At 44.4% G+C, this 72,089-nt stretch overlaps 2 protein-coding genes across 2 annotated transcripts in view; both read left to right on the forward strand.

The window, feature by feature from the left end:
• The first annotated feature begins 14,326 nt into the window (after positions 1-14,326).
• Positions 14,327-32,857, forward strand: LOC123084691 (uncharacterized). The gene is made up of 5 exons (XM_044506179.1): positions 14,327-15,124; positions 15,196-15,362; positions 17,691-17,819; positions 28,705-31,202; positions 32,262-32,857. The coding sequence occupies exons 3-5, from the start codon at positions 17,740-17,742 to the stop codon at positions 32,855-32,857; spliced, it is 3,174 nt and encodes a 1,057-aa protein (XP_044362114.1). The 5' UTR covers positions 14,327-15,124; positions 15,196-15,362; positions 17,691-17,739.
• A 34,816-nt stretch (positions 32,858-67,673) lies between these two features.
• LOC123084700 (uncharacterized) overlaps positions 67,674-72,089 on the forward strand; it is a 20,409-nt gene continuing 15,993 nt past the window's right edge. Inside the window, exons 1-5 of the mRNA XM_044506190.1 lie at positions 67,674-68,549; positions 68,637-68,811; positions 70,023-70,144; positions 70,227-70,348; positions 71,665-71,791. Coding sequence (XP_044362125.1) covers positions 71,712-71,791 — 80 coding nt within the window. The 5' untranslated portion in view covers positions 67,674-68,549; positions 68,637-68,811; positions 70,023-70,144; positions 70,227-70,348; positions 71,665-71,711. The remainder of the gene's footprint in view (positions 68,550-68,636; positions 68,812-70,022; positions 70,145-70,226; positions 70,349-71,664; positions 71,792-72,089) is intronic.

Consider the following 72,089-nt stretch of genomic DNA (forward strand, 5'->3'; position numbering starts at 1 on the left):
CCAGCTTTAACCATAGAGCGGCGGCAGTTTTCTTGCTCAAAACTTCCTGCAAAATATTATTATGCAAATGGAGTTGAATTTGTGACAAAGTCTTACAATCAATTCTTTTCTCCTCGTCAGTCCAATCTTGAATTCGATTCTTCCCAAAACTATCCAGTGCTTCATCATAGTCGGATTGTGCCAACAACGCCCGCATCTTGACTTGCCATATGGTAAACCTTGTGTCACGGTCCAGCAGCGGAAGATCGTACTTCATGGAAGCCATGAGTAGGTAAATCTGTGTACACAAAGTAGTACAAGCCGTAGAAAAATTCTTGACAGAATTTAATATGCAGATCAAACAGAATTAGGAACAGTAGCACCTGGGAGCTTTGGGTGGACGTAGTAGTCGAAAACGAAAAAACAAAAAAGCCATAGTGACTAGTAGCAGCAGCAGCTCCAGTAGGTTTGACCACGTGAAAAAGTAGCAAGGCTACTCATAAAATCGATCAGATCTCGATTTTTGCGCATGTACTACAAGAAGTAGCATTACCGATGAAATCGGGGACAAAATTACTTTTATGACCTCTCTGGCTAACAAAATCCCGATTTGACCTCATTTACAAAAAAAAATCGTTTTTGACCTTTTTGGGTGACGCCAACATCCCTGGCGTCTGGGTTGCGAAGCAGACGCCAGGGCCCATGGCGTCTGGTCCCTGGCCCGCACTGCCCGCCTGCCCGTTGACCTGCTGACGTGGCAAAGGGGCCAGACGCCAGGGACCCTGGCGTCTGGCCCTGGTAAGTGGATAACGGCGCGGGGCGCCCACCCATCCCCATCTCAACTTCTTCTGGCGTTGGTTCAAGAACAGAGGGCTGTTCGTCGCCCCTTCTCTCCCTCACACCACCACCCCCCTTGATCTACTCCATTAACCGCTCAAACTCGCAGATCTGACCCCCCCAAGCTTCTTTGAGGTATTCTCCCCCATTCCCTCCAATTTGTTTTTGTTTTCCCCTCTCTTGTTGGATGCATTATTCAACACTAGATGATGTTAGATGAGTAGATGGTTTCTTTGTTTTAGGAAATTGTTTGTAGTTGATAGATGATTTGGTAGGCAGTAGATGATGTGTTGTTGAACATGTAGGCAAAATCAATTCCGTTTTGTGTATATGTTGTCCATAGGTTTTTTTTTGAACTAAGAGGGGTGATGAATACATGATTTTTGTATGTAAAATAGACTTGTTTGATAATTTGGTTTGATAGATGATGTGTGTATGTGTAGATAATCCTATTGTTGGCATACTATATTTGCAAAAGATATGGTGAAATTTGGTACTCTAGATGATATGTATTTGCATATGTGACACCATATTATTTGACAAATTTATTTGATTGAGATGATGTTGGTATGTTTGAGAAGAATTATGTGTGCATATGAAGAAGAAAAAAATGATGTGGTTATGTTTGAGAAGAATGGTGTGTTCATATGGCATAACTTGGAGAAGAAAATTGTATTGTTTTATATTGTTCACGTTTTCATAGATGTTTGTGATTTGTTTTGTAGGATGGCGGATGGTGATGGACCTTGGTATGACGGATTAATCGATGAGTGGGATAAGGAGCATCGTGCTCGTGCCATTGAGAATGGACATGTAAGAAGCAAGACCGGGTGAATTTTCGTTGTTTCTCATTTGTGTTCTTGTATTGATTATTAAAACATCACTTTATTTGCATCTTGTAGTTGCTATGCGCATGAGGGGTCATTCAGCTGATCACTTTGATTACGACCCGCGCTATGAGCCTTACATTCGGAGATTGGGTCTTCTCCCATTCGTGTTGCAGTTTAAGCGACGCGCTCCGCCGGTGAACCACGCGGCGCTGACCGCACTTGTGGATCGTTGGAGGCCGGAGACTCACTCGTAACACCTTCCATGTGGGGAGCTGACGATGACCCTACAGGACATGGCTATGATAAGCGGCCTTCCTATCAACGGACAAGCTGTTACCGGTCGTGTCAGCGTGGGTAATTGGCGAGAACGGACTACCGATTTAATTGGTGTTCAGCCCGAGGACCCTCAGGAAGGCAAGGCCGATACCGCGAGAGTGAGGCATTCTTGGCTAAAACTGGTCAGAGGAAACACCAATCCGTGCCCTGAGGGTGCCAATGACGTGGTTGTGCAGCAGTACGCGCGGGCCTATCTTTGGTATGTACTAACCAAGGTAGTCTTCTCAGATGCAACCGGGAACTCAGCCCTCTGGATGTTCTTGGAGCTACTCAATAACTGGGATACCCAGTATAGTTGGTGTTCGGCCGCACTAGCATATTTGTATCGTCAGGTAAGAGATATTTGCAACCATTTATCTTGCATTTGTCATGCGCCTCCATATCTAACATGTTTGTTTGATTGCAGCTTGACTTGGCGTGTCGGAGGAAGGGAGGTACATCCTCATTGTCTGGGTTTGTTTGGAGCCTATCCGTGTGGATGTGGGAGCGGATCCCGGTTGGACGGCCCGATTTGAAGAACCCCCTCATGGCAAACCCACGGGGTAATCATGATGGGTTGCATGATGATGATCCATATTGGCGCCCTACGCTTGCTTACTATTGGGAACAAGTGACAGTCTACACAGGAAGCTCGCATGTGCGATACAAGTGCTATATGAACGAGCTGGACACCTTGACTGCTGAGCAGGTTTTGAGAAGTTCGATGAGATAAAATTTAGTCAAGAATGAAACTTATGTAGCTAACAATGTATCTCTTTGTTTTGCAGGTACATTGGTTGCCTTATGTGGAAGATCGTGACTTTGATCTTAATGAGATGTGCACGCGTGATAGCCATCTTTGGCGGGCGAGGTGCCCAATGATATGCTTCTTCGTAGTCGAGTGGCACTTTGTAGACCATGTGGCAAGACAATTTGGAAAAAGACAAGGTATTCCAATTGAGGAGAGCAAGGAGGAAATGCTATCTCTGCATCGGTAAGCAAGCATGCCTTGAGTATGTAGTAGATCATTGAATAAGTCAATGTTTTCTAATGCTTTGTCCCGTGCGTCATTTGGGTTCGATCGAAGGAACAATCAGGATATATCGGATTGGGCAAACAAACACCGTGCGTGGATAGAAATTTGGAATCAAAGAGACACGTTAGTGCAATCAGAGAATAGACCTCACAATCAGTCAGCATATCAGAAGTATCAAGTGTGGTATGCGGATTATTACCGGTTAAAGCTGAAGCCAGGTTGGACTCACGAGGAGTGGTCGGAGTTGGTGTCTGAAGACCCGGAGACTGCAGAAGGTTATCATACCTTCAACACGGCTGTGAGAGACACCAGAGGGGCTCACATTGACTATGCACCGATGCATGACGAAATGGTAGTCTGTTTGACTTATTCTAACATACTTGCATCCTGTTGTCTTCTTTCAAATACATAAGTTTGGTGTGTTCATGAATTGATGGGCAGAGAGTTGCTTCTGTGCGTCAACCATGCCAATGTTGCACTGAGTCATCCACCTGGTGGTGCATTATCTGAGAGGACTCTTAGGAGCATGATGGAGGTGTGACCAATATATTATAAAAGTTTCTTTTCGTGGATTATTTATTTGCATCTCATATCATAGCATATTTTGTGGTGTTGCAGAAGTTCAAGAAGCGGTTCCATAAGATGGCAGCAATGCTTTCTTGCCATGGTGCTCAGTCCAGTGACGTGTATGCACCTGGTAGCCGTGCCGCCAGATCTCATAGACAGAGTTATCTTCAGAACGATGAGGACATGGAGGAGGAGGTCCATGAAGAGGAGCCAGCACATCAAGAGGAGCCAACACATCAAGAGGAGCCAACAAATCATGAGGAGCATGAGTATGATGCAACACATCAAGAGGATCATGAGTATGATGTTGATGCTCCACAACCATCACAACCGACACAGGGCAATGCTCGCTCTAGGAAAGGCAAAGCCATAGATAAGACACCAGGCAAGAAAGGTAGAAAGAAGAAATGGAACACACAATTCCATAGTCCGGAGTATCCTCATCTGCTTATCCCAAAAGGAATACAAAAATATAAGGCCAACATTGAGGCGGAGGAGGAGGCATACAACAAAGAGGAGGAGGAGTCCAGCGAAGAGGAGGAGCCTACACTTGCAACCATCGTGAAGAGAGGAAGGAGGAAGTGAGCTTCTTGTTTGGAAGTGCATGAACTAGGTGGCGTTTGTATTCATGAACTTGGTGTCGTGCTAGAAACTTTGTATGCAAGTTTGGTGTCGTGCTTGAATTTGGTGTGTTATGTATGCACTTGGTGTGTTATGTATGCATGAATTTGTCGTGATCTGTGGACTTGTTGTCGTTTGTATGCAAGTTTTAACCAATGTGCTATCTTCTGTGTTCTATGAACCTGTCATATATTATATATGTGCTATCTTCTTGTGTGAAACAACAAGTCCAAAATAATGTTGAAATATACAGGGGACCCAGACGCCAGGGTCCTTGGCGTCTGGCTTGAAGTCAGGGGACCAGACGCCATGACCTCTGGCGTCTGGTGGTCGACTGGAAGCAGAAGCAGAGCGTTGGACAGCAGAAACAGGGCACCCAGACGCCAAGGTCCCTGGCGTCTGGGTGTGCAGATTTGCAAACTGCCAAAAAGCTCTCTGGATAGGGACCCAGACGCCAGGGTCTTTGGCGTCTGGGTGTGCACATTTGCAAACTGGAAATTTGCTCTCTGGATAGGGAACCAGACGCCAGGGACCCTGCCTCTGGCCCCTTTGCCACGTCAGCAGGTCAACGGGCAGATGGGCAGTGCGGGTCAGGGACCAGACGCCATGGGCCCTAGCGTCTGCTTCGCAACCCAGACGCCAGGGATGTTGGCGTCACCCAAAAAGGCCAAAAACGAAATTTCTTTTGAAACGAGGTCAAATCGGGATTTTCTTAGCTAAATAGGTCATAACAGTAATTTTGTCCTGAAATCGGCCTTCACGTGCAGCACCGCAATTCGGCGGATTGATGTGTACGGTGCTGCGGCTTTTGTCGCCTTGATTTATCCTCGGGAGCAGCAACGGAATTCGGCAGATTAGACAACAACGCTGTAGGCGCGCGGGTAGGAACTCTAGTCGGTCTGGGAATCGTACGGCGGCACACCAGAAAATCGATCCGGCGTCGGATCGACGGATCGCGTGCGGCCGCACACGCGCTGCAACCCTAATCTCTGGTCTCCAAAATATCGGATCTGTAACCTCAGCTCTGTATACCACTTGTTAGATAATAACGAGAATAAACGAGACACAAGAGACATGGATTTTTACGAGGAAACCCTTGCGGGAGAAAACCACGGACGCACGAAGGCGCAATCACTATGAGGAGGAGTATCACAAGCACGAGACGACAGACCGTCTGAGGTGCGACTATATGGGGTATATAAGAGGGCAATACATGAGAGTCCTTGGAGGACAAGTAAACGAGTTGTACTCATACGCGTCGACGTCAACGCAAAGGCCCACACCGGTTGTACTACGTCTAGTCCAACATGGTATAATTTGGATCACAATTTAACAAGTTGCAGGAGTTAGTGAAGACGCTATCAACTTATGTGGATGTATATGGAAGCTTTCATGCAGAGGAAATTGCAATGGTGTCACCGATTACGGTTCTCCTTCGCCAAACTGAGCGCCATATGGAGATCACAGGGATGCAATCCGCAATTGATAGTTCAAGGTATCTTCTAAGCATCACCAAATCAATATCAGTGACGTGTGATTCTTCTATCAAGTATTTTTCTTGCGACATCAATTTTCAAGATCTGGAAGAATGTGAGCTATGTCGGTGCCATAAAATGGCATATGTTTTCAACTATACCAAAGGCTTGAAAAATCTACGGAATGTGCATGTTTGTAACCTCAAAAGTCTAGTCTCGTTCTGTTCACAATACAATGATTTTACCTTAAGTGCACTGGAGCACCTGCACTTGGAAGACTGCCCAAGTCTGAAGCATGTGTTGCCACATACAGCGACACTACCGTGTCTCAAGACACTTGACATCCTGTTTTGCTACACCCTCAAGACCATTTTCATCACCCATGATCCGCAAGATATTTCTTATCAGCTCCCAAACATCCAAAGGGTACGTCTCCAAGAGCTGCCACAACTCCAGCACTTCCACGAGAATGACGCCACTATCACAGCATCAGCGTGGAACGAGCTCCACATCCGAGGGTGCTGGAGTCTCCGACGCCTCCCGCGCCTACAAGGACGCCAGCCGGAGATGGTGAAGGTGAACGGCGAGAGGAGCTGGTGGAGCAAGCTCCAATGGCACTCAACCCTGCACCGTGATAGCTACGACCCCAAGTTTCCTCCGTAGTTTGCCTCCTTCGACGAGCGCACCAGGATGAGCAGCTACCTCAGATAAATCAAACTCGGTCTCCGTCAACACATACATCCATCCATCAGTTGGTATGTGATTTCACTCTGTACATTTATCCTCTGTTCATCAACCATACATTCACCACCGAATACTTTCCTTAACACTACCTTGTTAACAATGTTCAACCGTACGTCCATTCTGTATCTATTTCAACCACATCTCCATCCATAAGATGATACTTATCAGCTCCAAAAGATATGTCTGCAGGAGCTTCTACTGCTCCAGCACATCCACGACAAAGACATCACCATCGCAACACTGGTGTTGAAGGAGGTCCATGTCCGAGGGTGTTGGAGCCTCTGATTGCTCCCACACCTACCTTAAGTGTCCCACCATACACCACAGAGTACTTTTCTCAGGACTACCTTATTAACAGAATTCCACCATACCCCCATATTGTAACGTCAACTACCTGTGTGTCCATCGACCCCCTTGTCCCTGCAGTTTCCTTCCATAACATACATACCACGTACGTACACATTCCTTCCACCGTATACACCTGCATGTCATCCATATGATTTAGATTTCTTTTCCAAGTAAAAGTCCAATTTCCCTGGTTATTGTTGACCAACCACTTTATCTTCTGTGGAATCAGTTTTATTTGTCATTGTTCCAACACATTTTATTGGAGCGTCCGCTATTATATTGTAAGGAAATAAGTAATGAATATTGGTGTTTAGCATGATATATGTATAATTATGGAGTGTGGCTTTCTGAGTTTAAGGGGCATGTGTATTTATTTGATTCAGATAGTGTACTTGACTACAAGTGTGTTGTCCTCCTACCGGCATAGCTGATTTTATTTGTGAAGATCCATTTCACTATATGATGCAGGTTTTGTGGGTATTTTGCTCTGCCTTTCTACTCTCCTTATAAAGAACAGGACACCTGGAAGAAAACTATTGGACTATTGGACAGGTCTGGGATTTATAAATTGAAAAAAAGTGGCACTGAGTTTGTAAAAAGCCAGAAATATTTCTTTTTGATTAAAGTTACAAAGCATATTGCAAAATGGGTTGCAGATTTTTAATGCTAGTGTACCACGACAGACATTTATCCGAGTAATACATCCTACGCAAATTACGTCCATATGGGCCTTCAGATATTGGTCTAAAACTATTGTTTAAATCTGCTCAAATTACTTGTCTAAATATACTGACCAAAACAGCCTGAGTCCCTAGTCATCAAGGTAGCAGCAATCATGGAATGGTTTGCACATCGACATCATCTCAAACTGAAGTCAGAAAAAGAAGCATTTTAACGTCCACACGAGATCATTCGGAGGCAACTCAATCCGCTTGCACACATATTCATGTGTAGGCACCTTGTCGACTGCAATAGGGAAAAACATCGCATCATTGAACAACAAAATTGACTTAGCGGCACTATAGCGCTGTACTTTTTTCAGTGGTTCAAATCCCACAGCTGTCAACTTTTTTTCATTTTTTGCTTTCTTCTTTTTTATTTATTATCTGTTTTTTAGGGCATCTTCTTTTTTAACAGTGGGTGAGGCTTTTTTGTCTATCCACCATATTAAGCTTTCTTCATAGCATTACATTTATTAAAGTGACATCTAACTGCAAGGCTCAGGCGAATGACATTCTCAGCAAAACAGTTGATGAGCTCAAAGAAAGAAATGAAGAAAAAGATTTATCTCACCATCGCCAAATGGATACCAAATACCAGTGTCATCATGTACAATACTAAATGCTAAAAATGATTGGATTGAGTCATATTCCATCATAACCCGGAGATCTGAAGAAAGAGCCAATGATTCGTCCTTAGCCTTTGTCGAGCTATCCATTTTCCTTCATGAATGATAAGTAACAAGAATGCAGCTACGGTAAAATATAAGAAAAATAAATAAACGAGTCACCAGGCATCTATTAGCAATGTGAAAAAAAGCAGTATCAAAATTGATGGTTACAATGTGTTCACAAATCACAACTTACAAAGCCGGTACAGTGGTCCTTTCCCGGGACCAGCATCGGAGAGTGAAGCACCGCCACTCATCAAATTCTGCGGATTTTGTAAGTTCATGAGTTTCCTTTTATAACTACGAAAGCTAATTAGTTAATCAACCACATGATTCTTTCTGAGACATCACTACACCTGCAAGACTTTCATGATTGTAGCTGCTTCCTCCTGCCGCCAGCCTCCTTTTACTTCAAAAGCCAAAGCTACATGTGTCACCTGCAAAATAGTTACTGTCCAAATCTAAAGCAAGAGAGCAAGGAAAGAAGATAAAGATAGAAGAAGCTAAAGACAGAAGAGTTTATCAATCACCTCAGATTCAGTTTTGTTCCTGAAACCTCCACCAGTATATGCAGACTTTGGTTTGTGTGCAGGAGACCCCTTGGGCAGATCGAAGAACAAGGGTTATGCAATGTTTTTGTCGTTGCTTGATCGGGTTTCATTGCTTTTTCCTTTATCCTTTTTTTGTTTCTTTCTTAGTTCTTTGCTGGTTTTGATTTTCTTTCTTTTCTTGTTATTTTCTTCAGTTTTCTTTTTGTATCTTTATATGGTTTTTCATCGATTTTCCTTTTCCCCTTCGTTTTTATGCTTTTTTCCATTCTTTTTGCGGTGTTTTTGTTTGTTGTTTCTTTCGATTTCCTTTGGTTCTTTTTGGGTTCCTTGGTTTTCTTTGTTTTCTTTTGTTTACATGAAAAATTATAGATCATGTATTTTTTTCTAAAAAATTGTATAAAAAGATGTTCCTGATGTATACATCAAAGAACTCATATTTAGAAGAAAAAAATCTATATTTGAAAAATGTTAAAGATGTATATAATAATGTGTCTGTTCTTTATGAAAATGTACACTTGTGTGTGAAATAGTGTTTATAATAAAAAAAATGTCCAACACATGATCAGAGTTCCTCCCCTTGCTACTTTGTCGGTGACCTCAACCTGATTGTGGTTGCGTCTGAGAAGAAGAACCTTAACCTGAATCGTAAGAACTATGACCGCTTATCGGAGATTCAACGATGAGCTCGAATTGCATGATCTCTTCCTCCATGGATGGAAATTCACATGGTCCAACGAGTAAGCTAGGGCCACTAGTGTCAAGCTTGACCACGTGCTTTATGCGATGGGAGTTGGCAAAATTCGTCTAATTCCATATTTTTTACGTTTCAAAAAATGCTGAAAACAAATACAGATATACATGAGGCATAACACATATGTGTGAAAATTTTCAAGGCAAAATATGTTTAATGAGGGCTGTGCGAAAAAGAAAAATCCGGGGCTTTTTAACACATGATATTATTCGTCCTCCTAGGTCTTCAATTTGTCTTTTTTATAGGTCGCATTTCAACATATTTCATCCTAAAAATTTACACGCATGCAGATAACATCCTTATTTACTTGCACAATTTTTTTCAGATTTTTTTTGAAACCAAAAAGTTTGAATTTTGATTTTTTTTCAAAAAAAAGGCATCGATGGAGGCCGAGAACCAAACGTCCGTTCTCGTAGACAGCATGGTAATCTCCGGCACAACCACTTGCATCTCAGTATGCAAGAGTATCCGCAATACTACTCACGATTTCGTATGCAAGGAAGCTTCAAGGGGTAAGAGCTATCAGAACTCGCCCACAGGATGGATCACATCAAATCACATGACAAACACATGGACACGCGAAAACTTTCGCCAAAGGTACATGTCGTGCCTTTCTTTTCCCTCTTTACTTCCTTTTCTATTTTCTCTCCCACTCCACGGTACAATATGTAGCCCCTATGCGTGTATATACATAAACGGCCGTAGAAGCAAACACAACCCAGTACGACTCAGACACAGACTCCTAAACTCATGTTGCTAACTTGCTTGGCTTAAGCTCCTAAGTCTACACGGACGTGCACACCCCAGTCCAACTCCAACTTGACTCCTATCTGGATTCTGGACTCATTAACTACAATTACTCTACTAGCAAGCAACTACTACGTACAACACTATTTTTCCATTCATTGATCAAGGGCATTTAAAAGTTTTTGTTACGTCATCGTACGTCAGATAAGGTCCATGAATTTTTTAATCTACTTTTCCTTTTAATCGAGGATATTTTAAGGTATGAAATTTCTGAATATTGTAGGAAACATGAACCATTTTTTAAATCTTGTACTGTTTTTTGAAAGTTATGTACACATTCAGAAAAATATGAACAAAATTTGAAACAAGAACATCTTTTAAAATTCACAAACATTTTTTGAAAACATCAACGATTTTACAAATACATGAACATTATTTGAATTTGTGAACATTTTTTTAGAATGAGAACACGTGTTCAAAATTGATAACATCTTTAAAAAATGTGTATCTTTTAACATTATTCTAAATTGTGATAATTTCACTAAAAAGAATATTTTTCGAATTTGGATCATTTTTTAAAATGCCATTTTTCTTTTTAGAAATCTCGAACAATTTTGAAAATCAAAAAAGTTTTCAAAAAAATGTAAACTTTTTTCTAGTTCCGAATATTTTTCAAAATAGCAACAAAATTTTGGAGTTCTGAACATTTTACAATACTTTGATTTTTTTTGAAAGTCTGAACATTTTTTGTTAATTTTGAATTTATGAAATAATTTCTATAAGAAAATAAAATTGGAAGTGAAAAAAGAGATAGGGAAGAAGAATAAAAAGAGGGTCAGCCCATTATTCGTTGTCTTGTGCGAAGCTCTGACTATTTGTCGTACAGAGATGAGAACAGAATTTTCACAGCCGGGTAGGCAGAAAAATAAGCGTGCTGGCTTTGCAAGGCCACAACGCGTGGCCCACATATGAAATTTTAGAAAAGCTTTTTTTCTATCTCACGAACGCATACGAATTTAGTACCACCATGGATAAAAAAATTAGCGAAACACACCTTGCTTTATTAGTATATATATATATATATATATATATATATATATATATATATATATATATATAGGTATAGCTTTAGTTGTGAAAATTTCACGAAAACAAGAATATTTTTCGAATTTGGAGCATTTTCGAAATGTTATTTTCATATTAGACATCTAGAACAATTTTGCAAAACAATATTTTCAAAAATTGGAAACTTTTCTCAAGTTCCGAATATTTTTCAAAATATTAACAATTTTTTCGAGAATTATCAATATAAAAATTAAATTCGAAAAGAAAAATAAACTTGGAAGGGAAAAATAGATAGGTAAAGGAGAATAAAATTAAAAGTAAAACACAGAAACAAAGAAAAATGGGCCAGCCAATTATTGGTTGTCCTGTGTGAAAATCCGACTAAAAAACATGAACATTATTTGAATTTGTGAACATATTTTCAAACGAGAACATGTGTTGAAAATACATAATTGTTTTTAGAAAACGTGTATCTTTTATACACGAACATTATTTCTAATTGTGAAAATTTCACTAAAACAAGAATGGTTTTCGAATTTGTAGCATTTTTAGAAATGCCATTTTCTTTTCAGACATCTTTTTGTAAAATGTGAAACTTTTTGCAAGTTCCGTATATTTTTCCAAATAGCAGCAATATTTTGGAATTCTAAATATTTTCCAAAAACTGTATTTAAATCTTACTTTTTTGAGAATTCTAATTTACGAAATAAATTCTAAAAAAACTTGGAAGGGAAAAAAGAGATAGTAAAAGAATAATAGAAATATAAGTAAAACACAGAAACAAAGAAAAAAAGGCCACTCAATATTGGTTGTCCTGTGCGAAACGTGATTATTTGTCGCCCTGTGCGAAACGTGATTATTTGTCGCCCTGTGCGGAAAATAGAATTCTCGTAGCTACATGGGCAGAAAAATAAATGGTTTGGCTTCGCTGGGCCATAGCGCACGGCCCACGTATGAAAATTCTTTTTCTAACTGAGAAACGCCTAAAAATTTAGTACCATTTTGGATAGAATTTTTTTTTTCTTTTCGATGGTGAACGAATGAAAAAATTGGCGAAATACACATTATTAGTAGGGGTATAGATATAGATATAAATTTAGATATAGAAGTTATTTATCGATGCTAGATGGAACTTGAAACTGGCATCAGAAGGAGCTTGATATCTCAGCAGCCCAATACACGTGAGTAATAATATAGTATTTCACCTTTCTAGATGATTTGCAAGTGCCATTTTCTGCCTAGATATTTGCCAATGCCAATGAAATCGTCAGTTTCTTAGCTCGGTTGAGCTCAGCTTCTGTTACTGCAGGCGTGCACGCAAACGCACACACAATCTACATGTTTCAGAAGAGGTGGATAGGAAAAGTACAAGTCCATCCTCATGAAGACTGGCATGGTCAGCCAAAACAGTTTTTATAATGCTACAAAAGCGATAACGTTAGCAGAAAACTCATTAAAAAAATAGCACGCTACAGCGCCGCTAATAGCACGCTATAGCGTGTAGAAAATTGTCTCACTAAATGAAACAATGTACAGTGCCTCCTTAATAGCATGCTAATAGCGTATTTCCAGGGGCGACGCTATTTCTTTCCTTGGAAAAATCGGATGCCTCCATTATTGCAAAATTCCAAGACATATCAGATGCTTTGATAAAATGTGAAACAGCGTATTGCTTATAACACACACATTTATTTAGGATTACTATCGAGAGAGTGTCATTAACAAATGCTGCGGCAAGTTGAAGGGAATCAAGTATCGCAGCTCAAAGAAAGATGAGTTAAATACCAAAGAGATGAATTTCGTCGGCGCTGGAAAGACATAGGTTCATGAGAAAAGGTAAGTTGTTGTAAAGCCATGTTCAGATTTCATGAATTGTATTGGCTCAGAATAGTTTGCTCAGCGTGCAAACATACTGGACGGCAGACTATACCTTAGGCTAACTAATGGATCAAGTGGTTACAAATTTAGTATGCATATGAAATACTAGCATGGCTATATTCAGTCTGGAACCCAGCAGTATGAATATAGATATGTCCACTTCCATAGGGAAGGCAATGCTGGCTGGTGACTTGAGTTCACCAAAGCAACTTCACTTATGAGTAATGCACATGATTAAAGGTCACAGCCACATGCTGACTAATTATTCTGTTTCACAAGCTTCTGGTTGTCATGCTCTGCTTCTTTTGCTTTTCTTTATATATGATAATTAATAAAGCGTGCCATTCTTTTGTAAAAGATGGAGGATAGAATCAACGACATATTGACCACAGATTTAAGACTTCATTTGATATCCACTTGAATTCCTCTTCCTTCTCTTGGTTTATACCTAAATTTGCCAGCAAAGCACGCAAGCCACTCCAAATTATGTTATGAACGCCTCATGTGTATGTTCTGGAGCCCCCTAGCTACACTCCAAATTATGTTATGAACGCCACATGTATATGTTCTGGAAGCCCCCTAGCCACACACCAAAGTATCTAAATCCTATCGATTCGGCGTACTAGACAAAAGTAGTGATCATCCAGCACTAATACCTGGCGGCAGGACCGTTGGGTGTACAGATATAAACCCACAACTGTTACGCAATCCCGGGTCCGCTATCACCAGCGTTTCCGACCCACATGCATCAACCAGGCCCAACCGGAGAGCAACACCGACTTATGACAGGCCTTGGGCCCTCTCCCCCCAAAAGACTAGCCTGTTAGGAGGGGACACCCCCGCCCTTATAAGTCGTGTTATGTCTCCCCCCACAACCGATGTGGGACTAAACCCAACAACAACCATGAATGATAGAGCTGAGGGCTAAACCATAAACATTATGCAAGTTCGACTTTAGATATTGTCCTTTTGTCCTTGGTGCACATGGCAGGTTACCACTTTATTCTTTGGCCATTCACGATTTGGTTCGTTCCTTCAACCTTTTATCTGTCAAAGAACTGTATTCCTCACTTGCTGCTGTAACCAAGCATCACATCTCTCCCCCAACCAATGTTTAAGTCTTGTGTATATATAAGTGACGAGTTCAGGCGTTGAAACGCCTCGCCCTCCCCCGTCCTAGCCATTCATTTCTCCTGCCACCAAAATGTTTGACACTGTTCTTCAAATCCCTGCGTCTTTCTAATAGCGAGAAGCATCCCTTCAGTTTCAACTCTTGTTGGTGTTTTCACTCGTTTTTCTGGTTTCACATCCTGTTTAGGATTACTAGTTTTCTAGTCATCATTACAAAAAGAAAAACAATTTTTTTGGGTCTGTTTCCCTACTGATTCTTGTCTACACAGAAAACAGTATTTGTTCATTGTGATCAATGAAATAAATAACAAAATGTGCATATTAAACTTTTAATACCTTTTCTATTCATCACTATTAAAATAATACAAAAATATCTCGGTGTTTACCTGTTGATGGCTGCCCTTTGACATATACAAAATAGCCTTTGTTTTAGTGACCAATACAAAAAAGAGTAGATTGCATGCTTCAGCTCCACTTTGCCGTTGCTCTTGACATCAAGACAATCCCTTTTCTGGTGATAAATAATAAAAAAATTCCGTTTGTGTTTCACTTCACTGCTGTTCTTTTATCTGGCTTTGTGACTTGGTTGTTGTGTTCTTGTCATATCTAAACTTAATTTCCTTTTCCACTAATCAATAGTAAAAACAAAAATAAAATAAAACAAGAAACATTGGCTTCTCCCTTTGTTGTTTCATGTTTGTAACTTGCTTGCTTTTCTAGTTACCAGATCCACCAAAAAGACCACCCAAGATCATTTACTTCTCCCACCACAGAGATTTTTCAAGTAAATCTTGTTGATCAGATCGATCATCTCTTGACATTCATATTACAGACATATTGTGCTACATTCTACCACAAGGTACTTCTTCGCTGTTATTTCTTTTTGATGTAGTTCTTGGCTATATAACAAAAAATATTGTCAACTACTAGTGTTATCACAGGACCATACAAGGAAGTTAATGTGCAGCTGTCCAGCCAAATCAAAGGGAATTAATACTTATTTGGCAGCCTTCATCTTAACAGTTATTTCTTGGTGATCTAAGATCATGTTTGCGCTATTCACAATCTAAAGCTTCTCGGAAGGCCAGAGCTGAGAGGTAAATACATATTTTGATGCACAGTTGTGGATTATATTTTTCTGCTTCATTTTTCATACAAATATCTTGATGACTTCAGTGTTGCTTGAAAAAAAATGGTGTGCATCTGTCTTCAAAAATATAAAATTTATTTGTACCAGAAAAAATTACCTATGGTTACGATGAAATAAAACCATAATAACATGTAGTCAATCGTTTTGTCATTTGTGCCAGAGAAAACAGTTCAGACCGAGCAAAAATGGTTAACGAGTAAAAGTTTAGTTTTATGGGGCTAAACCGAGCCTAGCCGATCCCTTATCCCCTTTATAGGAGTACAAAATTACTCCACGTGTCGGTGCCCGCTTATATTTACTCGACAAGTGCCAATTATGAAAATCACGCCCCCTACCCCTGGCCGCCTCTCTCCCCCACTCAACTGCATCCACTCCCTCGCAACCGTCCTTGCCTCCATGCTCCACCGCAGTCGCCCCGTGGCACCCGCTGCTCCTCCGCCCACTTCAATTCGGTCGCCGATTGTCCCCTTGCCATCGTATTTCGTCGTAAAACAAACCTTACTGCCACCCGGAGCTCACTGCGCCGCCTCGCGATACGTCTTCCTTCTCTTGCCGCTTGCATCATCTTGCCGGCGCATCTTCGTCTATTGGTCAGCTAGTCTTGGCTGTCACCCAACAACTCGTCGGCGTGCCTCTGCCGATCAAGTGTGATGAGTGCTGGCGGCTGATGCTGTGCTGGGTCTCGAAGACAATAGAACATCCCGAATGGGTTTCTTTTCAGTTGTGAAAATGGACAAAGTGAGTGCATATTTGTGCAGTACTTCTTCAGTTCAACTAAAATTTGTGCTCATTTATAGGTAGAAAGGTTGCAACTTCTTATTTTGGGAAGAAGAATACATTGATATATAGATTATAGAATACACTTTTTCCTTTTGCGGGTGGATATATAGAATACATTGATATATTGATCGCTAGAGTTCTACTAGATTTTGGTGCACTGGTTGCTTGAGATGAGATTGAAGAGTACGCATAGTATCCAAATTTGAAGAGATACGGACAAAACAAGTGTGCAAGCTAGAGAAGAGAACATAGAAGAGCAATAAGGGCATGGAGAAAGTATTGATTGGTGTTGGGCTGCTCTAACTAGCTCTCTCTCTCTCTCTCTCTCTCTCTCTCTCTCTCTCTCTCTCTCTCTCTCTCTCTCTCTCTCTCTCTCTCTCTCTCTCTCTCTCTCTCTCTCTCTCTCTCTCTCTCTCTCTCTCTCTCTCTCTCTCTCTCTCTCTCTCTCTCTCTCTCTCTCTCTCTCTCTCTCTCTCTCGTAGGTCGTAGCTGGAGCAAGAAAGAGCAGAAGACAGCAGAAACTTTTCCGGCACTCGAACGCCTAGCCGCACATACGGCTTAATATTTTCTCTGCATAAGTTGGCTCACACACCACAGCTGCACCTGAGCGATCCGCTCGGCCTCGCGCACAACGCGCAGGACCCAGCCCAACAGACCGAGCGCACACACACACTACACACACATGCACACACACGGCCGTGACCCAGCCCGCGGACCCGACCTGGCGTGCTGACGCTGGTCGCACCGCCGGGGATCCGACCTGTCGCACTGACGCCGGTCGCATCGTGCTCCGTCACGACTTATTTGTCTTAAAAAATAAGGAGTTACGTTGAGTGGTTCGGCTAGGAACCGTTTTCGAGTGAAGCAAATATAAAGAGTTCAAATATAAGGGCCTAAATTTTAAGGAATCGGCTAGAGATGCTATAAGATACATGAACATATGAGATTTAACAGAAAATACACCATCGCTGGTGGACCCCCTCATGCTCCAAGCATAACTCTTTTTCCATCCTCTTCACCCGCTATCCAAACTAATGAAAATACTCTTGCACTTATATCTCTCCTTCTTTCTCATACCACCACAGTTTCAAACTCTTCCTTCCTTGGACCTGCGGTCGAGAAAAAGCCATAGAAGGCGCCATTCTTCTCCTTCCTTCTGTCTGACCCAAATCACTAGCAACTGTGATGAATAGGCAACGACTTGTCAATGACTTCTCACCTCGCGGGATGAATTCCGTGTGCTTTGCCTTTTGCTAGACGTTCCACGAACTGTGTGGCACACAATCTAGCCCAAATAAATTGTGTAAGACTTGGTTTACTATTCCCCTGTTTTTTATTTGTGACTTTTTTTCATGACAAGTATTCATGATGTATTGTGGCAGAGGCTGCCTAGGTAATAATAAGGCCGCAAGTTTTCTCCTTAAAAAAAAGACTTGTCAACCAGGGGAGGATAATTGTTCGTAATAAATTTACATGGCTTGTATAATTCTTGCAGGTTTATTCTGTCCAAACTATACAGTTTGGTATAGTAGTGAACATAAGTTATGGCATCATCCTCATGGAGATATTGGACTGATCATGACCGGAAAAAATGGCGGGATGCCCTCACAGATAAAGATTTTTGGTACGATTTGTAACTTCCTAATTTCCATTCCTTTCTTAATCTATAAAGTGCATTCTTTTATGTGTGGATTTTAGTCACCGGAACAACATTGAACACTTCATATAAATAAAATTATCAAACCATGTATTTTCACATTGTTTGATTACCAAATTCTACAGTTACCTAACATGTTTAAAATTATAGGCCACCACATTTTTGTCCTGTGCAGATCGTAATTATTTTCCCATTAAATATTTCGTGATCGTCCTGTATTCTCACACCAACACATGAAAAGTCCTATTTAAAAAAAATTGTAGCAGTTGTTTATTGTTTTTAAAATGAAGAGCCGACTAGAGTTCAAGAGACACACACAATTATTGAATTATCTTATTAAATAATCATATTGTTTTTTCTTACAACAACATTAAGCCTAATAATTTATATATAACATTTTACCATAATGAACTCCCAACACTTTTACCATAGATTGAGATTCACATGAATCATATCTTGGGGTTTCTTTGCCCATTTTCATGTTCCCAGCAAAAAAGTTCAACATAAATAGTTTGTAATAGCTTAGATCTAACACACTAGTCGTGAGAAAGGCAGAATAAGATCCCATTTGATTCTACAGTGCATTTGCGGCCTGTTGTGGCAAATAGGGCAACCGTTTTCGCTAGTGGATTAGCCCAAACAATGCCAATCATGATTGTTTTCTTTTTATTGTTGCAGTTTGTTTCCGTTCTTTCTTTGCCATCTTGCTTCATTGCCACTGCGAAGTGAACTTACCGGTTTGATTTTGCATTTCTTCTCCGTTAGCGAACAACATCCTTGCTCTCTCTTATCCTCTATGTACACCCTCCTACATGTGCTAACCCTAGCCATTGCCACCCCTTGCCGATCTTGCAGTGTTGCGGTTTCGTCGCAACCCCTCCGAAGTAACCATGAACCTCACGAGATTAGAGTGGCCAACCTTCTGTATCTACCCATTTGTAGAAGAAATTTGAGTGTCAAGTCAAAATCGGCGTCAACCGGCCGCGGGGGCCTTTCTCCTGCACCCCGCAAGACTGTATGCGACTTTCGAGGGGTCCCAATAGAATGACAATAGTGCATACCTACCCCCCAATGCTCCCGTGGCGACTATACTGCTGCTCAAGCCATGGCCAAGCTTCTATTTTTGACCTCCTTCATTAATGAAAAATAGGTTGTACGTTCTGGTGGAACCGATCTGTGACGAAGAGGGTAACAATATCATGTTTAAGTTAACGTGGTTCATTGCCTAAATTAACCGCGATGATAGTAATTGGCAATTACTACCTCCTTCCAAAATAATTGAAGTTCTAGCTTTGATCTAAGTTAAACTTTGTTAAGTTTGACCAAGTTTATATAAAAATATGCATATAACACCAAATTTTCTTCCTTTGTTAAGTCTCGGAAGGCCCCTTCCTTCGATCCCTTGGACGTCGACGCGCCCTTCTCTGAGTCAGAAATCAGGGAGGCTGTGAAGCGGATGCCAGCTCGGAAGGCCCCGAGGCCGGATGGGTCACCTCGGAATTCCTATGCGCATGATGGAGCATTGTGAAGAGTGGCATACGTGAGGCCCTTGGCCAGCTTTACCAGATGAATGGCTGGCACTTCCCTAAGCTTAATGAAGCTCTCATCATCGTGCTCCCCAAGTGACCCGATGCTTCGACCCTAGCAGACTAGCGGCGCATAAGCCTGATCCACATCATTGCGAAACTCTTCGCAAAAATCTTGTCCTTGCGCTTGGCGTCATGCCTTGACGTCTCGTATCGTCCAACCAAAGCGCTTTCATTGCCGGTCATGGGTGCATGACAATTTCATGCTCGTGTAGCAAACTGCTCAGGAGTTCCACAGCAGCAAGACACCACGCATTCTCCTAAAAGTCGACACCACGCACGCTTTTGACTCTATGTCCCGGCTCTTCCTCCTCAAGACAATGCGGCACTTCGGTTTTGGCCAACGATGGCACTCTTGGTCTCAATCTTCATGTCCACATCCTCCACTCAAGTGCTCATCAATGACAACGTTGGCCCTCCCCTCGATCATACTTGTGGTTTGCAACAGGGTGACCCCCACTAGACCATGCTTTTCTTCCTCGCCATCAAAACTCTGAATTCCCTGGTGCAGCATGCTGTCCGGTGCGGTATGCTGCACAGGCTCATGTGAGGCATGTCGCCTCCAGCTTCTCCCTATTCGCTGATGACGTAGTCATCTTCTGCCATCCCTCGGAGTCCGGTCTCAGAGCGGTGCATGCGATCCTGTTGAGCTTTGGAGTGGCCTTGGGCATGGCCACTAACTCTAGGAAGTGCTCTGCCACCCCTATTTGTTTACCTCAGGTGGGCGAGCACGCTGCCAGCATGATGTCCTTCCCTTTGGCCCCATACCCGATCACCTAGCTTGGTATTCAACTTTCGGTGCGGAAGGTTTCGGTGTCGGCATTGATGCCACTTGTCGAGTGGTTGGCAAAACGCCTTGGGACATGGCAAGCTTCACCGTTGTCCTGTGGGGAGCGTCTCACCCTCATGCAACGTGTTTTGTCTGCCATGCCCGTCGACATCCTGTTCGCCATGGCCCTCTTGCCGTCTATTCTTAAACTGGTGACTGCATCATCAGGGACTTTCTGTGGCATAAGCATCGCAAGGCCAGGGCTTGCAACTGACTTGTTAGTTGGGCGAAGATTTGTCGGCAGCTTGAGCATGGAGGCTTGTGCGTGCATGACCTCCAACGCATGGGGATTGCTCTTTGTGTTTGTTGACTGTGGGTGTGTGCGACCAATCCATCCCGGCCATGGCACCACCTCACCCTACCGGCATACAATGACACTCAGGACATCTTCAGGGCCCCCACCTCCTGAACTATGGGCGACGGTAAAACTTGCAAATTCTAGCTCGACCACTGGCTAGATGGTCGTTCCATTAGTGAGGTAGCTCCCTCCATCTTCACCATGGTGTCATGTCGAGGACGCTATCATCCCCTAGTGTGCGATGGACTTCACTTGCGCTCATGGATCTAGGATATCCGTGGTACTCTCGGCATGGTGGCTACGGTCGATTATGTCGCTCTCTGTCAATGCCTCCGCTGGGTCAACATCTCATGCACTCTGGACTGCATCCGCTGGCGCTGGACACAGAGCGGTATCTACTTTGCACATTCTTGCTACCTCGCCATATTCCATGGATCAATCCCCGACCAACATTGGGTGCTGACTTGGAAAGGTTGGGCTCCCACGGGTGTGAGGTTTTCTTATGGCCGGCGCGGCTAGACAGATGCTGGCCGGCCGAGCACCTAGCCAACCTTGGGCTACCCCACCCTGTGTGATGTGTCCTATGTGATCAAGAAGGTGAAACCATCCACAATCTATTGGCGGGCTGCATTTTCTCCAGGCAAGTTTGGTACCAAGTGTTTTCTTGGTGCCCGTTTCACCATCGTGCCGCCGGACAAGAGCACCCCTCTCTTTGATTGGTGGGCCACGACGGTGGCATCCTGTCCTACTAGCCTGCGCAAGGGCCTCGCTTCCATTGTCCCGCTCTGCACCTGGATGATTTGAAAGCACCAGAACGCTTGCATCTTTGACGCGAAGCAGCCATCCATCTCTGATCTTGTGGCCTCCATGCAGGACGAAGCGCACGCATGGGCCAATGCCGGGGCCAAAAGGATTGCGTTTGATCTTTGATGTTCATTAAGTTTATAGACTAGGGGCTGAGCATCCCTTTCTGCTTCCTTGGTTTGCCTCCACACCTTGATGTGTACGTGGCGTTGCAAGCTCAACTATGCTCTCTGCCTCCTTCTATCAATGCATTGATACGTTCCCTTCGTATTCGAGAAAAACTACACAAAATTTGGTTCATTTGATTCGTTATAAAATATAGTTTTATATCATATATATTTGATATTGTAGATCTTAGCAGATTTTTCTATAGATTTATCGAACTTAAAATAGTACGTATAACTTAGGACAATCATATAATTTCAATTATTTTGGAACAAAGAGAGTATTCCGTGTTTGTTTCATTTTTTAGGGATTCTGTGTGTGTTTCGGGCATTAAGAGATCACTATCTAGCGACACTGGGCTCGTTTTTCTAGTGAAAAGCTAAGCTTTATTGATCATAGTCCACATGAAGTGGTACAAAAAAGTATCATGGGGATGGATCAAGCAAAGATGTCGCTCCTAATCAAGAGTGTTTGAAAACTTAGCTAACCTATCTGCATCAGTGCTTGATGCGCGACCTTCAAAAGTAAACTTGCAATTAATGAAACCAGCTCGCTGCTTTATCTCGCAATTGACACAACCATAAGTACTACTAGTTCCTCGCTCAATGTCGTTCACCACCCGCTTGTAGTCTGAGGCGATTAGAAAGAATCATGAACTCATCAACTCTTCTGCAAGAGCCAATGCTTCCATGCATGCCGTCGCCTTGAACGTAGCTACATCAATGATCCCCCAGGCTCGTGCTTTATATATAAAGCGGGGCGAAAGCCTTTTTCGGTAATGATCCCCCAGGCAACAAGGGAGGAGCTGCTCAAATATCGTCGAACATCATCTCGGCACACTGTGGATGCACTATGGGAATCAGGCAAGTACAGACGGCAAAGATAGAAATACAGACGGCAGAGATACTTTGTTGTCAGCTGTTCATCAGGCTGACGACAACAATTTTGCCATCACGTTTTTGTATTTTCCGTCAGCGGAACAAGCCAGACGGCAAAGAAAAGTAGACTAACAGAGCAGACGCCCTAACGGACGGCATCAGTTGTTTGCCATCAGCGCAAACTAAAACAGACAACAAAGAAACGAAGCTTTGCTGTCATTCGACCCAACCACCAGACGGCAAAAAGTTCTTTTTTTTATTAAAAAAACATACGCGAGACGGTCTACGGCTCTACGCGGTACGACAGACGTTTGTTAGCAACGATTCCCGAACGTGTCCATCGGCCAGCGTGTCTTGGATTCGCCCGACCGGCCGTACCGCTGTTTGCCTGCGCCGCTGCTAGAGTCGTACTACTGTTTGCCCACGCCACTGCTGGAGTCTCTGTTCGCTCGCTCGTGCAGGAGGGAGAGAGGGGGCACCAGACGGGGAAGGTAAATAGGGTTGGCCGCTCTGCTCTGCCCGCCGCCACCCTCGTCGGAGGACCTACTCGCTCACGCATGCCGCTGTCGAAGGGAGGAGGTGCGGAGGGAGAGAAGGAGGAGGCTACCGGAGGGAGGAGGTGCGGAGGGAGAGAAAGAGGCCCTACCCGACACCGCCGCCATGGACGCCGTCCTGCCTTGCCCAGCCTGCCGCCGCCATGCATGACGCTGCCCTTCCCTGCCTGCCGGTCGCCCGCCCTGCCACGCCCGCCCGCCTTGGCCTGCCCGCCTGCCACCCGCCCTGCCATGTCCTGCGCGCCGCTGCCGCCCAGCTCGCCCACGCCGGTGCGTGGGTGTGGATGCGTGGGTGTTTGTGTGCGTGGGTGGGGCGTGGGTATGTGCACCTCGTGGGTGGCGCTCGGGGCTGTGTGGGTCATGGCGGTGGGTGTGTGCCAAGTCATTGATCCGTGGAATCGATCCATGGCATGTGTTTCTTCTTTGTCGTCTGCCAAAAAAGAACATAGACGACAAACCTAGATCTTTGCCGTCAATGGACCAGAAAGCAGATGGCAAACCCAGTGTCTCGTCTAGCTACCGTCAACCTGTCATGTGTCCACACTTTGCCGCCAGCCTCCATAAAACAGATGGCAAAGAAACCTCCTTTGCCGCCAGCCCTCCACAAAACATACATCAAACTTGTCTTTGCTGTCTGTTATTCTTTTCCGTCAGTTTTTGCATTTTTGCCGAGAGTGGCTCTTTGCGGTCAGCAGATGATGACAAAATAAGCCTTTGTCGTCTGCCACGACAGAATGCTGACGGCGAAGTCTCTCCCTGACGGCAAATTATCATATTCCTGTAGTGATGCTGCTCCTTTGATCCTAGACTTTGGCACACTTGCATCTCCACGGATTTTTGCAAACCCCGAGGTGGCGCCCTCGGACTTGCCACTATTCTTCTAATCTCAGTTGGCACCGTTTTCTTCATTTTTGTTGTCATCTCCAGTTCTACTATAAACCTTTTAATGAACTTGTGTGTAGCCGAGGGGCTTTGATAAACCTCTTTGTGTATCACTTTTCTCCGTTCCCACCATATGGCCCATAAGGTGACTGACAACTAAGCCTCATGTAATAATGAATCAATCATCACAAACAGCCACTGCTTGGCACTTGGTTGAGTTGTCTCACATAAGTGCTCCGCCAACTCACCATTAACAAGTGCCCAAACACACCTTGCCTTATTGCACTCAAGCAACGAGTGTCTCCAGGAGTCAGACGCGCCACAAAGAGCAAAAGTGTTGGTGGTGGACATTTTCCTATGAGCCGGTGCGTCCTCAGCTGGCAATGAGTGCCTCACTAGTCTCCAAAATGCGTGCCTCACTAGTCTCCGAAGGAACATACGTATTTTGTCTGGTACTGGTGTTTTGCATAATAGCTTCCACGAGGCCACATTGGATGAACCAGTAGAACCATCGATCCAAGCTTCCCGCTTGTACTGCAGCGATCATCATCTTGTACGCTGATCTCACAGTGTAGCAGCGACTTTTCTCAATCCTAGCCGCCGCCCCTCGAGTCTCCTCCTCCTCTCCCCCTCCTCGCCGCCGTCCATAGCGCCGCCGGGCGAAGCCTGGCCGGCTGGACGGCGGCGGGGCTTCTCCCCATCCTCTCTGTCCTGGCTGGCGCGGGACAGCGGGATCCAGAGGAACGCCGGGCGAACGTCGGGTACGGCGGCGCGGCGGACGGGTCTCCCATCTGCGTCGTGCGCGGCGCGGCGGCGGTGACCTGTGTGTCGTGAGGTGGTGGCTGCGTTGGCCTGACCGGTGGTCGTGGGTGCCGCCGGATTCCGTCGGCCGCCGCGGGGTGGTGATGATCATCGCTGGCCACGTCGGATCGTTGGATTCGGCGTCTGGAGATCTACAAGGAGTTCTTCTCGATCCTCCTTTCTGGTGGGTTGAGCCCCATGGCTCTTTCATCTTCGCGGGTCTCGGATCGCAGCTTGCCGGATCCGGAGTACACGGAGGTTTGGTGGCATAGGAAGGGGACCAGAGGAAACTTTGGTCGGCGTGTTCGGCCCGGCATCGGCGACGTCACTTGACGTCGTTAACCTTCCTGGAGGCGAAGCCGAGGTCCCCCCCTCCCATCCACCGCCGAACCCCTCCTGGACGAAAGTCCAAAATTCAGTCTGGATTGGGCGGCGGCGGCGTCCTGCGCGTCGTATCCTCCATGGAGGCGCCGCCTTGGGAGGAACTGCTGTTCGGGGGAGAGATGTTGTGGATGGTGGGCTCCGAGTAGCTCCAGCAGTGGCGATGGAGTGGAGGTTGCCAGGTGGTGCGGCGTTGTATCTACCGCGTCATTGACGACGAGTGGTGTGGCGGCATGGTGCAGCTGCATATCGACGATGAATGAGGCTGGATGGACGAGCGCAGGGTGGTCGAGCTGTCTGGCGCCATGGTGGCGTCGACGGCAGGCCTGGCAAGGTCTGTGCGTCAGTACCTGCTCTGGAGATGGATCAGTGGAAGAAGGCGGCGGCAGCCTCGGTGAGTGCGCCGGACCGGCGTGTGACCCAGTCTCGGTATGTGGCTAGGATGGGACATCCGGCATTAGATGTTAGGATTTGGTGCGATGTCTGTTTGGTATTAGGCTCGGACATTCGGCACCACTGCATCAAGGGGTAGGAGTAGCGACAGATGTTGCCTAGATGGTGGCTTGAGGCTTACTGATGTACTACTTTATAAGGTCTTTTGTGCTTAATAATTAATATAGTGGCCGTATGCATCGTCCAGATGCAGAGGCCGGGGGTGCTTCCTCCTTTTCTAAAAAAAACAGCGACTTTTCTTAAAGTGCCATGCCCAACTATCTTCTACCTCACTTGTACAGATTGGGATATTAACAATAGATGGAATATCAATTGGTAAACACACCTCCGATAGTTGCTCCATGTCCCATCTTGCGGCTGCATGGTCAATAAGAACAGTGACAAGAAAAGGTGGATAGGTTACCCGACATCCATAGGGGCGCAACATGACGTCTCTTGGGATACAATTGTCTGACCATATATGAGTTCAAGCTTCGTTACCAATTCTCCATATTGATCCCTGGTTGAGTACATCACGTCTTTCTACTACTCTTCAAATCTGGCTTGGATGATTACCCAATTCCGTATTCAAAATCGAGCACGAAGGGAAATATAGTACCTTTAAAATTCTTGTACCGAGTGATTATGGGCTTTGTAAAATTGAGCCACGCCAGTTTAGCTAGGAGAGCCAAATTAAAAAGTTCAAAGTCTTTGTAATCCCAAGCCACTCATATATTTTGGTTATGTCATAGTGTCCCATGTGACCCAACTGGATTTGTGGACCCAAAGACGGGCACCGCAAATCCAATTAGGTCTCAAAGTTAGACTCAAAATTAGTGTTTTTAGCACAAATTCGTAGAATTGTGGTTACTGCATCCCTAGCCTTCAAAATCGATGTTTTTTTTGCAATTTACTCCGTTAAATCGCGGCAATAGTGGATCGTCACCTATGGTGATGATTGACAATCGTGGCAAGCATTTGGGTGGGGACACGACACTAATCAAGACAAGGAGTCGTACGAGCATCGCCAGATCATGCTGATGACCTTGTTCACAAAGGCTCAAAAGAAGGGGATGTTGGTGAAGACAACGTTATCGCTGACCATGCCTACTGAGCAAATCCAACGGGTAGAAAGAAGAACCAACCCACCCATCATCCATGAAGACTTGTAGGCATAAAAGTCTCCCAAGCTGCACGGACCCAGCGTCATTGAGAGATGGGATTGGAGGCGAGTACTTATATTTCAGAGCATCTCTTGCAGACCCCGTGTATTGCGGACTCGTAAAATGCGTTTACTGTTTGCGGAAAACACGTTTTAAGGATTAGTTTTAGCCGCGGCCGAACAGACCACTCAAACTTAAACTGTAAAATCGAATATTCGCTTATATTCTTTTCTCACGTCTTCTTCTTCCTCTAGCCCGTGTCCATGGTCAGCTAACTTGCTCCCGCGAAACCGACGGGCAACACACGAAACGGCCAAATACGAAGCCGTCGGTGACCAAATACGAAGCGCATGAAGCGGCCAATCCAGGAGCTAGCTAGCTCCTCCGTCGTCGGGGTAGCCAGAGCTAGGCCGGCGGCCGGGGGACCGGGGCGGCGCGAACGACAGACGCAGACGGGCTGTCGGCATCCGGGGCGGCGCGAACAACGCACGCGGAAGTTTTCATGGCAGTTGGGCTCCCGCCAACTGCTTTCTCTCGCTATAGGCACCGTAGACGAGGACGCGAAAACTATGTTTTTGCGGATCGGGAGGAATTTTTTACCGCACCCCTTAAAAATATTTAAGGGTCTGTCTGGGCTACTTTTTCCGCCCGAAATTGAAAAACTAGTGATTATTTTATAGTTCGGTGGGATATACGGGTCGGCTAGTGATGCTCTTAACATGGCCCATCCTGTCTTAATTTTAATCCCTTCATGTGTAGGGCGTTTTATCGAAATCAGATAATTCGATTTTGTCAGACCCAAGGGCATAAACTCCACTGCAAGTACTGCTACCTCTGCTATATGTCACTGCACATCGGCTAAAATGCTCTGTACACCCGAACGGAGGGAGTATCTTTCTTATATGAGCGGAGCTCGGGAATTGCCCCTTGGTTCCTGAGTGTATATACAAAAATTATGGGAAAAATAATTAAAATAAGTCAAAAAAGTTCCAAAGTTTTTGAATAAACTTGAATTTCTTTTGCACAACTATATAAATTTTTCGTGAATAAAAACACAGTGCTGACTTCAGGGCAAAAAAATACAAAAAATATTGCTCTACACAAGTCACTATTCAAACTATTTTGACCAAATTGTTTTTACCCAAAAGTCAACAGAGTTTTTCTTTTGTGGGATTTTTTACGAGTAGAATGGAAGGTTAACTTTATTTCATGTTTTTCCTGAAAAAAAGTTTATTTTATATTTTTAGAATTTTTTTGACTTGTTGTTTAATTGCTATCTTTTTCATGTAGGGTGTATATACATCCATAGACCAAACGTCTGCTCCCAGCAGAGCTCTTCCTTTATTGCTTGCTAGTTTCTACTTCTGTGGACCAATAGGCGTTGTGTTTTGTACAAGGCACTATTTTTCTCCATAAAGAAAAATATGTCCTCCAAATGTCACCCCCAATAAGACTATGACTTCATAGTCGTACAATTCAAGAAAATGGAATATAGCTCATGTATTGCTTAATGTATGCTGACATGCTTTCATATCAGTTTACACAATATGGCTATGTTTGGCAGCTTGTTTTTTTTTGGAGTTTTAGAAAAATACTCTGGGCTTTTTAGAAACCACGGTAATATTTTTTTTGATGTGTTTGACATCAACAAATACAACAGTTTTATAAACCTTAGTTATAATACGACAGTTTTGACATCAATGTCTCTATTGTATTAGATATTATCTGTTAGTCGCAACTATTCTCATTAAATTTCTTAAGCTTTGCCTAATTTTATAGGCATGTGTAGCATTAGGTTCTAGAGATAATATAAAATGATAATAACAAATTCTATAAATTATTTTATTGTAGACGACGTTGTGCTAAGAAAAACTGCGTCTCATGAACAGTTGTATATATACCCTAGAAAAAACAGTTGTAGATCTCAGTCTTGTGATAATCTGCCTTCGTTGCAGTACTTGTAGTTAGTCAACCGTCTTTTTAAATATAATTTCTATTAATAAAGTCTGAGATTACATAACCGTGCTTTGGTCCTTTGATTATGTAAGTAGCATGTAACTAATTTGCTCATGTGGGCAGGCTGTATGGATACGAAGGCACGGTGGAATATTATAACTCCTTAGTCATTCTTGCCATATCCCCCGCGGGTAAAGGCTTGACCTGGAACGTAGGTGTGGGGCCCAAGGCATCATTTACACAGGCCATAACGAACCACATCTTTTCTGTGAGAAACTGTATGTATGGTGGGTATAAACACATGATAAAAGTGGATCTGAATCCGACACCCACATCCGATGAAGCCCTAGGAGGTGGCATCACGAGCATCAAGTACAAGATTGCTGTCGCTGCGGCAAAGGAGCTCGGGCTCCTCGACCAAGAATACAACAGGCTCGAAGAAAGGAATGAAGAGCTACTGTACTACTCCTATGGCGACTTTGACCAGGATACCTCTCGAGAATTGGAAAGTTATGTGAAGAACAAAATTGTTCCTCGGATCATCAAGCAGTTGTCAACAGAGAAGTATTTTCTAATGGTCGAGAACCTCCAGTTGCCCATTGAGCTTGGTAGTTTCACATTGGATGTTGGGCTTCCACCGCCCACTTGGGCAGATTCTTGTTGGTTCATCTCAACCACTTCTCATGATGCCTACAACGAGAGCAAGTCAAAAGATGATATACTTATCTCCATTAACGAAGATGACTTTGTAATGGTACTTATCATATACTCAATGCTTCATTCAGCCTATGACATACTCAACAAGACTCATCAAGAACATGAGGATTGGTTTGACATTGCCCTCAATTGCTTCCACTATGCCATAACAGTATTTGCGCAATATTCACCGTGGATTTTTACCTCGGATGAGCTCATTCACCACTGGACCGCCCTAGGTATCCTGCCTGGTTTCACCATCAAGGAAGAAGAAGAAATTGGGACCTACATAAGCAAGTGTGCCTATATGGAGCAAGTTGGGACGGTCATCCTTGAAGTTTTTGAGAAATACTCTTTGTTGCAGCTACCATTTTCTCATGCAAATGAAGCTTATGAAGCCACCAGTACCAGCGCACAGTTCTTAGCATACCATGGCCTCGTTGCAAAAGGCATCACAGTTGATGAACTCTTGGAAAACAAGAAGAAATGGATTTCATTCGTTGGTGACCATGGATGGCATGTAAGCCTGGAATGGTTGAACCCAGAGGAAACAAAGGGGACACATGCACTTATTCTAAGAGGCTGCCATACATCGCCCATTCTTTCCAAGCTGGACAATTTCTTGTCCGAACTTCCGTTTCTTCGTGTTCTTGATCTCTCATATACTCCAACAAAAACACTCCCTTCTTCCATCGGTTGCCTACTGAACCTTCGGCTACTTGCACTTAGAGGCTGCCATGATCTCAAAAGCCTTTCCAGTTCATCCGCAACAAGTGCCACAGACTCACCAACAAATATAAGCTCATCATCACCATTGTCCACTCTATACCAACTTGAAATTCTTGATATGAATGGAGCTCCTTTTTCTCATCTGACACAAGATATGGCCAGCCAAATGAGCAATTTGATATACCTTGACATGTCCTATTCATTAATCACTACTTTTCCTCCCAATTTTTTCAAGGATGTGTCTAATCTCGAAGAGCTTATTCTTGTCAGCTGCTCCAACCTTGTGGAGCTACCTCCTTCCATGGCTCTGTTATCCACCTTAACAACCCTTGAGATTAGTGGGAGTCAAATAAAATACTTCCCACAAAAGATGTTTGAAGAAATGTTGAAGCTACATTCGATCAAGCTCATTGACAACAAGGAATTGATTTCACTTACAGGACCAATATCGAGTGACCAAGGAATCAAATTGGAAGGGCAAACTAACCTTGTATCCTTCGTTTTGATAGGCGCATCTCACATAAGGTGCTTGTCTTTACGTGGATGTAGAAAACTTGAGTCTATTGAGATCAAGGATCTTGGAGCTTTGGAGGAAATTGATTTGCCTTGTACAGCTATCATGGAGTTTCCTGTAGATATCATTAATTCCACCCAGCTTAGGCGATTGCTCCTGCAGGGTGTTCCTTCTCTGAGGAGATTTCCGTGGCATAAGCTAGAGCGACTCCCAGATGTGTTTTACTTGGATCAGTGCACAGAAGGAGATGGTAATTACTCTGATGAAATTTGCCAAGTGTGTGTTAGTGACCCCAGTTTCTTCCTTAGCTTTCGTGATTCTGTCGTGGACTTAGTGGAAGATGGATGGTTTTTTCAATCATTCTATGTTAGAGTCGCACCATGCAATTCACATAGCAGACAACAACAAGATGAAGAAGACATGCTAGATAGCAAGTTGCAGCTGTTTGTGCAGAATCAATCGACATATGTTGATGCATATAGCAGTTGCTATGCAGAGGAAATCAGAATTGAGTCGCCAGTTACAGTCCCGTTTCACCGAACCGAGCGCCATGTAGAGATCACAGGGATGAAAGACCCAACTATTGGTTTATGTGATCTTCTGAATGTCACCACATCAATATCAGTGACATGTGATACTTCTATGGAATATTTTTCTGACTTGAGCGGTCATGGTGAGTCAGGCTGGACGGAGCGAGCGGGCTTCTCGGCCCGCTCGTGGCCCGTTCGGTCCTGGCCCGCTGAAGAATTTGTTCGGTCCGGTTACTAAATTTCAGCCCGAAATTTTCTCGGTCCGGTCCGGTCTTTGCCCGGTCCGCCCGAGCGGACCGAAGGTGCAGGCCATTCTTCTTCGTCATGGCCACCGGCGATGCCCTGGCCGTGTCCCACCACGCTGTTCATCGGAATCAAGTACTCAATCAGTCAATTGATACAGGGACAGGGGCAAAAGGTAGAAGAAGACCCAGATCAGGTGCTGCCTTTTTTTCCTTGTATTCAGTCAAACAGAGAATAGAAAGAACAAGAGAGCCGGCGTTCGATCCGATAATCGCGGCGCCATTCATGACTTGCCCCTCGCTGGCGTTTCCTTTTACTAGCGATAATAATGCGCCCATGGCATGCTGCCGTTGGGTTGTTTTCTACCGTTTCCCTTTCCTTTTATTCAACGGAGTAGATACAGAAAGAACGAGAAATATGGGTTCAGATCTGATTCTCATCCCACGACTAATGAAATTGACGCGTCATCTGCGTCCACTACGAGCACGAATAGGACACAGCTCCACGTCAATCTTGATCCACTAATCACGGAAGGCTAGCCCACAAAAACTTATGGGCTCATGCACGTGTTACCATATTTGCATGCGGCTAAAAAATCTCTAAGGCAAAACAACAAAAAGGGCTGGTCGTGGGCTTCTGCCTCCCGGAAGATCGAGTTGCTGCTGCCTCCGGTATGTCGTTCGTGGCCGCGACGGCTCGCTCCCGTGCCTCACCGCGTCCATGGTCGCCGCGAAGAAGCTCACGACCACCTCCTCCTCGTCCTGCAGCCGCCGCCATGGTTACCACATCTCCACTTGCCAGTCCTCTCGGTCCGGCCCGAGCTTTCCCGCTGTCGGTCCGGGCCCAGAAATCAGGACCGCCAGGCTGCTCGGTCCGGTCCGGTCCGGACCGCCGGCGGCCGGTCCAAACGGCGGCTCGGTCAGGGACCGGACCGGCCCGGACCGTGTCCACCCTGAATGGTGAGCTAGAAGAATGTGAGCTTCGTTGGTGCCATAATATGAAAGGAGTTTTCAGATTTTGGACTTCTGCGGAAAATCTGCGGAATATGCATATCTATAACATGAAAAGTCTTGTTAGCTTCTGCTCGCAACATGAGGCGGACTTCAAATTACTAGCACACCTGCACTTGGAGGACTGCCCAAGATTAGAGTACATGGTGACACACGCAACAACACTACCATGTCTCAAGATACTTGCCATCTTGTTTTGCTACAATATGAAGACAATTTTCACCAGCAATGATATGAAAGATGATACTTATCAACTCCCAAGCCTACAAAAGATACGTCTCCAGGAGTTGCCATTGCTCCAAAACTTCCACAGTAATGATGTCACCATTACAGCGCCGGTGTGGAAGGAGCTCCAGCTCCGGGGGTGCTGGAGTCTTCGACGCCTCCCGCGCCTACAAGGTCAACCAAAGATGGTGAAGGTGAACGGTGAGAGGAGCTGGTGGGGAAAGCTCCAGTGGGGTTCACTGTTGCACCGTGACAACTACGAGCCCAAGCTTCCTCCGAAGTTGGCCTCCTTCAACAAGCGTGCTGAGATGAGCAGCTACCTCAGATGAATCAACCCTGTCTCCATCAACACATCAATCCATCAGTTGGTATGTGATTTCACTCTGTATATTTATCCTCTGTTCATCAACCATGCATTCACCACAGAATACCTTTCTAAACACTACCTTGTTAACAGTGTTATACCATACATCAACCACTCTGGTTCGCAAGATGATACTTATCAGCTCCAAAAGATACGTCTCCAGGAGTTGCCATTGTTCCAGCATTTCCACTACAACGACATCACCATCACAACGCCTGTATTGAAGGAGCTCCACGTCCGATTCCTCCCACGCCTACCTTAAGTGTTCCGCCATACACCACGGAGAACTTTTCTCAACAGTACCTTATTAACAGTATTCCACCATACATCCATACAGTAATGTGAACTACCCGTGTGTCCGTCGCCCCCCTTGTCCATGCAGTCTCCATCCATAACATACATGCCACCTACATAAATACCCGTTCCTCCGTATACACCTGCATGCCATCTATATGACTTTAGAGGGTTTTTTTTTCAAATAAAACTTCAATTTCCCTGGATATTGTCGATTGCCACTTTGTCTCCCGTGGAATCAGGTTTATTTTCGTTGTTCCAACACACTATATTTGTGTGTCCACTATTCTACTATGTTGGTGATGTATGTTAACCTATGTAATACTGGTGTTTGGCATGAGATATTTGTTAAATTATCAAGTGTAGCTTGTGACTTTAAGTGGCATGTGTGTTTATTTGATTAAGGTGTTGTGTTTGACAACAAGTGAGCCGTACTCCTACCAGCATTGCTGGTTTTATTTGTGAAGATCCATTTCACTATATGATGCAAGTTTTGTGTGTACTTTGCTCTGCCTTTCTACTCTCTTTAAAATGAACAGGACACTCAGAAGAAAACCATTGGAGAGATATGAGATTTATACTATAAAACAGAGAGGCGCTGAGATGTATAAAGAACAGAGAAGTTTTCTTCAGGTTAAGGCTTCGAAGCAGCTTGCAAAATGGGTTAAAAAATTGTATTACTTGCTTACCAGGACAACCATTTATCCCGAGCATTTTATACACCTGTAAGTTGAATACGGTTGTATAAAATTACACTGTTTCCAAGCAGATCCTTAAATTGATATCAAGACACTCTAGGCGGCTCGATCCGCTTGCATGCATATTCATGTGTATGCACCATGTCAACTGCAATATGGCAAAAATCACATCATTGAGCAACAAAATCATATTTTTTTCAGTCAAAAGGATGTGACTGAACGATAGATTTCAGTCAAAATCGTATTCTAGATGATGGGGTCAGATTGCTATAAGGTAAAAGAAAAGGAGGCAAGAGTGGTTGAGGTGCTTTCTACAGTTACCCAGGATTCATGGTTCTTAAGAACGGATGCAATTGTCGTATTATTCAGTCGACTGAGCTTTGCATCTGCTACTGTATACATATATAGATATTCAGTCAGATATGATATAACATTCAAGCAAGGCATGGCCAACTTGTAACTTCGCCAGGTGTTGCAATTGCAGTCAGTTCTTTAGTAGTAGTATCTGATTTATCCTAGGCTCTGCTTTTCAGCCCTTTCTGCACTGTAAAGAACACATGGGCCTCCAGAACAGTCTTTTTTGTATACTTATTTATCTGAGTGGAAAACAGTTTGAAATTTTGAATCATCTTTTGTTCATATTTGTCAAATTCAAATGTGAAGAGAAGAGATGAAGTTTACAGTCGTAAAGGTCCAGAAATTGGAGTGGAAATAGAAAAGCTTCTGGAGCGAGCGTTCTGTTTGGAGGGTGCTATCTGCACCCTATCCCGACAGTCATGCAAAATCTGCAGAACGTAACACATGCGACTTATGTATTATGATTTGAGTGAAAAACTGAAAATGGCCAGCTTCTTCGTAATCTCAGTTAGAGCTACATGCTATGCATTGTGTTTTTATGAAAGACTACCATTTCCTAAGATTGGTGCATCAGCCACTCAAACCCGAATGGTGAATGCCGAAGCAGCCATGTACGGATCCATCTGTGAATCTGCACATCCACTAGACAAGATGCTTGCTACTTTTCTTGCATTAATGCTGAACTTACTCCGTTCTAGCAGCCGGTCAATCATTCTGTTGATCACGCCCTTTTCCTTTTGCCTTGCTTTGATTTGCTTTTATTGGTTGAAGAAGGAGGATATGATCATCAGACAGCTGCTTGTAATCCTTCTTCCACCAAGTCTAATAATTTCCAGGCATAGAAGGCTGAAAAGAAAAAGAGAAAGAAGATTGGTGCTACCTTTATCCTTCTGACATCCTTTAACTTTAGTGAACCGGCTCAACTACAGAGAGAAAATATACCGGTTAACTCATTTCCGAGGCTAAGCTTACGCCCTAAATTTTTTTACACTAGTAGAAAAAAGACCTAATGTGAGACACATTAGTCCCGGTTCGATTTTGGCCCGGTATTAATGGTACCATTAGTGCTGGTTCGAACGGCTATGCATTAATGCCGGTTCGTTATGAACCTTTAGTATCGGTTCGTGCCACGAACCGGTACTAAAGGGGTGATGGCAGGCTGGCGTCAGGCCGGGACCCCACGATCACCTTTAGTACCGGTTCGTGGCACAAACCGGTACTAAAGGTTCCTTTAGTACCGGTTCGTGCCACGAACCGGGACTAAAGGGGTTTGACCTATAGTCCCGGTGTGGAAACACAAACCGGGCCTATAGGGATATTTTCAAACTCTACCCCCACCCCCCACCCCCCCTATCGCCATTTCAGTTTTGGAAAAGAGTAAATAAAATGATAAAAAATTTCAAAAAATAAAATTCTTCGAGAAGTAGTTATATTACTACATCTACTAGTTAAGAAAATTAAAAAACTTAAATTTGGACATGTTTTGCAAAAAGTGTAGGGAAAATGTAAAACGGCTATAACTTTTGCATACGATGTCGGAAAAAAACATATAATATATCAAAAAATTCAGCACGAAAATCCGCATCCGATTTTGACCGCGTACGTCCTGTTTGCAATTTTTTAGAATCCTCAAATTCCAAAAGGAAAAAAAGATATGCTCAAATTTCAATTTTTTTATTTTGGTTAAATCTGGTCAAACTATTGTCAAACTACTTATTCAAGAAGTATTAATGTTGCAACATAATTATTCAAGAATATTAGTGTTACTAAACAATTATTTCAATTTTTTGAATTTTGGTCAAATCTGGTCAAACTATGGTCAAACTTATTCAAAAAATATTAGTGTTACTAATTGTTTTTTAGAATAATAGTTCCAAGCTCAAACGATCAAACGTGTGACCTAATGCTCAAGCTAAACTACTGATGGTTAATAGGATTGACAGCTTACATTTGTCAGGAAAACAACAAGTGCAGACTTGGAAAGTAGGGGGAATAGAACTCCGAAGTTAAGCGTGCTCAGGCTAGGGGAGTGAGAGGATGGGTGATTGGCCGGGAAGTTAGACGATTTGGAATGAGTGATCCACACTTGAGCAGTTAAGATGGGTGATTAGAGACTAAATCATCAAATAATTCAGAAAATTGAAAATCGAAAAAAATCAAATATTTTTTTACAAATTTAAAAAAAATTCAAAAAAAATACCTTTATTACCGGTTGGTAACATCAACCGGTACTAAAGGTCCCTCATACCACGGCGCAAGCTCACGCCACGTGGTGGGCCTTGACTGGCGGTTCGTGCCGAACCGGTACTAAAGGGGGGGGGGGGGGGGGGGGCTTTAGTGCCGGTTGCAGAACCGGCACTAAAGGCCCTTATGAACCGGTTTTAAATCTCCGTTTTCTACTAGTGTTATGTTTGTGCGCGTACCACAGTCGATCCAGTTTCTTTTCACCTTACATTCAAACTCTGTCCCAGAAGTCCCAGTTCTGTTTTCTTCTTATGATTTTATTGTCTGCACGTCATCCGCTGCACCGCAGTGTGCGCATCCAGCTCTCTATGTACTTGACGGCATGTTGTTTAAAATTGTAGTCCATGAATAAAACTTTGTTATTGGCAAGCCTTGTTCTTTTGCATGTCAAATTTCCAGGCTAACTAACCAATCGAGATGTGACTAGATTGGTAAGCATATGAATGAGTGCAACAATGGCATGCAAAATGTCAATCTGGAACCCAGTTTGAACATCTATACGGAAGGCATGAGCATCCTAGCTGAACCTAAATATGTGTAAGAGCATCTCCAGCCGTTGGCCCCCCAGGACGCATAAGAATCGCCCTCTGGGGGCGAGCCGGCGATACATTCGGCGCTGGGGGCGGTTTTGCGTCCAGTCGTCGCCCCCAGCTCGCCCCCAAGTGCCGATGTTGGCCCGCTTTTCAGCCCCATTTCGGCGAATAAAAGCCCATATGGGCGAGAATAGGCCCATATTCGGCGTGGTTCGCAGTGGCTCGGCGTTCAATTATCAACATAAATATTGTTTTTATCACATATTTCATAACAAAAAAATCAAATACTTCCAACAAAATAGTTCAACAACAAATAGTTCAATACAAATTATATAGTTCAACAAATAAAAACTCATATGTCATCACACGTCGCGCCCGGCGTCGCCCTTGAGCCTCCATAGGTGGTCTATCAGATCTTGCTGCAGTTGATGATGCACCTGTGGGTCTCGGATCTCCTGACGCATACTAAGGTAGGCAGTTCAGGTTGCTGGTAGCTGGTGATCAACTTGGGTAAGAGGACCCTGCTTGTGGTATGGTTCAGTGTGAAGCACTGACTCTTCCTGCTCGCTCTCAATGATCATGTTGTGCAAGATGACACAAAAGGTCATGATTTCCCACATTTGATCTTTCGACCAGGTTTGAGCGGGGTACCGGAAAACATCAAATCGAGATTGGAGCACACCAAATGCCCGCTCGACATCCTTCCTGCAAGCCTCCTGAATCTTCGCAAACCAGGCGTTCTTGCCTCCTGGCACAGGATTTGAGATGGTCTTCACAAATGTCGACCATCTCGGATAGATGCCATTGTTGGGGAACGTGGTAATTTCAAAAAATTTCCTACGCACAAGCAAGATCACGGTGATGCATAGCAACGAGAGGGGAAGTATATCTTCATACCCTTGAAGATCGCTAAGGGGAAGCGTTTATCAACGCGGTTGATGTAGTCGTACGTCTTCACGATCCGACCTATCCAAGTACCGAACGCACGGCACCTCCAAGTTCTGCACATGTTCAGCTCGATTACGTCCTCGCCTTCTCGATCCAGCAAGACAGGCGAAGTAGTAGATGAGTTCCGGCAGCACGACGGCGTGGTGACGGTGTTGGTGAAGAACAATCTCCGCAGGGCTTCGCCTAAGCACTACGGAAACTATGACGGAGGATAAACTAGAGGGGACGGGGTTGCCGGCACACGGCTTGGTGTTTCTTGATGTGTCTTTGGTGCTAGCCCTGCCCCTCTATTTATATGTTGAGCCTTGGGGTCGAAACTTGGAGTAAAAGCCTCCACAAAGTCAGTTTCACCCGAAAGGCAAGAGTCCTTCTCGGACTCCAGGGCCAGACGCCAGGGTTCCCGGCGTCTGGACCCAGACGCCAGGGACCCTGGCGTCTGGCCCCTGGACTCCGCAAAACTTCCTCTTGCGCTTTCCAAAAACCTTGTGGGCTTTCCCCTTTGGCCCAAATAACGTGTTCTCGTACCCAAACATTTCGGGAAACATCCGGAACCCCTTCCGGTGAATTACGGAACCCTTCCGGAGATCAAACACTATTATCCAATATATCAAACTTTATCTCCGGACCATTCCAGAGTTCCTCGTCATGTCCATGATTTCATCCGGGACTCCGAACAACATTCGGTTACCAACATACATAACTCATATAATACTATATCGTCAACGAAACGTTAAGCGTGTGGACCCTACGGGTTCGAGAACTATGTAGACATGACCGACACACGTTTCCGGTCAATAACCAATAGCGGGACCTAGATGCCAATATTGGCTCTCACATATTCTACGAAGATCTTTATCGGTCAAACCGCATAACAACATACGTTGTTCCCTTTGTCATCGGTATGTTACTTGCCCGAGATTCGATCGTCGGTATCCAATACCTAGTTCAATCTCGTTACCGGCAAGTCTCTTTACTCGTTACGTAATGCATCATCCCGTAACTAACTCATTAGCTACATTGCTTGCAAGGCTTATAGTGATGTGCATTACCGAGAGGGCCCAGAGATACCTCTCCGACAATCAGAGTGACAAAACCTAATCTCGAAATACGCCAACCCAACATGTACCTTCGAAGACACCTGTAGAGCTCCTTTATAATCACCCAGTTACGTTGTGACGTTTGGTAGCACACAAAGTGTTCCTCCGGTAAACGGGAGTTGCATAATCTCATAGTTACAGGAACATGTATAAGTCATGAAGAAAGCAATAGCAACATACTAAACGATCAAGTGCTAGGCTAACGGAATGGGTCATGTCAATCACATCATTCTCCTAATGATGTGATCTCGTTAATCAAATGACAACACTTGTCTATGGTTAGGAAACATAACCATCTTTGATTAATGAGCTAGTCAAGTAGAGGCATACTAGTGACGTTATGTTTGTCTATGTATTCACACATATGTATCATGTTTCCGGTTAATACAATTCTAGCATGAATAATAAACTTTTATCATGATATGAGGAAATAAATATAACTTTATTATTGCCTCTAGGGCATATTTCCTTCAGCCATCAGCTAGATAGTACCCCTTGTTGTAGTGCCGCCCATTGATGTCGAAGTTCATCGAAGGAGAATGACCTTCAACAAGCTTGGCAAAGACAGGAGAGCACTGCAGCACGTTGATGTCATTGTGAGTTCCTGGCATACCAAAGAAGGAGTGCCAAATCCAGAGGTTCTGTGTGGCCACCGCCTCAAGTACCACACTGCAACCGCCTTTGGCGCCTTTGTACATCCCCTGCCAAGCAAATGGGCAATTCTTCCATTTCCAATGCATGAAGTTGATGCTTCGAAGCATCACAAGAAATCCTCTTGCTGCATTCTGTGCTAGGATCCGAGCAGTGTCTTCCACATTGGGTGTTCTCAAGTATTGCGGTCCAAACACTGCCACCACTACCCGACAGAACTTGTAGAAACACTCTATGCTGGTGGACTCGGGCATGCGCCCATAGTCGTCCTGTGAGTCACCAGGAGCTCTGTATGCAAGCATCCTCATCGATGTCGTGCACTTCTGGATCGAGGTGAATCCAAGTTTGCCGGTGCAATCCATCTTGCATTTGAAGTAGTTGTCGAACTCCCGGATGGAATTCACAATCCTGAGGAAGAGCTTTCGGCTCATCCGATAACGGCGCCGAAATGTTCTGTCGCCGTGAAGTGGAGCATACACTAGTAAAAAACCACCTATTAGACCCGGTTCGTAAGGGCCTTTAGTCCCGGTTCATTAACCGGGACTAATGGGTCGTTACTAATACCTCCACCCATTAGTCCCGGTTCAAACACGAACCGGGACCAATGTGCCTCCACGTGGCCTTGTGCGCGAGCCCAGTCTGGGGGCCTTTGGTCTCGGTTGGTGGCTCCAACCGGGACCAAAAGGCATCCACGCGTCTGCATTCCAGTGGCTGGGGTTTTTGTTTTTTTTTGAAAGGAGGGGGGTTGGGGGGTTTTGGGGGGTTAATTAATAGAGAGAAGTGTCCTCTCTTATGTCCGTGCTTGGTCGACGCTATGTAGTATATATACATAAGTGATCGAGAGAACCATTCAGTACAGAAGTTCGTCATGCAAACCGAGAGAAGATCGATCGACCTCTCCTTCTCCGAGAGATTGGTCGAACAACAAGTATTTTACTGGCTACATACATGTATAAGATCTCTTAATTACAAACCCCTAGCATTTGAAATTAAGTTCCACATGGTATTCTCCGGCTTTACTGATGACGTGTTCAAGAAAGAATCCCGCCAATTCCTCTTGAATTACTTTCATGCGATCTGGTTCTAGGAGTTTATCCCGCATCTGCCACGTCTAATTTGAAGAAGGGGGTTAATTAATACATATATATGAATCAAACTCAACAGAAATGATGGTGTAATAAAATGAAATTGTGAATATTATTGCTTACGCACTTCATATTGTCTTCTAGAGTAGCCCCGCTTGTTTTTCAAAGTCGCGTTCTGGATGAACTCGCACACGTAGTATCCACAGAAATCATTCCCTTCCTCCTGCCACAAGCACTTTACGAGAAACAGAGGTCAATCAAACTGATAATGAAACATTATAAATGGCATTGATGAAAGTATAGCTATATAATCAACGGGAGATGCGCTCAACTAGCTAGCCAGTAGTACTTACTTTCGGGTATACATATCGCAGCTCCTTCGGCAGTCCCGGAGCTTGTGCGGTGAACTGTTTCCAAACCCTGCAAGACAAAGAAAATAATTATTATTACTTGAGATATCAGGAAATGAACAAAAAGTTGCCGATATGGTGCGATAATGATCGATTGAACTTACTTGCTGAGCATTTCAGTGATGTCCGCATAGTTTTCGGGATCTTTCCGTCTTGAGTCTAAGACGGTTACTAGTCCACGCTCAAGCTTAATCTCCAGAAGAATATAATGGTACCTACCCACGCATGCATAACTCATCAATTACATTACTATAACCTCGCTCGAGTAATAAGGGAAACCGAATATGCACACGACAGTAACACTCACGGGCCGTTGTAAGGAAAGAGTATGGTATCTTTGTTTTGATTTTTGATCAACGATTGTAGCAAGTTGTCCTCGGCCTCTTCGACGTGCTTTTTAACCAGAAATACATTTATGATATTTGTGTTAATGAACCCAATATCATAGATTTCATTTTTTTGCACTCGACGATCTTCAATCTGCATAATATATTGAGGATAATTAATTATAAATACATGCAATGAAAGAGCCGAGCTATATATAGAGACTTAATGACATAAATAGTACTTACAGGCAGTAGCAAAAGACCATTAATTTATCGAGGGCCTTTTGATTGAAGAACTCGAAGAACTCCTCAAATGAAACATAGAACAGATCATTTGAAACGAGGTCGTGCTCCTCTTTAATGTTCAGATACAAACTGTTCTTCCTCTCAGACTCTCTGCAGGTTTTCATGTACCAACTATGGAATCTTCGCATCATTGTTGTCAGAGATTTTTCATCTTCGACGAGAGGCTTCCCGTACTCGTATCTGAATTCGTCCACCTCCATGAAATCAGGAAGTGCATCGTCAGGCAGGTAATCTTCAAGATTTCCATAACCGGCCACCGCCCCCGGAGGATTAGACACATTGAGCGGGGGGCACGATTGTTGTGCTTGTTCGCCGAGCTGGGAAATTTTTTCCCCTTTGCTCGTTGTTCTTTTAACCTTTTATCACTGACAGTAGTTCCCGACCGCTTGGCTTGGAGATATGTCTGTTCAGTAATGCGCTCATAGTTGGTTCTCGGCGGAGACTTTGGTGGTTTCCTCAGGGCATCGAGAGTGCGCTTTGCTTTCACCGGATCTACCTTCTCCTCCGGAGGTGGATGTGTCTTTGCTTTCACCCCTTCAAAGAACTCCTTCACGTGGGCCTGCACGATCATATTGTTTTCCTCCTTGGTCCTCTCGTACGGTAACTTCTCTAGAGGCTTTAGAGGTGGACCGCATCTGAATTGCCTCTCTCCTCTTCTTGTGCTGCTAGACGCCGGAGCAGACGGAGCGGCTGCGGCGTCTGTCTTCTTTCGTGCTTGCTTACGAGGCGGAGGAGAAGGACTACGACGCGCCGGAGCAGCCGGGGCGGCGGCGGGTCTCTTCCGCCCTTGCTGGCGAGGTGGAGAAGGAGGAGGCGGAGTGCCACCACACGCCGGAGAAGGAGGCGGAGTGCCGCCACGCGTGCCCTGATCGTCACTCGCAGGAGGAGGCGGAGTGCCGCCACGCGTGCCCTAATCGTCACCCGCCGGAGGAGGAGGCGGTGGAGGAGGCGGAGTGCTCTGACTCGTCGGAGGAGGAGGAGGAGGCGGAGGCGTCCAGTTCAGAAGGTTGATGAGCTCCTTCCGCAATAGGCATGGAGTCTTCAGAGCAGAACCCAGCCTAGTCTCCCCTTCACCGGTAGGGTGCTCAAGCACGAGGTCCTCAAATCCCTTCGTTATTTCATCCACCATCACCTTAGCAAATCCTTCTGGAATCGGCTGGCAGTGATAAGTTGTGCCGGGTCCACTAGGATAAACTTGGCCAACAGCCGCCTTGACCTTCAAATTCATCCATCGCGGCATAATGTGGCAATTTTGAGACTCCGTGATACCATCCACGGGATAGCTGGCAGGAGCCGTCAAGACATGCTCCGGCTGAAGCAGCTCGGTGGAAGCCACACTGCTTCTCCGCTGAGATGGCGGGATAGCTTCGGGGGAAGCTTCGGCAGGTCGTTTGTTGCGATCTGTTGCTTCTCGATCCTCTAGCCCCATTACCCTTCCAAGAAGCGCCTGCATTTGGTCCTGCTCCAGTTTCTTCCTCCTCTCGTGGGTTTTGTAACCCCCTGCGTCCGGAAAACCAACCTTCCACGGAATGGAGCCTGGCGTGCCTCGTGTCCGTCCAGGGTGCTCGGGATTCCCAAGGGCCATTGTGAGCTTGTCCTTCTCCCTGTTTGGAAGGAACGTCCCTCGCTGCGCTGCATCGATATAGTGTCGAAGGTTCTTGACTGGTGTTTGCAGTTGCTCGTCTGTCCACTGACACTTCCCTGTTACAGGCTCCAAGGTTCCGCCAGCCCCGAAGAACCAAGTCCGGCAACGGTCTGGCCAGCGCATTGTCTCTGGTTCGATCCCTTTTTCAAGCAGATCATGCTCAGCCTTGGAGCACTTAGGCCGGGCTTTGAGGTAGCCACCTGACCCTGTGCGATGGTGAAGCTTCTTCTTCGTAGCATTTTTCTTGTTTGTCTCCGACATCTTCTTACTCTTTTCCGATGTCTTGTGGGCCACAAATGCGGGCCAGTGATCTTTGATTTTCTCATATTTGCCGATGAATTCTAGTGTCTTTTTTTTCTCGACAAACTGGTTCAGCTCTTTCCTCCACCTCCTCATTAGGCTTGCCATCTTCTTAAGAGCACAAGACTTGATTAATGGCTCTTTAACTGGCTTCTCCGTATCCTCCTCTGGCGGTAGGGTGAAATTTGCCTTCAGCTCGGTCCAAAGATCTTCTTTCTGCATATCATTGACATAAGACACCTCTGGGTCTTCATCCTTAGCAGACTTATACCATTGCTGGATGCTGATCGGGATCTTGTCCCTAACAAGAACCCCGCACTGAGCAGAAAATGCCCTCCTTGTCCGGATGGGTTCAATCGGTTCGCCGTCGGGCGCGATTTCTGTGATCTCAAACTTTTCATCCGAGCTCAACTTTTGCTTCGGGCCTTGTCTCCTTACCGAAGTTGTGCTCGATCCGGAGGGCTAGAAATTATAAGGAAGAAAGACGACGGTAATTAATATGTGTACATATACCAAAACAATGGATGCATCAATTAACTAGTCAGCACGGGCTTAACTAATATATATATACCTGGCCGGACTCGGTTCGGTGACCGGAGCAGTCAGCACGGTCTCCTTCTTGTACCTCCATTGTGTCACCGGAGGCATCATGAACATACTCCTCCTCTTGTACCGGCATTAATGGGTCGAAGCCATCATAAACATAGCCCTCTTCTTCATCCACCAGTCCTTCCAGCTGACCATCGGTGTTGATGAGAAATGACGCAACATCATCACTTCCATTTGCAATTATGTCCCCCAACATCGCTTCTGTTTCTTCGTCTCGGGAGTGCTCCATAGTTTCTGCAAATATTTACAACATGTCAATTATTATTCAAACATGGTACAGATGGATATATATATATATATATATATATATATATATATATATATATATATATATATTAACGTAGAACTAGCTAGCTAATCACAATAAGGAATCATGTTAGTGGCCTCGACGCTGCTTCTCTAGGGTTTGGGGTCGCCTCGACACAACGCTTCAAGGGTTTGGGGTGGCCTCGACGACAACGCTCTTTTAACTTGATAAATTTGGGTGCCTCGAGAGAGTTAATTTGTCGGGTAGGGGCGCGGCGGGAGGGGGTAGGAGACCAACATCGTTTTCTCTCTAGGGTTTGGGTGTCCTCGAGAGTTATCGGGGAGGGGGTATCGGTACCACCCCCTAGCTCGTGTTGAAGTTTCTTCTTTCTCCTCTATTCCTTTCTTTCTTCTTCTCCTCTTCTTTTTCTTCTTCTCCCTCGAGAAAGGAAAATATTAAGGAAAAGGAAGAAAAGAGAAAGAAGGAAGAAGGAAGAAGAAGAAGAAAAAGAAGAAGAAAAAAAAGAGGAGAAGAAGAAAGGAATAGAGGAGAAAGAAGAAAAAATAGAATTTCTTCTTTCTCCTCTATTCCTTTCTTCTTCTCCTCTTCTTTTTCTTCTTTTTTCCTCTTCTTATTTATTTCTCCTCTTCTTCCTCTCCTCCTTTTCTCCTTTCTTCCTCTTCTTATTTTCCTTTTTCCTCTCATTCTTTTAGTATTGCTTGTTTTAAGAAAAATGTTCAAATAGAAAATTTCGAAAAAAAACAAAGGTTTTGCCTAATGCATTGTTCATATGAATATACAAACATTTGCATATTCTACAATAATTAATATCACCAAAAAAAATCTATGAACAGAAAAAAAAACTAACTTTTCTAAAAATCTTTCTTTTGCATATATGAAAACATTAATACACATATGAACAATAAATACATATATGAACAAAAACATGCTCTGAACAATTTTTGAACATTACATACACATAGCCACATACATACACATATACATTATATATATATATATATATATGAAAAAGAACTAAACTAATAAAAATGAAAAAAAACAGAGCCGCATATATATATAGCCACATACATACACATATATATATACATTGAACAAAAAAATTAAACTAATAAAAATGAAAAAAACAGAGCCGCTGCGGCGCGGCGGCTCACAGCGGTGGCGGCGCACGGGGGCGGGCGACGGCGACGGGGCAGGGGCTCGGGGCGCGGGGGCGGGCGACGGCGATGGGGCAGCCTGGCGGCGACGACGGCGGGCGCGGGCTCGGGGAGGACGGCGCGGGCTCGGGGAGGCCGGCGCGGGCTCGGGGAGGCCGCCGACGACGACGGGCGCGGGCGACGACGACGGCGATGGCGGGGGCGGCGGGCGGCGTCGGGGCAGCCTGGCGGCGTCGATGTGCTCGGCGTCGTCGGGGGGCAACTGGTGGCGATGAACTCTCCAAAACTGCGAAGTGATACTTATATACAAGGAGCATTGGTCCCGGTTGGTCGGGGCCAAAGTTTAGTCCCACCTCGCTAGTTGAGAGGGGCACGCAGTCGTTTATAAGCCCCACTGCCGCACCCCTCTCGAGCTCCTCTCCTTTGCAGGCTTACGGGCCTACTAGCTACTGCTTTGCCTGATGGGCCTTCTGGGCCTTTTGCGGGCCTGAATCCTGGCCCAAAGTAGGGATTCAAGTCGTATTCAGGCCGTGTGGGCCCAGTAGGTGGCATTTTTTTTGTTTTTTTTTGTTTTCTTTACTTATTGTTGCTATTTTTATTTTTTTTCCAGTTTTTTTTGTTTTGTTTTCTGCATTATTTATTTTCTTTTGTTTTTTGCTTTATTTTTTAATTCTTTTTGCTTTTAGTTTTAGGAAAATTACACTAGTAGAAAAAGGGTCAAACGTGAAGCACATTAGTGCCGGTTTGTATTAGAGCCGGCACTTATGCATACATTAGTGCCGGTTCCAACGGCTAGCCGGGCCGCTCTCATTAGTACCGGTTCGTTAGCACCGGTTCGTGCCACGAACCGGTACTAATGAGGATGGTGGCAGGATGTTGTCAGTCTGGGCCCCCTTCAGCACCTTTAGTACCGGTTCGTGGCACGAACCGGTACTAAAGGTCCTCCTGCATATAAACCCTTCGTCCAGCTCGCTCTGTTCTTCCCCCTTTCCCCTCTCCCCTCCTCTCTGTTCTTCCTCTTCTCCCCTCGAGCTCATCACACATTTTGCCCAAAATTTGTCAAGATTTGAAGGCCCCCATCCATTCAAGTGATCACAAAGGTTAGCAACTTTGTCCTTTCATCTCTCATTGCTAGATTAGCTCTTGCAATGCTTTATATAGTTACTAATTTGTGAGTTTAGTAATTTGGGAGGAAATATATATATATGTGCTAGTATTTGATTTATATGCAATTTGAGGTCAAAAATAACACTTAGTTTGCATATGTAGGTGTGGTTTACTTAGTACCTTCTAAATCTCCGTCATAACCACCGTCGATCGCCCGCACCGTCCCGTCGCCGGCACCACCTTGTGGTGAGCCTCTTGTTCATGAAATTTTATATAAAAAATTGATGTTTGTGTGATTTGGATATATAGTTAATCATGTAATAATTATCTTACCCGTACGTTGTTTGTTATACATAGTGCCATGGTTTTGATATCCGTCCCCGTCGGCCCTCGTCCTTGTTATGATTCGGATGTGGTATATTCTCTTTTAAAACTATTTGTTGCATTTCGTGTTTATGACAAATTATGCCCATCAAGTTGACATAGATATTTTTATCTAGGAGGTATGTGAACCGGAAATTCCAATCGACCCTATTGTCGAGAGGTTAAATTTAGTTGAAAGAGAAAACGAGTACTTGAAAGAAAAATTGAAAAGAATTGAGGGGGAGAAGATGGAATTGGAGTTGCATGTTGCCGATGTCGTCGATGATCACAAGATCAAGATGGAGAAAATGCGCTTGAAGAATAGAAAGATTAGAAAATATGCCATCGATAGTGAGGCTTGGTATCATTATGCTGTTGGATCAATTGTTACCTTAGTTGCGATCTTGATCGCATTTGTTGTTGCATTTAAATGCTTTAGCTAGAGAGTTATTTGTTTGTTGCATTTAAGTGTTGTATGAACTTTATGTATGAACTTGTATTAATTTGGTCTATTCGGTGTTGTGTAATGAAGATGAGCCGGCAATGGATGTACGATGACCGATGCTCTCCCCAGTTCGTTGAGGGCGTGCATACTTTTCTGCTTGCGGCTGAGGCAAACAAGCGGGCGGATGGTTTTATGCCTTGTCCATGTGCTGGCTGTAAGAATGGTCACAATTACTCTACGTCAAGAACCATTCACGTCCACCTGTTTGAGTCCGGTTTCATGCCCCACTATAATGTTTGGACCAAGCACGGAGAAAGAGGGGTTATGATGGAAGACAATGAAGAAGAAGAGGACGACGACAGCTATCCTGGCCATGGGTTCCCTGAATACGATGATACAACAATGGGGGAAGAAGCTGAGCCGGTAATGCGGGAAGAAGCTGAGCCGGCAATGCGGGAAGAAGCTGAAGAAGAGGCATCAGATGAGCCCGTTGATGATCTAGGTCGGGCCATTGCCGATGCAAAGAGAAACTGCGCAAGTGATTTGGAGAAGAAGAAGTTGCAGCGCATGTTAGAGGATCACAAAAAATTGTTGTACCCGAATTGCGTAGGTGACAAGAAAATGCTGGGCACCACACTAGAATTGCTGCAATGGAAGGCAGAGAATGGTGTATCTGACAAGGGATTTGGAAAGTTGCTGGTAATGATAAAGGATATGCTTCCAAAGGACAACGAATTGCCCGAGAGTACGTACGAATCAAAGAAGGATGTCTGCCCTCTAGGGTTAGAGGTGCAGAAGATACATGCATGCCCTAATGATTGCGTCCTCTACCGCGGTGAGTACGAGGATTTGAATGCTTGCCCGGTATGTGGTGCATTGCGCTATAAGATCAGCCGCGATGAGCCTGGTGATGTCGAGGGCGAGCGCCCCAGGAAGAAGATTCCTGCCAAGGTGATGTGGTATTCTCCTATAATACCACGGTTGAAACGTTTGTTCCAAAACAAAGAGCATGCCAAGGCGATGCGATGGCACAGAGAAGACCGTAAGAAAGACGGTAAGTTGAGAGCACCCGCTGACGGGTCGCAGTGGAGAAAAATCGAAAGAAAGTACGGGAAGGAGTTTGCAGATGACGCAAGGAGCGTATGGTTTGGTCTAAGCGTAGATGGCATTAATCCTTTTGGGGAGCAGAGCAGCAACCATAGCACCTGGCCTGTGACTCTATGTTTGTATAACCTTCCTCCTTGGTTGTGCATGAAGCGGAAGTTCATTATGATGCCAGTGCTCATCCAAGGCCCTAAGCAACCCGGCAACGACATTGATGTGTACCTAAGGCCATTAGTTGAAGAACTCTTACAACTGTGGAATGGAACAGGTGTACGTGCGTGGGATGAGCACATGGGGGAAGAATTTGACCTAAAGGCGTTGCTGTTCGTGACCATCAATGATTGGCCTGCTCTCAGTAACCTTTCAGGACAGACAAACAAGGGATACCGCGGATGCACGCACTGTTTGGATGATACCGACAGTATATATTTGAATAGTTGTAAGAAGAATGTGTACCTGGGACATCGTCGATTTCTTCCGAGCAGGCATCCCGTAAGAAAGAAAGGCAAGCATTTCAAAGGTGAGGCGGATCACCGGACGAAGCCTCGCCACCGTACTGGTGCTGATGTACATGATATGGTCAAGGATTTGAAGGTGATATTTGGAAAGGGTCCTGGCGGACAACCTGTTCCGAAGGACGCGGACGGACGCGCACCCATGTGGAAGAAGAAATCTATATTTTGGGACCTGCCATATTGGAAAGACCTAGAGGTCCGCTCCGCAATCGACGTGATGCACGTGACGAAGAATCTTTGCGTGACCCTGCTTGGCTTCTTGGGCGTGTATGGGAAGACAAAAGATACACCTGAGGCACGGGAGGACCAGCAACGTATGCACGGAGAAGACGGCATACATCAGGGTCATGCAAGCTACGCTCTTACCAAAGAAGAGAAGGAAATCTTCTTTGAATGCCTGCTCAGTATTAAGGTACCGTCTGGCTTCTCGTCGAATATAAAGGGAATAATAAACATGGCAGAGAAAAAGTTCCAGAACCTAAAGTCTCATGACTGCCACGTGATTATGACGCAACTGCTTCCGGTTGCATTGAGGGGGCTTCTACCGGAAAACGTTCGATTAGCCATTGTGAAGCTATGTGCATTTCTCAATGCAATCTCTCAGAAGGTAATCGATCCAGAAATCATACCAAGGTTACAGAATGATTTGGTGCAATGTCTTGTCAGTTTCGAGTTGGTGTTCCCACCATCCTTCTTCAACATCATGACGCACGTCCTAGTTCACCTATGCGAAGAGATTAACGTTTTGGGTCCTGTATTTCTACACAATATGTTCCCCTTTGAGAGGTTCATGGGAGTCTTAAAGAAATATGTTCATAACCGTGCTAGGCCAGAAGGAAGCATCTCCAAGGGCCATCAAAATGAGGAGGTCATTGAGTTTTGTATTGACTTTATTCCTGACCTTAAGCCGATTGGTGTTCCTGAATCGCGGCATAAGGGCAGACTGGATGGAAAAGGCACGCTAGGAGGGGAACAAATAATATGTATGGACGGACATTCTCTCACTGAAGCACACTACACAGTTCTACAGAATTCCACCTTGGTGGCTCCGTATATGGATGAACACAAGAATTTGCTACGCTCCAAACACCCGGAGCGGTCTGATGACTGGATTACACGTGAACAAACCAGGAGTTTCGCCAACTGGTTGCAGACACGTACCATGCATGACACCTCTATTGAAGATGACCTGTACTTGCTGTCCCAGTTACCATCTTCGAATATAATGACTTTCAAAGGGTACGAGATAAATGGTAATACATTTTACACGATCGCCCAAGATAAGAAGAGCACCAACCAAAACAGTGGTGTCCGCTTTGATGCAGAAACCAAGACGGGAAAGGAAACATATTATGGTTATATACAGGACATATGGGAACTTGACTATCGACGTGGTTTAAAGGTCCCTTTGTTTCGGTGCAAATGGGTCAATATGACACGAGGCGGGGTAACGGAAGACCCGCAGTACGGAATGACAACAGTGGATCTCAACAATCTTGCGTATGCAGACGAACCATTCGTCCTAGCCAATGATGTGGCACAGGTTTTCTATGTGAAGGACATGTCTACCAAGCCAAGAAAAAGAAAAGATAAGGAAGCGAATGCATCGTACGATGAGCCAAAGCGGCACATAGTTCTTTCTGGGAAGAGAAACATCGTGGGAGTGGATGACAAGACAGACAAGTCAGAAGATTATGAAAAGTTTGATGAAATTGCTCCATTCACAGTGAATATTGACCCGAGCATCCCGTTAAATGATGAAGATTTTCCATGGTTACGGCGCAAAGGGACACACGCGAAGAAAAAGTTTCACACCCAAAGATCTGGGATGTGATCGGCTTCACTATCATCACTTTCTTCTGTGTTTCACACCCAGGAGGGAATGTCTGTAATAGTTAGGGTAGTTATGTGTTTTGGCATTTGAAACGCGAAGAAATTTTATGTGCAAACAAATTCTTTTCATGCATTTACTGATTTTTTTCCAGCTAAATGACCCTGAAATTGAAAAGCAATTCAAATGAACTCAGAAAAGGTTGAAAGTTGGCATGGTATCATAATTTCATACAAATAGCATGTGCAAGAAAGTAGAGAGGGTTACGGCAAAAACTGGATGCACTTCATGTACAAAATGGACAATCTCTTTCGAAGTATCAGGGTTTCCGACGAAAACTGAACTGTTACAAAGGCATTTCATTTTTAAATAACCTAAGCATTACTAAATTGAATATAATGATAAAACACACTAATATTAAACATAAGAAAAAAGAATCACTGAAAAAACTTTTTTCAAAGTTAAGTTATTCACAAACTAGTGATTCACACAAATTTCAAATAATTCAAAATTTAAACTATTCAAATTTGAAATCTACCGGCACTAACAGAAAGTTTGTAATTTTTTGTACCTAAAGCAAAAATATTCACAAAGAAACTCTAAATACAGCAAAAAACAACTCAAAAATAAATAAAACAAAAAAAATAAAGCAAAAAAAATTAAGAAAAAAAGCCCGCCTATTGGGCCAAAGCGGCCTGCATACGACTAGCGATACAACCTTTCGTTGGGCCAGGATGCAGGCCCGCGAAGGCCCAGTAAGCCCACAAGGCGAGGAGGATAGGTAGGCCTAGTAGGCCTGATTAGGAAAGGAGCTCGAGAGAGCTACCGCACTGGGGCTTATAAATCAGTGCGGTAGCTCCTCGACTAGCGAGGTGGGACTAAACTTCCGCACCGCACCTGCCCCAGCGCACCACCTTTAGTACCGGGTCGTGGCACAAACCGGTACTAAAGGCACCGGTACTAAAGGGGGGCCTTTAGTACCGGTTTGTGCCACCACCCGGTACTAAAGGGGGTCGCTTCCCGCCGCTTGGCCTGGCCAAAATAGACCTTTAGTACCGGTTGGTGGCTCCAACCGGTACTAAAGGTGCCTTCTATATATACAACTGCTACGAAAATTTCAGTTTCCCTCTGTTTTCGTTCCTCTGTTCCGTCGTCTTCGTCGCCGTCGCCGCCGCCCTCGACCGTCTCCGACGTCGCCGCTCGTCTCCGTCGCCGCCCCCGTCCCTGTCGCCGCCCCCGTCCCCGTCGCTGCCCTCGTCTCCGTCGCCGCCCCGGGCCCGTCCCCATCGCGCCGTCCCCGTCCCCGTCGCGCCGTCCCCGCCGTCGCCGCCCCGGCCGTCGCCTCGCCGTCGCCTCTCCTCGCCGTCGCCTCGCCTCGCCGTCGCCTCGCCGTCGCCGTCGCCCGCTGTGAGTCCTCCAGCCCCGAGCTCGTACACACACACACAAGCATGTTTAATTAGTTTAGATAATTAGTCTTTAATTAGTTTGGATTATTTAGATTATTATTTTGTATGTTTAATTAGTTTAGATAATTAGTGTTTAATTAGTTTAGATTATTTAGATTATTATTTTTTCACTATTATATATGTATGAATGCATGTTAGATGGATATAATTAGTGCTTAATCAGTTAGAAATTAGTGTTATATAGAAATGTTAGAAATTAGTGTTATATAGAAATGTTAGAAATGTTAGAAACTTTAGTGTTATTTAGATTATTTAGATTAGCATAATTAGTGTTATATAGAAATGTTAGAAATTTTAGTTATCAAAATCCAATCATTAAAAAAATGTTACTTTTTGCGGGCATATAGCTAGTATTTGTTCTCGACGATGCCCGGCCCGCATCCTCGCCGTCGACCCGTCCGCGACGACGTCCAGCCAACCCATGTCCGGGACTGGGCTCCGCCGAGCTGGCACTAGGAGGTGCTGCTTGGAGGGGCGCGCCGCTTGATGAGGAACCCGGCCGCGGGTCCCGTCGTCGACCGTGATCTCGTTTGGTGGCGTTCGCGTGGGCCAGTTTCGGTGCGGAGGGACCCGGCCCTGCCGGAGGTGGTACGTCGCCGTGTCAGGGAGGAGGACGAGCACGTCAATCGCTACATGGTTGCGTTAGAGGGCGGCAGGTTCTCCAATACGTGGCAGTATCTTCGGGGATCTCACTTCAGCTATGATCCTGTGAGGGTTCCTTCTCTTTGGGTGTCCACCGCCCGCGCCGGAGGAACCGCGAGTGTCCTAGATTCTTCTGTAGTATTCAATCTTTATTAGCTAATAGCCAGTGATGTACTATTCAATATTATATATTATTCAAGACGATGTATTCGAGATTATATCTATTATTCTAGACGATGTATTCGAGATTATATCTATTATTCGAGACGATGTAATTTGAATACTAAATTGTTTTATATTTCTTTTGGATTAGTTAAACAAAAGCTATGGCAGACAATACCGACAGAGAGGGAGAACAGACCATGTTCGATATGATACGCGAGGCCAGATGATAATCAGAATGAAGAAGATTATGACGGCTCCGAATTTCTAAACAACACCGGAGAGGGTGATATGATATTCGATCGCGACGACGAAATTGATGAAGTCATGAACTATGATTATGACGATGACGAAGAACATGTTGATCCTGAAACAACAAACACCGGCGAGGTATATATATTTATATAAGCAGGCATCTGGTGATCATCACATGTTTTAAATGACTTGAAGATATATTAATGAATCGATCTTTGTTCTTTCAGCCATCCGGATCGAGCAAATCTTCAGGCAAAATGACGAAACGAGGCCCGAACAAAAAGTTGAAGCCGGGCGTAAAGTACAATATCGAGGCATGCGGCCCTACTGGCAAACCATTAGCGCCTAAGAAGATTGCGGACAAGTTCGTTCGTCAGTGCGGAGTTCTTGTGAAGGACCAACTCCCGATCAAACTTCAAGAATGGAGAGCGCCAGCAAAGCCACGTCCAGATGTTACTTTTGTCGACAAGAATCAAAAAGATCTGCTTTGGGATACTCTCATGGAACATTTCACCCTACTAGATCATTTCACAGAAGCTGATGTGCAGAAAGTCAAAGAGGCTGCTCTTAGGATGATGGCGATTGCATTCAAGAACTACAAGAATCGTGAATGGAACAAGTACGTCAAGGGAGAAAGGAAGACTCCAGTATTCAAGGGAACACTGGAGAACCAACGTGATCATTGGGACGATTTCGTGAAATTCAAGGATTCGGAATTAGCTAAGGAACAATCGAGAATAAACAAGAAGAATGCCGAAAAAAAGGATAAGTTCCATAAGCTGGGGCCAGGTGGCTATCCGGTGGCAATGCCTAAGTGGGATAAGTCTGAGAAAGAGATGGAGGATGCAGGTGTCACTCCGGCTACTAAGAGCTGGCCCCCCAGGGTCAGGACTTGGTTCTATGCGCATGGGGGGGGGGAGTTGGACCTGGAGACAGGCAATGTTTCGACGAGGGCAAGTCTGAAGGGAGCCGACGATGCGATACTTGTTGCAATAGAAGAGGCACGAACGGGGGTGTTCCAGCCCAACAAAGAGAATGACGAGCTTACGCGTGCCCTGGGAAATCCTGAACACCCGGGAAGAACACGAGGCAAGGGCGCTATGCCGTGGTATGAGGGGTTTTTCAGACTGGAACAAACGACTACAGAAACCCGTGCGAGAAGAAGATTGCGGAGGAGAAGAAGAGGAAGATGGAGAGGAGCAGAGGAACGGACTATGAATGCCTTCAAGGCCTAGAAGCAAGTCAAGCGGAATTGGCAGTCAAATTCCAGCGGCAGCAGTAGCAGATCGACTCACTTACCCATCAAAGGGGGTCTCCAGCAGCCTGACATAGCTAGCGGATGATCCAGCATTGGATACACCGCCCATCACAATGCCGAGAAGCAGCGTGGGTCGTCCCGGACGACGCAATGCTGGGTAGATACCGTGGATTGACATCAGGCACTCTAGGATAGGGCCAAGAAAGACACTATGCGCACCGCTTGGGTATTCCGTCACCGTTGACGCCATTATGCTAATGGGTACATCCACGGTGCGCCTCAAAACTACTAATGGCGCACCGTGGCATGGTGCGCCATTAACTAGTAATGGCGCACCATGCCACGGTGCGCCATTAGTAACTCGGCCACCACTTCCACCGAATGCACCCCCCCCCCCCGGAACCCGTTAAACATTTTTAAAATCCTCAAAAACCTAACAGAAAAAAAGATACGGGGCTTTTAAGATCTGGAGAGGCAAAAAATTCAAAAAAATTCAAACTTACTAATGGCACACCTGCCCATGGTGCGCCATTAGTATCTTCCCTCCTTCAAAATTCAAAATAAGTCAAAAAAATAAAAAAAATTACTAATGGCGCACCTGCCAATGGTGCGCCATTAGCATCTTCCTGCCTTTAAAATTCAAAATAAATCAAAAAAATAAAAAAAAAGTTACTAATGGCGCACCTGCCCGCGGTGCGCCATTAGTATCTTCCCGCCTTCAAAATTCAAAATAAATCAAAAAAATAAAAAAAATTACTAATGGCGCACCTGCCCGCGGTGCGCCATTAGTATGTCGTATATATGGCTGGCAGTCCTCTCCTCCTTATCTCTTCATTCCACCTCTCCTACACTCCATCTCCTCCTATCCTCCACTCCATCTTCCCTTCTCTCCTCCACCATACTACCCTCCTCTCCGGCGACCTCCTCCTCCTCTCCGGCGACCTCCTCCTCCTCTCCGGCGACCTCCTCCTCCCTCCTCTCCTGTCCTCCCCTCCCCTCCCCTCCCCTCACCTCACGGTTTCTTCTCACTCCTCTCCGGTGAGCTCCTCCTCCCTCCTCTCTGGTGAGCTCCTCCTCCCTTCTCTCCGGTGAGCTCCTCCTCCCTCCTCTCCTCCCATCCCCTCATGGTTTCTCCTTCCTCCTCTCCGATGCTCTGGTGAACTCCTCTCCGGTGACCTCCTCCTCCTCCTCCTCTCCGGCGAACTCCTCTCCGGCAAAAGAACACGGCAAAAGAACGTACAAGATCCAAAAACAGGAACAAAATTTGAAATAATGTCGTGCCAAAAAAGAGCAAAAAAACGAGCAAAAAATGGGCAAAAAATCACGATCCAGATCTAGATCCAGATTCCAAAATGGGCAAAAAATACTAATGGCGCACCGGTGGCCTATACTAATGGCGCACCGGTGGCCTATACTAATGGCGCACCGTGGCCTATACTAATGGCGCACTGCCTGGTGCGCCATTAGTATACCAGATACTAATGGCGCACCTTAGCGTGCGACTAATGGCGCACCGGTGGTGCGCCATTAGTAGGCAAAACCGGTGCGCCATTAGTAGGCCTTTTTCTAGTAGTGCGGAGAACACTAACTGCGAGCTACACGTCAAAATGAAGAACATATCCATGAAGGTGGCGGACGGCTGTGCTTTCACAAATCCCCCCGAGGCAACCTTCCATTGAAACCCGATTCCAGCGGGCTATGCTCGTGTCTTGGTTGATGAGGTGGTGGACCCACCATATTCGGGGCTACAGCTTGACATTGCTGGAGGTGACGGCGAGCGCTTTCTCGGAGAGGCCAAACATCGTATCATCCTATGGAAAAAGGATTGCATCATCTTTCGAAGGCCATCGACACCGCGTCAGCCGAGTCCTCGTCGAAGTCCGCCACCGAGTCAGCAGACTCCCGCTCCTGCAAGTCCACCAAGTCCGGCAAAGTGTCAGGCCACTCCTCCTCCTCCAAGTCCGGCACAACGTCAGACGTCCACTCCTCCTCCAAGTCCGGCACAACCTCAGGCCACTCCTCCTCGTCCAACTCAGTCCCGTCAGTCGTCTCCGCCGCCTCAGCAATCGCAGAAGAGACACCCCGCAGCTATGGTGCGTAGCGGTACGAGTCGAGGTAGTACAGGAAGTACAGGCGGAGGCAAGCGATATAAATATGGTCCAAGCCTCAAGCCTCTTCCGTAGAGGTCTTATGACAGGCCCGAGGAGGAAATCACAACCATATCGAAGGCCGACGTGGAAGCCCATTTTGCACCGAAACCGCCACCGCCGCCAAGGGAGAAAGTGCCTGAGGAAACGATTGACCACTTCATTCATATGGCTCAACCACCAGCTCCCAAGCCTGTTGACACAGACTATGAGCGCCACATTAGGAAGTTAAATCGAGCACGTCTACAAAGGGAGGTAAGCACGTCTACATCAGGATCGAGCAAACAAGAAGCAGCTGCCAAAAAATGTGGGAAAACCATTCCCCAGCTGGGAGAACAGGCGGCGCAATCGATCCCCTCGCTTGTTGTGCCAACAACAGGTGACAGTACGCGCGCCGAATATTATTGTGGGCAAACAGTGCATGTTCCCGAGGTGGGCAATGTGTAATAACGGAGGAGCATATAATGCAGGCTGAAGTTCTCAACATCACTGTTGGACAACTCCTCGAGATCGAGCCCATGCCTTTGCTTAGAGAGGATGAAGTAAAACAGAAATATGTCCGGGGCCAACCTTTGGTCGTGCCAGACAAGGTCAAGACATCCCAACGAGAATGTATGAATTGCATCAATGGTACATGACCATTACCAAGATTTCAAATCGATTGTCCCTCATGGTGAATGTCAAGCAGGACCATTACTACCATGAGAAAGCTGTGTCCGTTGAGTATTTAGAACTGTTTCAGTTATACAATCAAGACGCACTCGACAAATCTATCGTCAGTTGCTATTGTCTGTAAGTGATTTCTTTCTATAATTTAAGTCTCAAGCTAGCTGTAGTGATCCTTTTGATCAATCATTACCTGTAATTATCCTCACTATATTCTTTTCTGTGGTATTATGCAGGATGAAGATATACGAAATGAGAAAAGGTGGACGCTTTGGCATTGGGTTCATTGACCCAAACACCGTTAATGAATACACATGGAAGATAAATCAACGTTATGCAAAGGAAGTAGAGGACATCATGCTAGAGTTCTTGAAGCGCCTCAAATACAATGAAGATATACTACTTCCTTACAACTTCCAGTGAGTCACACTGTCTTGTACTACAAATTCTCTGTTTTTGCCTACTAGCTAGCTACATGTTTTTGCTTACATATGCCCGCTTAATTAAGACATGCAAACGTGTGTGCATGCAGATTTCACTGGGTCTTGTGTATCATTAAAGTTGACGCCGGAACAATTGAAGTACTGCACTCACTAATCTCAGAAAAAACTGACTATAACATCTTGTATGGGATAGTCAACAGGTAATTTCAATCATTATTAACTATATATCTCGGCCTTTTTAGTTCGTCATTTCATGATATGAACTATTTAATAACCCATTTATTCATTTTCTTTGTCGGCGGGCAGGGCTTGGACAAGGTTCATCGCCGTCACGCCCGACGAATGGAAAAAAAAGCTTAAATGATTTCGACCCAAGGTAAGCAATTAAGTAGTACTATAGCTCTAGCTAGCTAGCTGCCATCTCTTTAATTATCATGCTTGATTAATTTTTATCTAATCAAATTCCATTCTCGTAAAGGCCCTGAAGCAGGCGCAGGGGACTGATCTGTGTGCATTCTGCGTTTGCGAGAACATTAGCATGATGGCGTCCGAAAGGAGCAGATCTCAAAGACAGGAATGGGTACGCTTGTCAGAACACTATTCATAATTTTTACACCATTATCGATATCTAGTCACACAACTAATACACATGCATATTGATCTCCTTCTTAACAGTTCAAAGAGGTGCGGGAGAAGCTCATAGAAACGGAGCGCGTAGAAGCACATCAAGAGGAAATAACGGGATTTTTGCTCGACCAGGTCATAAATCCGAAAGGAGAATTCTATTACCCGCTACCGCCCTCATGAAAACCACTTCCAATTGTCATCGTGCTCCGAAGGCACCAATTAGGCTAATGCCACTGGCTCCGGAGGCAACATTCATATGTAGGAGAAATTGTATATAGCTATACATGTGTGTATGTGTGAATTAATTAATATGATGGTTTGTGAGACATTGATGATATATATATATATATATATGCATGATTGGTTCTACTAGAAATTCTATTTATATATATATATATATATATATATATATATATATATATATATATATATATATATATATATATATATATACATATCATGAAAAATACCAGCAAACGAAAAATACCAGCAAACGAAAAAGAATTCTATTTATATATATACATATATATATGCATAACGTGTACAATGTGTAGTATCGTAAAATACCAGCAAATGAAAAAGAATTAAAATGGAAACACAAAATTAAATCAAAAAGAAATCATAAAACTAAAAAAACCCCAAACCTTATAGTACCGGTTGGTATTACCAACCGGTACTAAAGGGCTCCAGGCCCCCGGAGCTGGCTCGTGCCACGTGGTTGCCCTTTAGCACCGGTTCGTGCTGAACCGGTACTAAAGGGGGGGCTTTAGTGACCACAATTTAGTGCCGGTTATGTAACCGGCACTACAGGGCCTTACGAACCGGTGCTAATGCCCGGTTCTGCACTAGTGTTATAAACTTTCTGTTAGTGCCATTACTTTTCAAATTTGAAAACACTTTTTTTTTCTTTCTTGCTTTATTTATTTTATTTTGTTTCTGCTTACAACAAAATACTTATTGTTGTTTTTTTGTTTTGTTTTCTGCACTATTTATTTTCTTTTGTTTTTTGCTTTATTTTTTAATTCCTTTTGCTTTTAGTTTTAGGAAAATTATAAACTTTCCACTTTTTTTGTTTTCTTTCTTTCTTTCTTTATTTTATTTTGTTTCTACTTACAACAAAATACTTATTGTTGCTATTTTTAATTATTACGAGGGCCGAACCATAAGACATTAAAGCATTTCAAATGAACTCTGAAAAAATTGAAAGTTGGCATGGTATCATAAATTGACCCACACATAGCATGTGCATGTACAAAACGGACAATGGTATCATACTCGTCAGTTACAAAGTTGGCATGGTATCATCATAATAGTTGCGGGAGAAAGTCTTCACTTTTTCTTCGCTTGTGTCATTTGCTTATTGCGCCGTAACCATGGATAATCTTCATCGTTTATCAGGATGCTGGGGTCAGCCTTGACTTTAAAGGGAGGAATTTCATGAAACTTTTCATAATCTTCAGACATGTCTGTCTTGTCCTCCACTCCCACGATTTCCCTTTTTCCTGAAAGAACTATGTGGCGCTTTGGCTCATCGTATGATGTATTCGCTTCCTTATCTTTTCTCTTTCTCGGTCTGGTAGACATGTCCTTCACATAGATAACCTGTGCCACATCATTGGCTAGGACGAACGGTTCGTCAGTGTACCCAAGATTTTTCAGGTCCACTGTTGTCATTCCGTACTATGGGTCTACCTGTACCCCGCCTCCTGACAGATTGACCCATTTGCACTTAAACAAAGGGACCTTAAAATTATGTCCGTAGTCAAGTTCCCATAGGTCCACTATGTAACCATAATATGTGTCCTTTCCCCTCTCGGTTGTTGCATCAAAGCGGACACCGCTGTTTTGGTTGGTGCTCTTTTGATCTTGGTCAATCATGTAAAATTTATTCCCATTTATCTCGTATCCTTTCCAAATCAATACAGTCAAAGTTAGTCCCCTGGATAACAAGTACAGCTCATCACAAACTGTGTTGTCACCTCTGATACGTGCTTCCAACCAACTGCTGAAAGTCCTGATGTGTTCACATGTAATCAAGTCGTCGCACTGCTCCGGGTGTTTGGAGCGCAGACTGTTCTTGTGTTCATCGATATACGGGGTCACCAAGGTAGAGTTTTGTAGAACTGTGTAGTGTGCTTGAGACCAAGAATATCCGTCCCTGCATATTATTGAGTCCCTTCCAAGCGTGCCTTTTCCAGTCAGTCTCCCCTCATACCGCGATTTAGGGAGACCTATCTTCTTAAGGCCAGGAATGAAGTCAACACAAAACCCGATGACATCCTTTGTTTGATGGCCCATGGAGATGCTTCCTTCTGGCCTAGCGCGGTTACGGACATATTTCTTTAGGACTCCCATGAACCTCTCAAAGGGGTACATATTGTGTAGAAATATGGGGCCCAGAATGACAATCTCGTCAACTAGATGAACTAGGACGTGTGTCATGATATTGAAGAAGGATGGTGGGAACACCAGCTCGAAACTGACAAGACATTGCACCACATCACTCCTTAGCCTTGGTATGATTTCTGGATCGATCACCTTCTGAGAGATTGCATTGAGGAATGCACATAGCTTCACAATGGCTAATCGGTCGTTTTCCGGTAGAAGCCCCCTCAATGCAACCGGAAGCAGTTGCATCATAATCACGTGGCAGCCATGAGACTTTAGGTTCTGAAACTTTTTCTCTACCATATTTATTATTCATTTTATATTCGACGAGAAGCTAGTCGGGACCTTCATACTAAGCAGACATTCAAAGAAGATTTCCTTCTCTTCTTTGGTAAGAGCATAGCTGGTAGGACCTTCATACTGCTTTGGAGGCATGCCGTCTTTTTCGTGCAAACGTTGCAGGTCCTCCCGTGCTTCAGCTGTATCTTTTGTCTTCCCATACACGCCCAAGAAGCCTAGCAGGTTCACGCAAAGGTTCTTCGTCACGTGCGTCACGTCGATCGAAGAGCGGACCTCTAGGTCCTTCCAGTAGGGTAGGTCCCAAAATATAGATTTCTTCTTTCACATGGGTGCGTGTCCCCCAGCGTCACTCGGAACAGCTAGTCCGCCGGGACCCTTTCCAAAGATTACGTGTAAATCATTGACCATAGCAAGTACATGATCACCGGTACGCATGGCGGGCTTCTTCCGGTGATCTGCCTCACCTTTGAAATGCTTGCCTTTCTTTCGACATTGATGGTTGGTCCGAAGAAATCGATGATGGCCCAGGTACACATTCTTCCTACAGCTTGCCAGGTATATACTATCGGTGTCAAGTAAACAGTGCGTGCATGCGTGGTATCCCTTGTTTGTCTGTCCTGAAAGGTTACTGAGAGCGGGCCAATCGTTGATAGTCACGAACAACAACGCCTTTAGGTTAAATTCCTCCTGTTTGTGCTCATCCCACGTACGTACACCGTTTCCATTCCACAGCTGTAAAAGTTCTTCAACTAATGGCCTTAGGTACACATCAATGTCATTGCCGGGTTGCTTAGGGCCTTGGATGAGAACTGGCATCATAATGAACTTCCGCTTCATGCACATCCAAGGAGGAAGGTTATACATACATAGAGTCACGAGCCAGGTGTTGTGGTTGCTGCTCTGCTCCCCGAAAGGATTAATGCCATCCGCGCTTAAAGCAAACCATACGTTCCTTGGCTCACTTGCAAACTCATCCCAGTACTTTCTCTCGATTTTTCTCCACAGCGACCCGTCAGCGGGTGCTCTCAACTTCCCGTCTTTCTTACGGTCCTCACTGTGCCATCGCATCAACTTGGCATGCTCTCCGTTTCTGAACAGATGTTTCAACCGTGGTATTATAGGAGCATACCACATCACCTTCACAGGAACCCTCTTCCTGGGGGGCTCGCCGTCAACATCACCAGGGTCATCTCGTCTGATCTTATACCGTAATGCACTACATACCGGGCATGCGTTCAGATCCTTGTACGCACCGCGGTAGAGGATGCAGTCATTAGGGCATGCATGTATCTTCTGCACCTCCAATCCTAGAGGGCATACGACCTTCTTTGCTGCGTATGTACTGTCGGGCAATTCGTTATCCTTTGGAAGCTTCTTCTTCAATATTTTAAGTAGCTTCTCAAATCCTTTGTCAGGCACATCATTCTCTGCCTTCCACTGCAGCAATTCCAGTACGGTACCGAGCTTTGTGTTGCCATCTTCGCAATTGGGGTACAACCCTTTTTTGTGGTCCTCTAGCATGCGATCGAACTTCAGCTTCTCCTTTTGACTTTCGCATTGCGTCCTTGCATCGACAATGACCCGGGGGAGATCATCATCATCGGGCACATCGTCTGGTTCCTCTTGATATTCAGCAGCTTCGCCCGTTGCAGCATCATCGTGCACATCGTCTGGTTCCTCTTGATCTTCAGGAGCATCACCGTATTCAGGGGGCATATAGTTGTCATCATACTCTTCTTCTTTGCCGTCTTCCATCATAACCCCTATTTCTCCGTGCCTCGTCCAAACATTATAGTGTGGCATGAAACCCTTGTAAAGCAGGTGGGTGTGGAGGATTTTCCGGTCAGAGTAAGACTTCGTATTCCCATATATAGGGTATGGACAACACATAAAACCATTCTGCTTGTTTGCCTCAGCCACTTCAAGAAAATCATGCACGCCTTTAATGTACTCGGAGGTGTGTCTTGAACCGTACATCCATTGCCGGTTCATCTGCGTGCATTATATAATGAAGTGACCAAATTAATAGAAGTTCATCATCACATTAAAACCAAAGTACATACATAGTTCTCATCTAACAACATAAAGCTCTGCAGAGCATCTAAATTAATTAAACCATACACTGAAACTATGTAAAATATTTCAATGCGAAAACAAATGCGATCATAATCGCAACCAATGTAACAACTGATCCAACGGCATAATGATACCAAGCCTTGGTATGAATGGCATATTTTCTAATCTTTCTAATCTTCAAGCGCATTGCATCCATCTTGATCTTGTGATCATCGACGACATCCGCAACATGCAACTCCAATATCATCTTCTCCTTCTCAATTTTTTTTTATTTTTTCCTTCAAGAAATTGTTTTTTTCTTCAACTAAATTTAACCTCTCGACAATAGGGTCGGTTGGAATTTCCTGTTCAACAACCTCCTAGATAAATAAAATCTATGTCACGTTGGTCGGCATAATTGTCATAAACAATAAATGAACCAATAGTTATGAAAAGATAATATATACCACCTCCGAATCATAGACAGGACGAGGGCCGACGGGGGCGGATACCAAAACTATTGCACTATATAAGATGCAATAATAAAAGTAAGAAAATAATACAAGTATCTATCTAAACATACAAGTAAGAATATTTTTCCTTTCAGAAAGAAGATAAGAACAAGAGGCTCACCACGGTGGTGCCGGCGATGAGATCGGCGCGGGTGATCGACGACGGTGAAGACGGGGACGGGGCGTGACGGACCGCTAAATCTAGACAAATATTGACGAAAATGGAGCTTGGCGGTCGAGCTTGGAGGGGAGAAAGCTTAAGTAGTGTGGCTCGGGCATTCCATCGAACACCTCGCGTGCATAGGAGGTGAGCTAGAGCACCACAAAGCTCTCCCCTCGCCAGCCACGAAAAACAGAGCACTGGAAGTGCTCTGCTCACGAGCAGGAGGTATATATAGGCACCACCATTGGTCCCGGTTGATAGCACGAACCTTTAGTCCCGGTTCGTGCCACCAACCGGGACCAATGGTGGTGGGCCAGGAGCGAGGCCCATTGGTCCCGGTTCGTCCCACCAACCGGGACCAAAAGGTCCAGACGAACCGGGACCAATGGCCCACGTGGCCCGGCCGGCCCCCGGGGCTCAAGAACCGGGTCCAATGCCCCCATTGGTCCCGGTTCTGGATTGAACCGGGACTAATGGGCTGGACCGGCCTGGACCATTGCCCCCTTTTCTACTAGTGATAGGCGAAGTAGTCAGAGTAGAGCATGCAGTAGCCTTCGAGACGATGCCGGTTCTTTGCTTTCACCTGCCCTGGCGCCGAGTCACCTCGCCGCAGCTTTTCATTGCTCGCCAGCAGCTGGGCGAGGGCGGCGAGCACCATGAGATGCTCTTCTTCCTGGACGTCGGCCTCGGCTTCCTCCTCCAGCAGCGCGGCGAGCGCTTCCTTGTCATTCGAGTCCATCGCTGAGGCAGGCAGATCGCCGAACACATTACGCCCGGTGGGCGTGCACCCGCCGCTAAACTGCCCCTCCGCGGCCAGAAACGGCGGCCGGAAACGCCCAGTTGCTGTCCGAGGGGCTGCCACAACAAACCTCTGCTACCTCTGCTATTTTTTCCGGCGGGGGATGGCTATCTAGTGGTGAAGGGCGGCGGGCAGCGCCGGGATATAGCTAGTGGCGGCCGAGAGCGCGGGGGGTGGGAGGCGAGTCGGGGAAGAAAATCTTGACTTTTCCACCTGACGGCGTGGGCCAGCTGTGCTTTTCCCTTGCGCCGGAGCCCCTGATAGCCCCCAGCGCGTCGGGTTCGGCCTGCGGCCGCCGGGCGGAAAAAAGGGCCGAACCGGCGCTTTTCGTCGTCCTGGGGGCGCGACTGGAATGTTTTTTTGGCGCCGGCGCCGAAAAAATCGCCTGGGGGGGCCTGTTGGGAGCGCGGCTGGAGATGCTCTAACCTCCACAGGAAAGGCAGTAGCCGGTTCCTTCAGTTTACCAGAGCACGTTCACTTATCACAATCTTATTCTGTATTACAAGCTCATCTCTGCCAAGTGCAAAGTCATTTGTTGTTTTGCCTTTGGCTTTGCTTTTGCTTTTCTTTATGCCTGATGTCTGCTCGTCATTTCATTTATTTGTCATTACAATCACGAGGATGCCATTTCCAAAAGACGGGGCAAGTTGAAGTGAATCACGCATACTTACCCTTTTATTTTTGAAGAAAAGGGGTTTCCAGCGCTCGGGAGAAAAAACTATAGGGGTGGCCTGGCCCCGACAGTAATAGAATGCTTATCTTTTTTAGAACAAGTTTTTTGGAAAACTGAGATGCTATGCCGGTGGCGCTTTTTTATGAGAGAAATACGAGGTTTTGTGTTTTTTCACAGAGAAATGCCTTTTCTTTAGATCGAGGGCTTGGCTGCTATCTGCGCGTGGGCCAGTCCACGGCCCAGCCCATCTACGCGACCTCCTCCTCGTCTCCCCCGACCCCTAAGGGCATGTACAATGGTTGATAAGGCGGTCTTATCGTAAGTCTTGCATGTGATTTAAAGATGACAAAAAAGTATGTCTACAATGGGTTATATCTTAGCCTTATCTTCAATAACTTGTCATTCCTTAAAATATGGTGAGACAAATTGTGCTAAAAGATCATCTCTTGTCTTCTCTTAAATAAGAGAAGACAATCCTTTTCTTATGTGTTATCTCTCCTCCACATCATCATTTATCCTACGTGGCACTCTTAAGATAGCACCATTGTACATGCCCTAAATCCCTCGCCGGAATCCTTCTCCGCCACTCCCGAAAGGGGCGGCGAGCGATGCCGTCGCCTTCCACGGCGGCGAGCGAGGTTGGCGGTGGCGCGGTTGGCATGGCGGCCTAGTACCCCTCCCCTCCCCTCCCGGGATGCAGGGGGCGGGGGGATAAATGGTACGTACAACTTACAAGCACTGTATATCAGCTACTAGGTAGAAGAGAATCAGTGCAGATTTAGTCTGAGAAGATGCTCCCCCAATATACGGATTGCAAAGGGAAAGAGTTCACTAAACTGTTCCTCCCCTGAATCACCTTTGTTATTTATTATTTTTGGAGGACAGCATGTGCTTTATCGATGTCAGAAAGAACTTGATGTACTCCATTATTTTTGCATGCGATGAACTGAGCTGTGGTCGACACTATCCGAGCAGTGGGACGTGATGTCTCAGCAGCCCAGTATTTGAGTGTTTCACATCTCTAGATTATAGTTGCAAGCGCTGATTTCGTTCTGGATGCCTGCAAATGCCGATGAAATCGTCGATTTCTTCACTCGGATTGAAACACAGCTTCTGTTACTCAACACACACAAACACGCAAACTGATCCGGAGGTGTCCAGATTTAGTGTGCATACATATGTGATAGCCTGAACAAATTCAATGCGGAACCCAGTCAAATATCTATTTCAAGCCGAATGCATGGACACCATCAGACGTGTGAAGTGCACTTCCATGGTCACATGAAAAGCGATGCTGGAGCTTTCAGTTACCGAAAGCACATTCACTAATGAGTGATGCACAAGATTAAAATACATGGCCATGATGACGAACTTATGCTTGTGGCTGCCATGCCTTCTTTTGTTTTCTGCTTTTGCTTTGCTTTGTCTGATGTGCTATGCGTCTGTAAAAGATGGAGGATAGAATCAACACACAGATCACAGATTTAAGACTTCATTTCATCTCCTCAAAGTTATGTTATTATTGCCTCATGTATATGTTCACCCCTTGCCACACACTCAAATATCTAAGGCCTATCTATTTGACGTACCAAATAAAAGTAAGATCATCCATCTTGAATAACTAGTGCAGCACCGTGGGGATGTACAACCATGAATCGCATAGCTGAATTAATCCTGAAGGCTATACGTTAAACATTATGCAACTTGGACTTTACATAATGCCCCTTTGGCCTTGGTGCACATGGCAGGTTATCCCCTTTATTCCTTGCTAATTTATGATTTGTTTCCTTCCTTTAACTCTTTATCTGTCAGAGAACTGTATTCTTTGCTTGCTGATGTAACCAAGCATCGGATCCTTCCTCCGGTTGATGTTTAAGTTTTGTGTATATATAAGTGATGAGTTCAGGCGTTGAGACGCCTCGCCTCGCCCTCTCCTGTCCTTGCCATTTGTTTCTCCTTCCACCAAAACATTCGACCCTGTTCTACTTTCCTTCGTCGTCTAACAGCTAGAAGTGTCATTTCAGTTTCAACTCTTGTTTGTGCTTTCACTCTTTTGTGGTTTCACATCCAGTCTAGGATTGATCTTTTTTCTAATCGCCAATGCAAAAACAAAAAACAGTTGGTGTTTCCCCCTTTCTATTCTTGTTCTCCCACATATAAGAAATAATCTTTGTTTCTAGTGATCAACACAAAAAAACACAAAAAAAATCTTTGTTCCACTTTTAATCCATCTTTCTAGTCATTGTTACAAGAGAAAACAAAAAATCTATTCGTGGTTTCCCTGTTCATTCTTGTCCTTTCACATATACAAAATATTGTTTGTTTCTGGTGATCAATACAAAAAAAAAATATTGATTGCATTCTCCACTTTGCCTCTGCTCTTCCACATCTACAATACAATTACCTTTCCTAGCTAGCGATAAACTAAACATTGATAAAATATCATTTGTGTTTCCCTTTACCATTGTTTTCTCAGATCTACAACTACCAAATTTATATATCTCTACTTTTAAATTAAAAATTATATAAAAACAACATTCAGTGGCTTTCCATCATCGCTATTGTGTTATCCTCGTATCCAGACTTCGTTTTCTTTTCTATGGACAAATACTGAACACACAAAACAAAATATCAGTGGTTTCAGCCCTTTGTTGTTTGTCCACCTTTGTCATTGCTTGCTTTTATATTTACCATCTCTAGCAAAAACCCAAAAGATTGTTGGGTGCTCCCGCTACTGAGATATTTAAAGTAAATCTGGTTGATCAGACCATTTTTTCACATCCATATTAGGGTGCCTAATTCAATCACCGGGTACTTTATATATTGTCTCATTTGTGATCTTTTTACTCACTTCTGGGCTATATAACAAGCAGGGTCAATTTGATTGTGTTTTCACAGGACCATACAAGGAAGCTAGCCTGCATCTTTTGAGGAGAAACGTGGTCAATTAATATTTATTTGTCAGCCTTCAGTTTAAGTATTGCTATATATATGTTTCTCGGTGATCTAAGAAGCTACATGACATTATCTTATACAAATTTATCCCCAATGCAGGTTTCTTAGCCGCTGAGAGGTAAAACATAGATTGATGATTAATGAATCAATATTATTTATACAAAGCTCACTCAGTACGGTTTTGTCTATTAAAAATTTGGACATGGTTATGCTTAAAATATTTATGTATATAGTCCGTTCATTCTTAGGGTAGGAGCTGTCAGTTTCAAGTTGATGCTTACAATTGTTCATGATTTGTTCCGCTCCATCACCAGTTTATCTTCTAAGCAAATGTATTCTTTGCTTCTTGCTCTAACCAAGCATCCCATCTTTGGTTCATTTTATGGTCCAGTTCCTCAGTTTGTGTATATATAAGTCATAAGAGTGCATTTGTTGAAACCCCTCACCCTCTTGTTCCCAAACATTTGTCTTTTCTGCAACTAAATTTTTGGACATTGTTCATCAAAATTCTTTCATTTCTGTCCTAGCTAGCTAGAAGTATGACTTTAGTTTCAAGTCTCATTGGTGTTTTCACTCACTTTTATGCTTTCATATCTAGTTCATGATTAATCCTTTTTTAACCAATCAACAAGAAAACTGGTCTTTTTCCCTATTGATGCTTGTTCGGGGCCTCTTGGGGACCATACCTGGCCACGGCCAGTCTTCCCAAGCAGAAACATAGTTATTTGGCCCACTAAAATCAGTAAATAATGGCCCATATGAGACCAATTCCTTATTTAGCCGTGCTACCACTTTGGGCTTAGCAGTTGGCCCGTCCTAACTTTGTTGTCACGCTCCACTGCTGCTCACATATGCAAAAGTAGTCTCTATTTGTAGTGATAAATAACCAATAACACAATATATCCCTTTTGGTTACAAAAATAATACACAAAATCCATTGGTGTTTTCCCTGTTGATAGTTGTTCTTTCACACGTCCAAAATAGTGCTTGTTTCTAGTGGTAAAACAAAAAAATAATGAAACAATTGGTTGCATGTTCCATTCCCCATTTCTCTTGCACATATAGAGTACAATCCTTATTTCTAGCTAGTAATGAATATTTTAAGAAATCAATTTTGTTTCTCTTTACTGCTGTTATTTCATATATGCATCTATTATTTTTTATGTAGCTTCCAATTATGAAATGTATAAGCAGTCACTGGCTTTTCAGTTTTGCTATTGTGTTGTTGTCCTATCTAGACTCAATTTCCTTTTTTCCACTGATCTATACAAAAAAAATCATTGGCTTCTCCATTTTTGTTTCTTCATGTATAATTTGCTGCTTTTCTAGGTATCAGTTCCAACAAAAACACCAAAAAGGTCGCTGACTTTTCCGAATATTGAGATTTTTCAAGTAATCTAGTTGATCAGATCAATCGTCTCTTTACATACAGTGTCCCATTCTATCAGCAGGTAAAAATTTTGGGTTATCTCTTTCCTATTTATTTCTTGGCGGTATAACACCTAACAATGTCAACTGCTTCTGTTATCTCAGGACTGTAAAAGGAAATTAGTGTGCAACTGCCAAGCCAAGTCAAAGAGAATTAATTTTGCAACCTTCATTTGAAGTGTGACTGGATATTGATTCTTAGTGATCTAGAAGGCAAGATCTGAGAGGTAGATATGTGGCTAATTTATTTCTATTGAATTCAAGCGCCTAACAATCTTGATGTCTTTTGCGTTGCTTGAAATAATCTTTAAAAAATCCCTATAGTAGGAAAATTACATGTGTTTATAGAGAATAATTTAAAACATAATAATATGTAAATACGGTTTTGTCATTTGTTCCAGAGCATAGAGTTCATACCCGCTCTAATCTCAAACTGTTTGTGCTTGATCTACATGTTCCATAGACAAATCTGGAGAGGCTGTCACATGCTGAAATTTTCATGTATATCAAAGATATCTGAAGAAATTCCCTAAAATGTCGTTAATAAATGTAGATGACAAGCAAGATTTACGAACATGTAAAATGGATTTAACAGAAAAATCAACATCGGCGTCGAGGAACAATCTGCAGCTTCGGTCCGCTCGGTATCCAAATTGGAACTAGCTCAATTCGCAGAGTGACAAGCCTATTATTCGCCTCTGCTCTCGATAAAACAAGTCGGACTGGTTAAAGACTGGACCGGACCGAGTAAATTTCAGGCTGAAATCTAGTAACCGGACCCTACAATTTCTTCATCGGGCTAGGAGCGGGCCACGAGTGGGCCGAAAAGCCCGCTTGCTCTATCCAGCCTGAGGTGCGGGGAACTGTGTGTCGTGCTGGACGACGCATGCGCTACGCTGTCGGCTGCTCCCGGCGGTGGTCAGAGAAAGGAGGCTGCATCAGACTAAATTCACCTACAGGAATTGCAGGTACTATCGTTTGGAGCGGAACAAGAGCCGGCCACGTGGAGCACTGGATCGAAAATTTGCTTCCGAGCATGAGCTCTGTGAGAACAGCTAATTGAGTCGAACATTAAGTGCAACCCCTAGTCGTCATTATCAGCCACACGGGTCGGCTCGCACCCATGACGGTCAATTCAAAAATTTACCCCATCTCCGTACAGAACTCTTTCGTCGTGCGCCTATTTCTCCCAAACAACCTATTTTCCCTTGCAACTAACTGTCGTATCAGAACCTACTTTGCCGGATCCCATAGCTGGAGCAACGGAGATGATTCGGGTCCAGATGGTCCCGTGCACCATAACGCCGGTCTCCTGATTTAGTCCTTACTTTGCCTAGTACTTCCTCCGTAAAGAAATATAAGAGTATATCTAAACTGTAATCTCTTATCTTGCAAAGGTTCTTTCTTTAGTAAGTATCGGATTTCTACTAGTAGGAGTACAATCCACTTTACGCACATTATATAGATATTTTGTTTCGCTGCATATGCTAGTGATAATGTGATTCCTTATGAATAACTGATTCGCATCATCTTTTTCTAGCAGGTGACTTGTGCAAACTAGCAAGTTTGGTACACTACTGAACATAAGTCATGGAATCTTCTTCATGGAAAAAGTGGCCCGATCATGTGCGGGATAAATGGCGTGATGATCTGAGAGATAAAGATTTTTGGTATGATTTCAAACTTCTTAATTTACATTCATTACTTTCACAAAGTGCATTTTTATTGGTTATCCATGTCTTTTTTTGGTAGAACAACCTTAAAATGATTATTTGAGTTAATAATCATAACACATTCATTTAGTCCTCTACCAAACATATATCTGACATTTTACTATCTATCTCCAAACTCATCTAGTCCTCTACCATAGAAGTATGGGCTTGAATCCTATCTTGAGGTTGCTTGCCCCTGCTGTCAATAGACTTAGAAGTTACCTGCAATAAATTTCCACAAAAATAGTTTGAAATA

Source organism: Triticum aestivum, chromosome 1B, assembly GCF_018294505.1.
Source record: "Triticum aestivum cultivar Chinese Spring chromosome 1B, IWGSC CS RefSeq v2.1, whole genome shotgun sequence".
NCBI classification, from domain to species: Eukaryota; Viridiplantae; Streptophyta; class Magnoliopsida; order Poales; family Poaceae; genus Triticum; species Triticum aestivum.

Excerpts from the sequence above, each read along its gene's own strand:
- LOC123084691 (XM_044506179.1), top strand. The coding sequence starts at position 17,740 with ATGGCATCATCCTCATGGAGATATTGGACTGATCATGACCGGAAAAAA. Across the intron at positions 17,820-28,704 it reads CTCACAGATAAAGATTTTTG|GCTGTATGGATACGAAGGCA; the intron begins GTACGATTTGTA and ends TCATGTGGGCAG. Across the intron at positions 31,203-32,261 it reads GAGCGGTCATGGTGAGTCAG|AAGAATGTGAGCTTCGTTGG; the intron begins GCTGGACGGAGC and ends ATGGTGAGCTAG.